The sequence below is a fragment of the Triticum urartu genome, chromosome 5A (assembly GCF_056163025.1).
Source record: "Triticum urartu cultivar PI428250 chromosome 5A, HENAU_Tu73, whole genome shotgun sequence".
In the NCBI taxonomy this organism is placed as follows: domain Eukaryota; kingdom Viridiplantae; phylum Streptophyta; class Magnoliopsida; order Poales; family Poaceae; genus Triticum; species Triticum urartu.
In genome coordinates, this window is record NC_141877.1 from 28160618 (window position 1) to 28232706 (window position 72089).

Genomic DNA, 72089 nt, shown 5'->3' on the forward strand with positions numbered 1-72089 from the left:
CGGCTTATATAGCCTAGTCGGGCCGGAGTCCGGGTCGGACACGGCCCGTTAGATCGATTCGTTTTTTTTAATAAATAATTACGCGCGGAAGAAAAATAAAAAGAAATACTAAACGGACTCCAAAAATCCCGAAATAAATTTTCCCCGGCTTCTAAAATCAAGCCGCACAAGGTGAACATTTATTTGGGGCCTAAATGCAATTTTGAAAAACGCACATTTTTCCTAAATTCAAATAAAATAACGAAAAACTCCGAAATAAAATCTTATTTGATTTTATTATTAAATCCTCAATATTTCTTTATTTCGGGAAAGTCATTTTATTCCCTCTCTCATATTTTTGTAATAGAAATAATTGACGATAAAATAACAAAATCAAATGATCCTATTCTCAAAATTTGAAAAAACTCAAATATGAAAATAACGAAATCCCCAACTCTCTCTATGGGTCCTTGAGTTGCGTAGAATTTCTAGGATCAACCAAAATGCAAAATAAAATATGATATGCATTTATGATCTAATGTATAACATTCCAAATTGAAAATTTGGGATGTTACAAATCTACCCCCCTTAAGATGAATCTCGCCCTCGAGATTCGGGTTGGCTAGAAAATAGGTGAGGGTGGTCCTTGAGCAAATCTTCCTCTCGTTCCCAGGTGGCTTCGTCCTCCGTGTGGTGGCTCCACTGAAATTTGCAAAACTTGATAACCTTGCTGCGAGTGACTCGGCTGGCAAACTCAAGAATCTTAATTGGTTTCTCCTCGTAGGTCAAATCGTTATCCAACTGAATAGTTTCCAATGGCACTGTATCTCTCAAAGGTATGTCAGCCATCTCCGCGTGACACTTCTTCAACTGGGAAATGTGGAACACATCATGAACTTCTGACAATCCTTCGGGCAATTCCAACTTGTAGGCCACTTCTCCCATACGCTCCAAAACTCGATATGGTCCTACAAATCATGGCGCTAACTTTCCTTTAACCCCGAAGTGGAGATACTCGAAGATAAGCTCTATCTCCGACTTCATAAACTGTCTCCTTGCGTTTAGAATCTGCATAACTCTTCTGTCTGGACTGGGCTACCTTGAGCCTATCGCGAATCAATTTCACCTTCTATTCAGACTCCTTAATCAAGTCAGGTCCAAACAACTGGCGGTCTCCAACTTCGTCCCACGACAACGGTGTCCTGCACCTCCTTCCATACAAAGCTTCAAAAGGGGCCATCTTTAAACTGGTTTGGTAACTGTTGTTGTAAGAGAACTCTGCATATGGCAAATTGTCGTCCCAACTAGATCCGTAATCTAGCGCACAAGCTCTCAGCATATCCTCCAAAATTTGATTGACTCTCTCGGTCTGTCCATCTGTCTGTGGATGAAAAGCTGTACTGAATTCTAGCCTGGTTCCCAAAGTTTCCAGAACTTTGAGGTAAACTGGGTTCCTCTATCCGATATGATACTCCTCAGAACTCCATGCAGACATACGATCCTGGTCATGTATATCTTTGCCAACTTAGCACTGGTGTAAGTGGTCTTTACTGGGATGAAATGACCTACTTTCATCAATCGATCAACTACAACCCAAATTGAGTCATAGCCTGAACGAGTCCTTGGTAATCCCGTGATAAAATCCATGCCTAACTTATCCCACTTCCATTCGGGTATCGGCAATGGTTGTAACAATCCTACTGGCTTCTGATGCTCTGCCTTTACTCTCTAACACACATCACAGACTGCTACATACTCTGCAATATCCTTCTTCATTCCGGTCCACCAGAAAATATCTTTCAAATCCAAATACATCTTGGTATTTCCTGGATGAATCGAATAATGGTGAATCGTGTGCCTCTTGCAGAATCAACTTCCTAATCTCCGGGTCATTGGGCACATAAACACGGTCTTCAAACCATAGGGTGTCGTGCTCATCCTCATGAAATCCTTTAGCCTTTCCTTTGCTAAGTTTCTCCTTAATAGAGGCAATCTCCTTGTCAGTCTTCTGAGCTTCTCTGATTCTATCCATCAAAGTTGACTAAATCTCCAATGCTGCTACATAGCCTCTCGGAACTATTTCCAAACATAGTTCACGAAGATTTTCTGCTAACTCCCTTGGTATTTCTCCCGTCATTAATGTATTGACATGGCTCTTACGGCTTAATGCGCCAGCTACTACATTAGCCTTTCCGGGATGGTAATGCAATCTCATATCATAATCCTTGATGAGCTCCAACCATCTCCTTTGTCTTAGGTTTAACTCCTTCTGTGTGAAGATGTATTTCAAACTCTTATGATCCGTGTACACCTCACAATGATTTCCAATCAGAAAATGTCTCCATGTTTTCAATGCATGCACTACGGCTGCTAACTCCAAATCATGCGTAGCATAATTCAACTCATGAGGCTTCAGTTGTCTTGACACATATGAAACAACTATCCCTTCTTGCATAAGCACTGCTCCAAGTCCTCGACGTGAAGCATCACAATACACCTCATAGTCCTTGGTCTGGTCTGGCAAAATCAACACTGGTGAGGTAACCAAACGTTTCTTCAACTCCTGGAAACTAGCCTCACATTCCTCCGTCCATATGAACTTGGTATCTTTCTTTAATAACTCCGTCATAGACTTCACAATCTTTGATAAATTCTCAATGAATCTCCGGTAGTATCCTGTGAGTCCAAGAAAACTCCGGATCTCTCCCACGGTGGTTGGTGCTTCCCACTTGGTCACGGTATCTACTTTGGTAGGATCTACTGCTATACCTTCTCCGGATATAACGTGTCCGAGGAATCCTACTTCCTTCAACCAAAACTCACATTTGCTGAACTTGGCATATAGTTGATGTTCTCTGAGCTTTCCAAGTACCAAACACAAATGCTCCTTATGCTCCTCTTCATTCTTCGAGTAGACCAGGATATCATCAATGAACACTACGACGAACTTATCCAAAAACTCCATAAATACTTTGTTCATCATGTTCATAAAATATGCGGGTGCATTACTCAGACCAAATGACATAACGGTATACTTGTATAGCCCATACCTGGTGGTAAAAGATGTCTTAGGAATATCCTGTTCCCGAATCTTCAACTGGTGGTATCCTGATCGTAGATCGATCTTGGAAATACCTTAGCTCCTTGTAATCGATCAAATAGATCATTGATCATCGGTAGTGGGTACTTGTTCTTGATTGTTACCTCATTCAATCCTTGATAATCGACAACCATCCTTAACGATCCGTCCTTTTTCTCCACCAGAAGTACTGGCGATCCCCAAGGCGAAGAACTTGGGTGAATATATCCCTTATCCAGTAACTCCTTAATCTGCTTCTTAATTTCCACCAAATATTTTGCAGGCATCCTGTATGGTCTCTTTGATATTGGCCCTGTGCCTGGCAATAGCTCAATCAAGAACTCAATATCTCTATCCAGTGGCATGCCTGGCAACTCCTCTGGAAATACTTCAGGGAAATCCTTCACTACTGGTACTTCCTCCTGCACAACTCCTGTTAAGCAATTTACTTGAGTCCTCTTTGGCACATGTCGGGATACATAGTTGATCCTTCTCCCTTCTGGGGTGGTAAGCAAAATTGACTTACTAGCACATTAAATATTCCCTTCATACTTTGACAACCAATCCATGCCTAATATCACATCCAATCCTTGGGGTTCCAATACAATTAGGTCTGAGGGAAAAACATAGTTACCAATTCTCAATGGTAACCGATCACACCATCGACTAGCCAAATATTCTGCTCCAGGCGAGGTTACTAACATGGGTGATCTAAGGTCTTGGGTTGACAGGTTATACTTATCCACAAATCATCTTGATATGTATGAATGCGATGCACCAGTATCAAAAAGAACGAGTGCAGTAAATGACTTAACCAAAAATTTACCTATTACTGCATCAGGCTGAGCTTCAACCTCCTCCACGCTAACGTGGTTCACCTGTCCCCTGTTGAAAGGGTTCGGCTTCTTCCCAGAGCTTCCATTGCTATTTCCATTTTGTATTTCAGGGCATTCATTGGCATAATGTCCGGGCTTTGAACACTTAAAGCAAGTGACTTGGCTCAGGTCCTTCTTGGCTGGGGTTGATGGGTTGGTGCGATTCTGGCCATTGCTTCCTCCATTTCCATTACCATTCCTGGTGCCATTGTGATTGTGCGAGCTACCTCCTCCATGGATATGCTGAAAATGTCCTCCCGGTCTAGGGGTAAAACATGGCTTCTGCTGAGCTCCTGAAGTGTACTTTCCTTGTCCATACTTCCGCTTGCGATTCTCAATTTGCTATTGCTTGCCTTCAATCATAAGAGCACGGTCTACCAACTCCTGGTAGCTGTTGAAGGTTGCTACCATCAACTGCATGCTCAACTCATCATTCAGTCCTTCCAGAAACTTCTCCTGCTTAGCTGCATCCGTAGCAACGTCATCTGGGGCATAACGTGCTAACTTACTAAAGTCCTCCACATACTGGCCTACTGTCCGTCCTCCTTGGCGCAAGTTGTGAAACTCTCGCTTTTTCATGGCCATAGCTCCTGCTGAAACATGGGCAGTTCGAAAAGCCTGCTGAAACTGGTCCCATGTGACAGTGTCGACAGGGAAAGTGGCTGTGAAATTCTCCCACCATGATGCTGTGGGTCCTTCAAGCTGCGGCAAACTTCACCTTCTCCGCATCCGTGCATCCTGTTGTGGTCAACTCTCTAGCTGTCTTGCGGAGCCAATCATCTGCAACTATCGGCTCGGTGCTACTGGAAAACACCGGCGGATTTAGCCTAAGAAAACGGGCTAAGTGATCAACAGGTGGTGGTGGTGGTGGGTTGTTGTTGTTGTTGTTCCCCTGGTTTTGATTCTGGACTAGCAACTGCATCAATGTGTTCTGCTGCTGGATCAACTGGGTGAGCTACGGTGGAAAGGTAAATCCAGGGTCATGTCTCAGAGGCATTTGAGGGTTTAGAAAAGATGAGATGTAAGAATAGAGGGGGTCTAAAGAGAAAACACTACCCATATGCACATGAGGCAAAAGCAAACAATTCACTTCATTCAATCAAACAAGGGCATACAATCGATCTAACTATCGCAAAAGTGCTCGGACTACTATATTTACATGGTGGACTACTACTACTGATGAGGTGGTCTACTAGAAATATTCTTCGGTTGCAGACTCCATGATATCTGCTCCAGCTTCATCAACATAGTCATCATCGCTTTCGTCTGGGTCCGAGTCTGTGTCGTCGATGATGATGTAGTCTTCCGGGCTAATCTCCTTGGGTTCTTTGTCTTCATCTACTGGTGTAGGGTCTCCCATAAATATCCTGATCTTCTTGATCAGATCGTCATTCTTCTCCACCAATACTTCAATTTCCTCTTCATAATCTTCACGTCTAGCCTTGAGTTCTTCCTCCAGTTCCTTGATTCTTGTCTTAGCCTTCTTCAGATCTATCATGTCGGCGCACATCTGGTTCTCCTGTCGTCAAATGTGCTGGTTTAACTCCTGGATAAAAGCTGCAATTGATCTATCCTTTCTGGTGCTGATCATCTCCCAGTGCTCATCTCGGCGCCCACAAATCTGGTAGATAGTATCCTTGAGATCATTGCGGTAGACTTCTCCAATGCGTCCCATGGTGATGTGAGCTGCCATGCTCTTTCCTAGACTCCAAGTTGGTGCATCAAAAGAAAACTCTATGGGCTCAGTGACTGGCATGAACGTCCTTCCTGGAACTTGAACTTGAATCATCCAGCGCTCTTCTTCAGGTAAAGTGGCGTTGTAGGTTCCTGTGAAGCTGGGTACTCCTATGTTTAGGTATCTAGTGACTTCCTTCAAGTGACGTCCAAAGGGTGTATCTTCATCCGGTTGTGTGAACTTGTTCCTTGCATCCGCCATCCTAAAAGAGTAGAAAAGATGAGAGGTCAGAAAGGAAGAGAGGGAATAGTGATCTAGGTCTTTAGCTTAGTGGTTGTGTCCTACAGTTAGTGTGTGCTCTAATACCATCTTTGTAGCGACCAGACCTCAAACAGTCTGATCTCTGTGCTCCGGTGTCATCCCTGGATCAGTAATGCTGACACCACACAGTACTCGGAGGATTTATAATAGAGTAGCAATCACACACTTATTGCATCGAGTGTCTGCATAGAGAACTTATTACAATAAATATGGCTTAAGTCCATCTAATAACGATAACAGCGGAAGGCTTGGAAGATAAGTGAGTCCATCAACTCCAACGGCATCACTGAGTATAGAACCACGACCTAAAAACTCCTTAATCATCATCTGAAAAGTCTGCAACATTAACGTTGCAGCCCGAAACGGGTCAGCACATGGAATATGCTGGCAAGGTAACACATAAAGAATAATGGAATGAAACAGCTATACTATGTGCATATTTGGCTGGTGGAAAGCTCTATGGTTACAGTTTTTGCGTAAAGTCAATTTTTCCCTACTTCAAAGGAATAAATTTATTTAACTATCAGGGTAGTTGTTAAACATTGAGAATGGTTGACAGCATTCTCAATCCCAATTAAGCATCATCATTAATCAAAATCCAACAAAATTAATTTAGAGTAACATGTTGAGATTCACATGATAATCCAGGTACTAGATACTCAAGATTGTCCATAACCGGGGACACGACTAACCATGATTAGTTTATTTCACTCTGCAGAGGTTTGCGCACTTTTCCCCACAAGACTCGATCGCCTCCGTTTGGTTTCTCGCACTACATGGTGTTTGAGAAGACGGATGACCGAGACATAGTCTTTCAGAAGCGCTAGCACCTTACGATCGGGTAGACCGTACCACCTACATCCCCTACATCTGCTAGTCTACCACTGTAAGAGTTCGCACGACTTAGTCAACTATGCTAGAGCCCATAATAGCTTGTGGCTCCACACGGAAGTTTCTAGTATGAATAGTCTCATGATCCCTTTGAGCCTGGGTGGCGGTCCAAAAGAAAACAGGCAAGTCCTAGAATACCCAGGTGCCTCAATCCACCCAGATGTGTGTTTAAGTTGCCACCTTAGATAAACCATTAATTAACAAATTCACATCTGTCATGGATATCACTCACCCAATCCACGTCTACTAGCATAGCATGGCATAATAAGCAAACGTAGAAGTAACTCCCAAAGGTTTGATAATAAACAGGTAATAGGTACTACCTCAACTACTTCCCATCCCACAATTTAATTAGATCCTAATCATGCAATGTGTGAGGATTGATCTAATGCAATAAAACTGGGTAGTAGGAAAGATATGATCAAAGTGTTACTTGCCTTGCTGATGATCCGCGAAACCTAGAGGTTCAAAGTAACAGGCAGCGCACTCCGGATATTCTATCGCAAACAAACAAACAAGCATGCAATAAGTACTCATCTAATGCACATGTAAAAGTCAAATAAGAGATCTAACCAGAAGGTTCAACTTAAGAACTCCGGTTTGCAAAAAGAATCAAATCGAACGAAGCAACGAAAGTCAAACGGCGAAAGAAAACAACTTCGTTCTACTAATCTGGATCTAAGGCAATTTTTACAGTAGCAAAAACTTGTTTAAGTTGGTTAAACGGATAGAGGGTTTCGAGACGAAACTCCAGGCGCTTGAATCGCCTGATTCCGATAAACGAGCGAAAAGTTATACTAAAATGAAAATCGGATCAGGAGTCGCGATCCGAAAAATCGCGGATTTAATCCGAGAAAAAGAAAAACGACGAGCGTTCATTAGAATGAATGGACGGACGAAAGCTATTTAAATAAATCGGAAAAACTGATCTATTTTAAAAAAAACGAAACTAAAAAACCGACGGAAAAACCGGACGGTTTTTTGAAAAAAAAAGGCACGGAAATCGAGGCGACCTCGGGCGGCGTGTCGGTGGCGGCGTCGGCGGCGGGCGGCGCAGCGGCGGCGTCGGCGGCGGGCGTCGGCGGCGGGCGGCGCGGCGGCGGCGGCGGGGCGGCGGCGGCGGCGGCGGGGCGGCGGCGGCGGGGCGGCGGCGGCGAGGCGGCGCGCTGGGGGCGGCTCAGCTAGGGTTTGGCTGGGGCTGGGCCTCCCCCCCGCTTATATAGCCTAGTCGGGCCGGAGTCCGGGTCGGACACGGCCCGTTAGGTCGGTTCGTTTTTTTATAAATAATTACGCGCGGAAGAAAAATAAAAAGAAATACTAAACGGACTCCAAAAATCCCGAAATAAATTTTCCCGGGCTTCTAAAATCAAGCCGCACAAGATGAACATTTATTTGGGGCCTAAATGCAATTTTGAAAAACGCACATTTTTCCTAAATTCAAATAAAATAACGGAAAACTCCGAAATAAAATCTTATTTGATTTTATTATTAAATCCTCAATATTTCTTTATTTTGGGAAATTCATTTTATTCCCTCTCTCATATTTTTGGAATAGAAATAATTGACGATAAAATAACAAAATCAAATGATCCTATTCTCAAAATTTGAGAAAACTCAAATATGAAAATAACGAAATCCCCAACTCTCTCCGTGGATCCTTGAGTTGCGTAGAATTTCTAGGATCAACCAAAATGCAAAATAAAGTATGATATGCATTTATGATCTAATGTATAACATTCCAAATTGAAAATTTGGGATGTTACACATACACTAGTGCAGAACCGGGCAATAGCACCGGTTCGTAAGGCCCTTTAGTGCCGGTTCCATAACCAGCACTAAAGTGTGGTCACTAAAGCCCCCCCCCTTTAGTACCGGTTCAGCACGAACCGATGCTAAAGGGAAACCACGTGGCACGAGCCAGCTCCGGGGGCCGGGAGCCCTTTAGTACCGGTTGGTAACACCAACCGGTACTAAATGTTTGTGGGTTTTTGTTTTATTTTGTATTTTTCAATTAAATTTGTGTTATCAATTTAATTTAGGATTGTTTTACGTTATAATGAGTTGTAGTCGTCATCATCATCATCATCATCGCATATTAATAAATAAATAAACTCTAGCTAGCTAAAAATCATCGTAGTCGTCTAATTACCACTATTTAATCATCATAGTCATTACCGCTAGCTATCTAATCATCACCAACACTGGCTAGCTTAAAGAGGAAACATTCACTTTGTAACAGAAGCAAAGATATCATCGAGTTCAACATAATCATCACCAACATCGAAGTTCAGGACACGGACATGAGACACTAATTAAGAGCATGAACTAGTGCTGCTCCCTCTCAGGTAGAATAGCATAGAACATGTATAGCTCTCTAAACAATTAAGTAAATGACCGAAAAACAACAAATGATGTTAGAACATGTTGGAAATTGATGACGTCGCTTTGAATGCTGCATACTAAACACAAAAGAAGTCCGGAGTTCAAATAAGTTTAAAAAACATTGAAGTGGCCACGTAACAGATGAGTTCTCGTCCGAAACCCTGATACTCTGAAAGAGTTTGTCCAGTTTGTACACGAAGTGCGTCCAGTTTTTGCCGTGACCCTCTCTACTCTTTCGCGCATGCTATGCGGGTGATATGATGATACCATGCCAAGTTTCAACATTTTCAGGATTCATTTTGTAGTGATTTTCAATTTCACGGTCATTTAGCTCTCTAAACAATTAGGTAAATGACCGAAAAACAAAAAATGATGTCAGAACATGTTGGAAATTGATGACGTCACTTTGAATGCTGCATACTGAACACAAAAGAAGTCCGGAGTTCAAATAAGTTATTAAAAATAAAAAAAGAGGTGCAATGCTGGTTAATTTGCTTCAAGCCATTCGGAATAGTGTAGACTGCACTGCACATAGCTCAGTGCAATCTATGCTATTCCGCAAGGCTTGAAGCTAATCAACATGTAGGTGAGCATTGCAACTCTTCGTAATTGTCTGTGCACTCACGGCTTATAAACCGCTCATACTGCCTCTCTCTTGGCGAGGTGGGACTAAAAATCATCTTACAAAGAAACTCTAGTACCGGTTCATGGCATGAACCGGTACTAAAGGTCTTCGTGGGGGCTCCAGACTGACCATAGCCTGACACAGCCTCATTAGTACCGGTTCGTGGCATGAACCGGTACTAAAGGTTACCCACGAACCGGTACTAATGATGCCCGCCCGCCTAGCCGTTGGAACCGGCACTAATGGTCACGTTAGTGCCGGCTCAAATTCAAACCGGCACTAATGTGCTTCACATTTGACCCTTTTTCTACTAGTGATAAGGGTTCATTTTAAGCATGCCAGTCAAACACATACACAAAAAGATAGGTCTAATCATTTCAGCAAAGCGCTCAAAATCCTCATCATCCTTTTTCTTGGATGGTTTAGGAGGAAAAGGCATGGGTTTCTGAACCCATGGTTCTATTTCTTTACCGTGCTTCCTAGCAACGAAGCCTCTCTTATCATAACGTTGATTCTTTGATTGTGGGTTATCAAGATCAACAGCAGGTTGAATCTCTACATCATTATCATTGCTAGGTTGAGCATCAACATGAACATCATCATTAACATTATCACTAGGTTCATGTTCATTACCAGATTGTGTCTCAGCATCAGAAATAGAAATATCATTGGGATTCTCAGGTGTGTCAACAATAGGTTCACTAGAAGCATGCAAAGTCCTATCATTTTTCTTTTTCTTCTTCTTAGAAGAACTAGGTGCATCAATATTAGTTCTCTGAGAATCTTTCTCAATTCTATTAGGGTGGCCCTTAGGATACAAAGGTTCCTAAGTCATTTTACCCCCTCTAGTCATAACTCTAATAGCATTATCATTTTCTTATTATTTAATTCATTGAGCAAATCATTCTGAGCCTTAAGTACTTGTTCTACTTGAGTGGTAACCATAGAAGCATGTTTACTAATGAGTTTAAGTTCACCTTTAACTCTAAACATATAATCACTCAAGTGTTCAATAATATAAGCATTGCATTTCAATTGTCTACCAACATAAGCATTGAAGTCTTCTTGCCTAACCATAAAGTCATCAAACTCATCTAAGCATTGGCTAGCAAACTTAGTAGATGGGATTTCACATTTATCAAATCTATGGAGAGAATTTACCTTTACTACCTACGTCGGGTTATCAAGACCATGTATTTCTTCAATAGGTGGTAAATTCTTAACATCTTCAGCTTTAATACCTTTTTTCATAGATTTTTTTGCCTCTTGCATATCTTCAGGACTGAGAAATAGAATACCTCTTTTCTTCGGAGTTGGCTTAGGAGTTGGTTCAGGAAGTGTCCAATCATTTTCATTACTCAACATATTATTCAATAGCAATTCAGCTTGATCAACAGTTCTTTCCCTGAAAACACAACCAGCACAACTATCCAGGTGGTCTCTAGAAGCATCGGTTAGTCCATTATAAAAGATATCAAGTATATCATTTTTCTTGAGAGGATGATCAGGCAAAGCATTAAGTAATTGGAGAAGCCTTCCCCAAGCTTGTGGGAGACTCTTTTCTTCAATTTGCACAAAATTATATATTTCCCTTAAGGCAGCTTGTTTCTTATGAGCGGGGAAATATTTAGCAGAGAAGTAATAAATCATATCATGGGGACTACGCACACAACCAGGATTAAGAGAATTAAACCATGTTCTAGCATCACCCATTAATGAGAACGGAAATAACTTAAGGATAAAGTAATAAAGAGTTTTCTCATCATTAGTGAACAGGGTGGCTATATCATTTAATTTAGTAAGATGTGCCACAACAGTTTCAGATTCATAGCCATAAAAAGGATCAGATTCAACCAAAGTAATTAACTCAGGATCGACAGAGAAATCATAATCCTTATCGGAAATAGAAGTAGCAAAAAGCAGGGTCATATTTCATTCTAGCATTCAAAGATTTTTCTTTCAGCTTAACTAATAATTTCTTAAGATCAGATCTATCATTGCAAGCTAAGAAGTCTCTAGCAGTTTCTTCATCAATAACATAACCCTCAGGCACAATAGGCAATTCATATCTAGGGGGAGAATCTTCATCATCACTTTCATCAATATTATCAGTTTCAATGATTTCATTCTCTCTAACCATAGCAAGTTGTTCATCAAGAAATTCACCTAATCACACGGTATTATCAAGCATAGAAGTAGTTTCATATAAGTATCAAGCAAAGGAGAAGTGGCATCATCAATAACATGTGACATATCAGAATGAATAGCAGGAGTAGGTTTCGCAAGTTTACTCAAAACAAAAGGTGAATCAAGTGCAGAGCTAGATGACAGTTCCTTACCTCCCCTCGTAGTTGAGGGAAAAATCTTGGTTCTTTGATCTTTCAAGTTCTTCATAGTGACCAGTAGATATAAATCCCAAGTGACTCAAACAATAGAGCTATGCTCCCCGGCAACGGCGCCAAAAAAATAATCTTGATAACCCACAAGTATAGGGGATCGCAACAGTTTTCGACGGTAGAGTATTTAACCCAAATTTATTGATTCGACACAAGGGGAACCAAAGAATATTCTCAAGTATTAGCAGTTGAGTTGTAAATTCAACCACACCTGGAAACTTAATATCTGCAGCAAAGTATTAGCACTTGCCGTGGATTCTTCTTCCAGTATTTTTAATATATTCCAAAAATAATCTTCGTTGATTTTCAAGTCATTCCAAGAACTTTTATTTCTGCACAAAAATAACACCATGGCAATTTTGCTGAAAACAGCGTCAGTCCGGGTTAGTTCCATTCAAATCACGCAAGTTAGAATCCAAAACAAGGGCAAAAGTGTTTGGAAAAGTAGATACGTTGGAGACATATCAATGACCACATAAGGTTTTATTCATGTAAACAGAATAACAATTATTCTTTGACTTAAATGAATAACCGTATTGCAATAAATATGATCCCATCATATTATGCTCAACGCAAACACCAAATAACATCTAGTTTAGGTTCAACACTAATCTCGAAGGTAAAGGGAGTGTGCGATGGTGATCTTATTAAACTTGGAATTACTTCCAACACACATCGTCGCCTTGCCCTCAACTAGTCCCTGTTCATTTTATAACTCCTGCTTCAAGTTACTAATCATAGCAACTAAACCAGTATCAAATACCCAAGGGGCTACTATGAATACTAGTAAAGTACACATCAATAACATGTATATCATATATACTTTTGTTCACTTTTCCATCCTTATTATCCGCCAAGTATTTGGGGCAGTTCCGCTCCCAGTGACCATTTCCTTTGCAGTAGAATCACTCGGTTTCAGGCTTGGGTCTAGCTTTAGGCTTCTTCATGGGAATGGCAACTTTCTTGTCATTCTTCTTGAAGTTCCCTTTCTTTCCCTTGCCCTTTTACTTGAAACTAGTGGTCTTGTCAACCATCAACACTTCATGCTTTTCTTGATTTCTACCTTCGCCGATTTCAGCATCGCGAAGAGCTCGGGGAATCGTTTTCGTCATCCCTTGCATATTATAGTTCATCACGAAGTTCCAATAACTTGGTGATAGTGACTAGAGCACTCTGTCAATCACTATCTTATCTGGAAGATTAAATCCCACTTGATTCAAGCGATTGCAGTACTCAGACATTCTGAGCACATGCTCACTGCTTGAGCTATTCTCCTCCATCTTGTAGGCAAAAATACTTGTGAGAGGTCCCATACCTCTCGACTCGGGCATGAGTCTGAAATACCAATTTCAACTCTTGGAACATCTCATATGCTCCATGGCCTTTCAAAACATTTTTGAAGTCCCGGTTCTAAGCCGTAAAGCATGGTGCACTAAACTATCAAGTAGTCATCATACCGAGCTTGTCAAACGTTTATAACGTCTACATTTGCTCCTCCAATAGTTCTGTCACCTAGCGGTGCATCAAGGACATAATTCTCTGTGCAGCAATGAGGATAATCCGACCTAGTCCGCATCATTTATACCATCAACTTTCAACTTAGTTTTCTCTAGGAAAATATCATAAATAAAATGGGGAAGCTATATGCGAGCAATTGATCTATAGCATAGATATGCAAATACTATCAGGAATAAGTTCATGATAAATTTAAGTTCAATTAATCATATTACTTAAGAACTCCCACTTAGATAGACATCCCTCTAGTCATCTAAATGATCACGTGACCCATATCAACTAAACCATGTCCGATCATCACGTGAGATGGAGTAGCTTTCAATGGTGAACATCACTATGTTGATCATATCTACTATATGATTCACGTTTGACCTTTCGATCTCAGTGTTCCGAGGCCATATCTGCATATGCTAGGCTCGTCAAGTTTAACCCGAGTATTCTGCATGTGCAAAACTGGCTTGCACCCATTGTATGTGAACGTAGAGCTTATCACACCCGATCATCATGTGGTGTCTCAACACGAAGAACTGTCGCAACGGTGCATACTCAGGAGAACACTTATACCTTGAAATTTTAGTAAGGGATCATCTCATAATGCTACCGTCGTACTAAGAAATATAAGATGCATAAAAGATAAACATCACATGCAATCAAAATATGTGACATGGTATGGCCATCATCATCTTGTGCCTTTGATCTCCATCTCCAAAGTACCGTCATGATCTCCATCGTCACCGGCATGACACCATGATCTCCATCATCTTGATCTTTTATCAACGTGTCGTCACATGGTCGTCTCGCCAACTATTGCTTTTGTAACTGCTATCGCATAGCGATAAAGTAAATCAATTATATGGCGCTTTCATCTTATGCAATAAAGAGACAACCATAAGGCTCCTGCCAGTTGCCGACAACTTCAACAAAACATGATCATCTCATACAACAATTTATATCACATCATGTCTTGACCATATCACATCACAAAATGCCCTGCAAAAACAAGTTAGACGTCTTCTACTTTGTTGTTGCAAGTTTGGCATGGCTGCTACGAGCTTCTAGTAAGAACCGTTCTTATCTACGCATCAAAACCACAATGATTTTTCGTCAAGTGTGCTATTTTAACCTTCAACAAGGACCGGGCATAGTCAAACTCGATTCAACTAAAGTTAGAGAAACAGACACCCGCCAGCCACCTGTGTGCAAAGCACGTCAGTAGAACCAGTCTCATGAACGCGGTCATGTAATGTCGGTAGAACCAGTCTCATGAACCAGTATCATGACCGGCATTACATGATCGTGTTCATGAACTAGTCTCATGAACGTGGTCATGAACGCGATAAAGGGCCAACTGTTGGGGAACGCAGTATTTCAAAAAATTTACCTACGGTCACGCAAGATCTATCTAGGAGATGCATAGAAACGAGAGGGAAGAGTGTGTCTACGTACCCTCGTAGACCAAAAGCGGAAGCGTTTAGTAATGCGGTTGATGTAGTCGAACATCTTCGCGATCCAACCGATCAAGTACCGAACTCACGGCACCTCCGCAATCTACACACGTTCAGCTCGGTGAAGTCCCTCGAACTCTTGATCCAGTTTAGGTCGAGGGAGAGTTCCGTCAGCACAACGGCGTGGTGACGGTGATGATGAAGTTACCAGCGCAGGGCTTCGCCTAAGCACTACGACGATATGACCGAGGTGTGAAACTATGGAGGGGGGCACCGCACACGGCTAAAAGATCAACTTGCGTGTCTATGGGGTGCCCCCTCCCACGTATATAAAGGGGGAGGGGGAGGAGGCTGGCCAAGGGTGGCGCACCCAAGGGGGGAGTCCTACTCCAAGTAGGACTCGCCCCCCTCCTACTTCCACAAGGAGAAGGGGGGAAGGAGTAGGAGAAGAGAAGGAAAGGGGGGCCGGCCCCCTAGCCCTAGTCCAATTCAGTTTGGGCTAGGGGCGCGCACCAATCCTTGGCCTGCCTCCTCTCTTCCACCATTAGGCCCATGAGGCCCAATAACTTCCCCCCGGGGGGGTCCAGTAAACCTCCGAAACTCATCTGAAACGACTCGAACCATACCAGTGTCCGAATGTAACCTTCCAATACATGGATCTTTATGTCTCGACCATTTCGAGACTCCTCGTCACGTCCATGATCTCATCTGGGACTCCGAACAACCTTCGCTCATCAAATCACATAAACTCATAATACAAATCGTCATCGAACGTTAAGCGTGTGGACCCTACGGGTTCGAGAACTATGTAGACATGACCGAGACACATCTCCGGTCAATAACCTATAGCGGAAACATGGATGCTCATATTGGTTCCTAAATATTCTATAATGATCTTTATCGGTCAAACTGCATAACAACATATGTTGTTCCCTTTGTCATCGGTATGTTACTTGCCCGAGATTCGATCGTCGGTATCATCATACCTAGTTCAATCTTGTTACCGGCAAGTCTCTTTACTCGTTCCGTAATGCATCATCCCGCAACTAACTCATTAGTCACTTTGCTTGCAAGGCTTATAGTGATGAGCATTACCGAGAGGGCCCGGAGATACCTCTCCGATACTCGGAGTGACAAATCCTAATCTCGATCTATGCCAACTCAACAAACACCATCGAAGACACTTGTAGAGTATCTTTATAATCACCCAGTTACATTGTGACATTTGGTAGCACACAAGGTGTTCCTCCGGTATTCGGGAGTTGCATAATCTCATAGTCAGAGGAACATGTATAAGTCATGATGAAAGTAGTAGCAATAAAACTAAACGATCATTATGATAAGCTAACGGATGGGTCTTGTCCATCACATCATTCTATAATGATGTCATCCCATTCATCAAATGACAACACATGTCTATGGTCAGGAAACATAACCATCTTTGATTAACGAGCTAGTCAAGTAGAGGCATACTAGGGACACTGTTTTGTCTATGTATTCACACATGTACTAAGTTTCCAGTTAATACAATTGTAGCATGAATAATAAACATTTATCATGATATAAGTAAATATAAATAACAACTTTATTATTGCCTCTAGGGCATATTTCCTTCAGTTCCCGAGGGGGAACGTGTCAGCTTTGTGTACGAAATGATATATGCTGCCTCCCCCCTTGATTTTTTACAGAGGCGACATAGAACTATATGAGTGCCATGTTAAAATTTGGAATTATTCCGGGTTCGTTTGGCCTCTTTTATACATTAATTGAGTTTCTGGGCATTTAATGTGCATAATTCAAATTTGAACTACAAGCACATGCTTCAGTGCACCAAAGTTGGTTGAAAAATCACATGTTGTCCTTGGATGAATTTCTAGGTCCCATGCAAAAAATGGGAATGAAATTTAAACATCTGGGCGTCATGGCTCGGTCGAAAAAATTGAGAAACTTAGTTTTTTAATTCCTATAAATCCAAAACACGCATGAAAATCTTGGAACTTGACATGGTGTCATGACATGGCACCAACATGATGTGGTAATTTTTTTGGCCGAATTGGGACAATCTTTGTTATAAGCTTCTTGCAAACCGGAGCTTCCCTAAAGAAGGCTCGTGGTTCCGAGAGGGAACGTGTTGATACGTCTCCAATGTATCTATAATTTATAAAGTATTCATGCCATGCTTACAACAATTTTATATGGTTTTGGTATGATTTGCATCGACCTAACCCGGACTGACATTGTTTTCAGCAGAACTACCGTGGTGTTATTTTTTGTGCAGAAATGAAAGTTCTCCAAATGAGCTAAAACTTTTTGATGATTTTTTTGAACAAAAAAGACCCCCGATGCTTCGTGGGAGGGCCAGAAGAGCCACGAGGAGGGCACAACCCACCATAGCGCGCCTGAGGGGCTCGGCTTGCCCCGGTGGGTTGTGCAAATTTGCACACAACTTTGCACTGAAATTGCATATTTTGGAATATGCAAAGAATAAGCATATAATAGTGCATATTATTTAGTACCTACATATATACTTACAAAAGAAAAATTACAAAGTTTTGTAAGAATGAATTAATTCGAGGTATTGATATTACCCTTAAAGAAGAAAGAAAATAAAATAGCAACTAAAAAAATCAAAATAGAAAAGTTTTTTAAGAAAGAATGAATTAGTGACAGGTATTTCACTTCAAGAACAAAGAAAAAACTTGCACACAACTTTGCATCGAAATTATACCTATTGTAATATGCAAAGAATAATCATATAATAGTGAAATTTTGACATATATTATATAGTATTTGTGTGTGTATATTTACAGTGGCCCAACATGCCAAAAAATACTCAAAAAAGAAAGATTTAAAACTAACTAATAAAGGAAAGGAAATTACAAAAGCAAAAAAGCATTAAAATAGAGAAATGGAAAAACAAAGGAAAAAGAGGATGGCTATGTCGCACTTGAATGGGTTTTGTCCTGTTAAAGAATCGACTGACCCAAATATGTGGTCTGTAAAAAAACTCAAAACAACTCTTAGACAAGCCCGGATCTTCTAAAGAAAACACTTAGACCAGCCCAGAAAAGAAGTACATGAATCTCAATGCACAAATCAACTGCCTAAATCGATTCACCAAAAATGAATTTCTAGACGACTCACACACATATAGGGTCTGACTATATAACACCATGATGTGAGTTAATATCTCACATCGAAGTTGTGACATCAGCAGAGGAGCACGACAAAAAAATTAAGTTACATAGTGCGCTACATAGGAATTGAACTCTGGACCTCATACCAAGGAACAAGAACTCCTACCACTCTGACAAGTAACTACTATTGATAATTAGGAAATGAGGATCATTTAAGAACATAGCATACCGTCCAGATTAGAAGACATGTTTAAAATTCTTTAGAAAACTTTTTTACATATTGTGATTTTTTCTGAAATGTTGAATATTTTCAAAAACATAAACAATTAAAAATTTCGAAATATATTTTTCAAATGTGAATAAACTTTATAATTCTGACTTTTTGAATAAAAAGAACAAAATTTGGTATTCCGAACAATTTCTTCTTGAACAAATTTTGTAAACATGGATAATTATAGAAAACTGAACAGTTTTAGAGTGTGGACATTTTTAAAAATTCCAAACATTTAAATAAACATGAATAATTTTTATTCTTTTTCATTTTAATTATATATTTTCAATATTTTTTGCACCATTTAGAAAATGTTGATATTTTAAAATGTTTATGCATTTCAAAACAATTTTTGTGATGTTTAAAAAATGTATCATACAAATGAAAAATCATAACAACCAAAGAAATGTCCATGAAATTTTTTTTAAAGAAACATCATGCATTTAAAAAAACATGACATTTTATAGAATTTCAAATATGCAATGTAAAAAACAACAGTTTTCATAATTTTCTAAAAAAGTTTCATACCATTTAGAAAAATCGATCAGTAGGAATTTGAAAATGTTTACCATGTATTCTGAAAAATGCTCGGGCCTGTATTTGAAAAATATTCATCGTGTATTTTTAAAATATCTTCAGTGTGTGTTAAAAACGGTTCCCTTGTATATAGAAAAATACACAATGTGTACTACAAAAGTGGACATGTATTTGCAAAAAAAATACAACTATATAGTCGTACTGGGTTGGGACTGAGTTGCTTGCCGAGAGTGGACATGCAACTATGTTGGGGCACGAGTTGCATGTTTTGCTTGGACATGCGACTGGGTTGGGTGGGCTTACATGTTGAGGTTGGACATGGAACTAGAGAGGGATCAGGGCAAGTTGCGTGTTGCAAAATAGAGCACAAACCTAGTTGCGAGTCAAAGGGTAGGCTTGTAATTGGGAGAACTATGAGTTGAGTTGCGAGTTGAGGATGAACTAATGACTAAGACAACTACAAAATATGAGACCAGTTGCGAGTCAATGGTCGACTTGCAACTGGGATAAAAAAGCTATAGTTTCCAATTGCGAGTTAAGGATGGACTTTCAACTAGGATGAAAGACACTACAAACTATGAGACCAGTAGCGAGTCAAGGGTCGACTTGCAACTGGATAGAAAAACTAAAACTATGGGACAAAAACACAAGCCTAGTTATGAGTCAATGGTGGGCTTACAACCGAGAGAAAACAAACTACATGCCTAGTTGCGAGTCGAGGGTGGACTTATAACTGAGACAAGTATATAAAACAATGATACGCTGCGTGTTGAGGGTAGACTTGCAACCGAGATGAAAAACAAAACGCATCACAGTTGCGAGTTGAGGATGAACTTGCAATTAGGACAACAAAAAAGTATTGTCGGGACTTGTAACAAACTACAGTTGCTATTTGAGGGTGGACCTGCAGCTGGGACAAAAAAAGGTCAGGGCCCAGTTGCAAGTCGAGGGTGGACTTGCAACTAAGACAACAACAAACTATGGTCGGGACTTGCAAAAAACTATGGTTGCGACTCGAGGGTGGACTTGCAACTGGGATAAAAAAAGGTTGGGGCCTAGTTGCAAGTCAAGGGTGGACTTGCAACTAGAATAAAAAAAGTCGCGTCCCACTTGCGAGTCGAGGGTGGACTTGCAACTAGAACAAAAAAATGTTGGGCCCCTGTTGGGAGTCGAGGGTGGACATGCAACTAAGACAAACAGAAAGGTTGGGCCGCAGTTACAAGTCACAGGTGGACTTGCAACTTGGACAAGTAAAGGTTGGGCCCAGTTGTGGGTCGACAGTAGACTTGCAATTGGGACAAAAAAAGTTTACCCTAGTTGTGAGTCGAGGTTGGACTATCAACTAAAAAAAAGGTCGGGCCTCAATTGTGAGTCGATGGACTTGCAACCGGGACAAAAAAAGATCGCTCCCCAGTTGCGAGTCAAGGGTGGACTAGCAAATTGGGGCCAAAATAGATTGGGCTTCCGTTGCGAGTCAAGTGTGAACTTACAACTGGGACGAAAATGTTGAGACCCCGTTTGCAAGTCGGGGGTGGGATTGCAACATGGGCAAAAAAAGTTCGAGCGCCAGTTACGAGTCAAGGATGGACTTACAACTTGAAAAGGTAAAAAGACAACCGCTCTGTCTAGTGATGGACAGTCAACTAACATTAATAAAAAAATCATGATTTTTAAAAATGGAAAGACAAATGGAAAATAAAAAAATAAAAAATAAAAGTCTGATATTCAAAAGTTTATGCATTTGAAACAAAATAAAAACAAAAAACATCACATGTGGCCACATCTCACGCCGAGGCAACCCACGAAGGTGTGAAAGAAAAAATGGCCTAAATGCTACGACTGCTCCCTAACGCGAGCAACAAGTACAAAATCAACACATAACGATAAAAAAATCAAAAGAATATGAATCTTGATGTCTAAATTGTGTGGTTAGAAAATTAGATGTGATATACTATTTCACATCTAGGCATGAAATAGCAAATCTGCAGGCTCGATCCGTTTGTAAGTTAAGATTTGCTATTTCACATCTAGATGTGAAATAGTTATCTCACATCTAACTTTCTAACCGTGTGATGTAGACATCAAGATTCTTATTCTTTAATTTTTTTAAAAACTTTTTATCATTGGGTGTTCTTCCTTTGAGTTGCCTCAACATGGGTTGCCTCAACGTGAGGACGCCATTTTTATCACTCGCATGAGGAGCCACAAGTGATTTTTTCTTTTTTTTATTTTTTCTTTTTCCTTCTTATTTCTTATTTTTATTTATTTTTTCACATGCATAAATTTTTAAGTTCATGATTTTTTTTATTTTTCTTTTCACATTCCAATTTTTTTCTTTTTATTTTTTAAAAATTCATGATTTTTTCCATTGTTGTTAGTTGACTGTCCACTGTCAAACATCCACCACCAAACAGAGAGGATGTCTTCTTTTTATCCCAGTTGTAAATCCACCCTCGACTCGTAATTGGGTCCCAAACTTTTTCTATCTCTGTTGCAATCCCACCCTCAACTCGCAATTGCACATTGACATTTCCGGTCCTAGTTGCAAGTTCACCCTCAACTCGCAACTTGTGCCTAATTTATTTCAGTCCCAACTGTAAGTTCACCCTCTACTCGCAACTGGGGAACAACCTTCTTTTTGTCCTAGTTGCAAGTCCATTGACTCACAATTGGGGCCCGACCTTTTTTTCCAGTTGATAATCCAACCTCGACTCACAACTAGGGTAAACTTTTTTGTCCCAGTTGCATGTCTACCATCGACCTGCAACTGGGTCTAACCTTTTTGTCCCAGTTGCAAGTTCACCCTTGACTCGTAACTGGGCCCCGATCTATTTTTGCCTCATTTGCAAGTCCAAACTCGACTCGCAGCTGGGGCCCAACACTTTTTTTGTCCTAGTTGGAAGTCCACCCTCGACTCGCAAGGGAAGCGTGACTTTTTTTCTTTCAGTTGCAAGTCCACCCTTGACTCACAACTAGGCCCCGACCTTTTTTGTCCTAGTTGCAAGTCTACCCACGGCTTGCAAGTGGGGTATGACTTTTTTTCTTCTAGTTGCAAGTCCATCCTTGACTCACAACTAGGTCCCGACCATTTTTTGTCCCAGTTGCAAGTCCATCCTCGACTCGCAAATGGGCCCATGGTTTGTTGTTGTCCCTCTTGCAAGTCCCCCCTCGACTGCAACTAGGATGTGTTTTTCTTTCGCCTCAGCTGCAAGTCCACACTCAACTTGCAACCCGTATCATTGTTTTATATATTTGTCTCAGTTATAAGTCCACCCTTGATTCGCAACTACGCATGTAGTTTATTTTATCCCAGTTGTAAGCTCACCCTTGACTCGTAACTTGGCCTGTGTTTTTGTCATTCATCCTAGTTGCAAGTCCATCCTTAACTTGCAACTGGAACCATAGTTTGTTTTATCCTAGTTGCAAGACTATCCTTGACTCGCAACTGGTCTTATAGTTTATAGCTGTCCCAGTTATAAGTCCATCCTCATCTTGCAAGTCGGCTCGTAGTTCTCTCAGTTAAAAGCCCACCCTTTGACTCGCAACTAAGCTTGTGCTTTGTTTTGCAACACACAACTTGCCTCGACCGCTATTTAGTTCCATGTCCAAAACCAACATGTAAACCCATCTGACATAGTTGCATGTCCAAGACAAACGACATGCAACTCATGGTCGACATAGTTGAATATCCACTCTCGGCATGCAACTCATTCCCAACCCAGTACCACTTTAAAGTTGTACTTGTTATTTGCAAATACATGTCCACTTTTGTATACACATTGTATATTTTTTCGTGTACGCGGGAACACTTTTTAGCACACATTGCGCATTTTTTAAAATACATGATGAATATTTTTTTCAAATACAGGCCCGGGCATTTTTAGAATACATGGTAAACATTTTTCAAATTCTCACTGATAATTTTTTCTAAACGGTATGAAACTTTTTAAAATTATTATTCAAACATTTTTTTACGTTACATAAAATAAGTTACATAAAATGTCGTAATTTTTTTTGAAATGTGTGATGTATCTTTCGAAGAATCTTCACGAACATTTCTTTCAATGTTATATTTTCTCATTGTATAATACATTTTTTAAACATCACAAACATTCTATTGAAATGTTTGAACATTTTTAAAATGTCAAAATTTTCAAAATGTTGCAAAAAGAAATTATCTAAAAAATATTATTAAAATAAAAATAGAATAAATTTATTCATATTTTTTCAAAAAATCTTTGGAATTTAGAAAAGTGCCCAGACCCTAAGAACTATTAGGGATTTTAAAATTGTCCATGTTTTCAAAATTTGTACAAGAAGAAATTGTCTAGAATAATAAATTTTGTTCTTATTTTTTAAAATTAGAATTATAAAGTTTATTTGCATTTGAAAAATATGTTTCAATTTTTTTATGTTTTCAAAAATATTCTACGTTCCGAAAAGTTCACGATTGTAAAAAAGATTTCAAAATTTTCAAACATGTCTTCTAATCTGGACACTGTGCTTTGTTCTTAATTAATCCCCGTTTCCTAGTTGTCAACAGTCGTTATGTTGTAGTGGTCGAAGCTGTCATACATAGATGCTACGCAGAGTCGGCGGCTACGAGTGGGAGATCAGACGATTCTGCCTGCATGGTAAAAAAGATTTTTGCGAGAGAAACTTTCAATTTATTCATCAATCATGATAGTACAGAGAACACAAGAGATAATAAAAATTACAACTAGGTCTATGGACCACCTAACGACGACTACAAGCACTGAAGCGAGGCGAAGGCGTGTCGCCGTCGTCCCCCCCCCCCCCCCAATTATTAGAGCCCGGGCAAACCTTGTTCTAGTAGACAGTCGGGAAGTCGTCGTGCTAACACCCCAAAGGACCAGCACACCAGAGGAGCAACCATCACCGATAAAGAGAGTTGTAGATCAGAAAGATCAAACTTGGAAACCACACAGATGAAGATGAACAAAAAATGGATCCAAATAGATCCACCGAAGACCAGCACCGACCGAATCCCATGAGATCCGATGGGGACACACCTCCACACATTCTTCGACAACACTATTCGCACCATCGGGATGGGGATAGGACCTGGGAGACATTATTGCTACCGAGGGACATCGCTGCCGCCACACAGCCCCAACCAAGACGTTCAACCTAACAAAAATGAGAAGGAGGTCCCTTCTACTGACGGGGGGCCGAGATCATCTACACCTCCACAGGCCAAAGGCCATTGAAGACGGGACGGATACACGGCAGCGCCGACGGGAAAAGGAAGGAGACTTTTCTTGGGAAGGAGAAAAGTAGTCAGGGGTTTGCAGATGTACCCGCATGGGATTAACAAGGACTATACCGGCAATGCCTCGTGCTTCCTTTGCTACGCACCGTGTAACTTACTACTTTTTTTTGTCACGCTCGTCAGGAAAAAACAAATAAGCTGCTTATGTCACAACTTAGATGTGAGATATTATGTTATATAGTCAAACCCTTCGAAGTTCTAAGCATGGGTTTATGGACGGAGTACACAAACCAATTTGCTTCGACAAAACCTCCACGTAACCCCTACCAATTTAGCTACTTTTCAGTCAGCTGAAATTTCACTCTTGGGTCAGTCAAATTTGTAACCATTGGATTTTTCTGTAAGATCCGCGCTGCGTTTTTTTCTGACATGTGTTGTCTGTTGTGTGGGCTTCTCTTGTTTTTTGACTGACCCCTTATTTGGGTCAATCAATTTCATTTCTGGGCCGGAGCCCATTAACTCTGCAATCCAGCCCTCCTCTCTCTCCCTTGATTTTTTTAATACTTTTATGTTTTTATGTGCTTTTGCTTTTGTTTTTCTGATTCTCTTTGTTAGTTGGTTTTATTTCTATTTTGTGGATATTTTTTGATTTATTTATGTTTTCTGTTTCTATGGGTTTTTCTTTTCCCCATTTTCTTTCCTGGTTATTTTTGTTTTTTGTGGGTTTTTGGCTAAGTGTAATTATATAAAAAAAATACTATATAATATGTGTCAAAATTTTATGATTATATGTACACTAAAAATGCGCAACTTCTGTGCTAATAGTTTGCAGAATAATACATTATTTGTTTTATTAATTTCAGTTCCTTTCTTCTTTAATGGGAAAGCAATGACACTAATTCATTGTTTCTTAGAAAACTTCATTATTTTAATTTTGTTCAAGTTTTTATTTCATTTTCTTTATTCTTCAAGGGTAATATCAATACCTCTAATTCATTCCTACTTAGGATTTTTTTTGTGAAATTTCATTGTTTGTGCTTATTTTTGCATATTATAAAAAAGCGCAATTTCTATTCAAACCGTGTGCAAATGTTATCATTATTGTTTTTCTTTACTTTTTTTTCTTCTTAAAAGGTTAATACGGATACCACTAGTTCATTATTTTGATCCGGAGAAGTAGAGAAACCATGGATCAAATACCAATGCCACTAATTCATTATTTCTTTAGATAATTTTGTTTTGCGACTAATTTCACTATTATGTGTTTATTCTTGCATATTATAGCAAATAGCAATTTATGTGCAGATTTTGTCATTCTTTTATAGAGTTGTTTATATGATTTTCTTTCTATTTAAGGGTATTTTTGCTTCACTTTTTATTTCTGTTTTCTGTTTCTATGGGTTTTTATTTTTCCCATTTCCTTTCCTTTATTGGTTATTATTGTTTTTTGTGGGTTTTTGACTGAGTCTAATTTTATACAAACAAATACTATATAATATGTGCCAAAATTTCATGATTATATGATTATTTTTGCATAATACGATAAAGTGTAATTTCTGTGCAAAGTTATGCGCAAGTTTTTTTTGTGTTTCTTCTTAAAGGAAATACATTATTTCAGTTACACTATAGAAATTATAGTAGGATTTCTTGCATATTTCTCCCACTCACTTCCCACCCTTTCCTCGCCAATTTCTCATGCCCTTTTTCACATGCCATATCGCACGTGGGCGTATGATTATTGTAAAGAAGCACAATTTTTATGTATATTTCGTGCAAATTTTGACATTGTTTGTTTCAGATCATTTTTCCATTTTTTTTGTTCTTAAATGGTAATACCAATGCCGACCATTCATTCTTCCTTAGGAAATTTAATTCTTTCTTTTATGGGTATTTTTGCTTCATTTTTTAATTTTTGCTTTCTGTTTCTATGCATTTCTCTTTTCCCTTTTTTCTTTCCTTTATTTGTTATTTTTTGTTTTTTGTGGGTTTTTCGCTGAGTGTAATTATATACAAACAAATACTATATAATATGTGTCAAAATTTCATGATTATATGATTATTTTTACATATTACGATAATGTGCAATTTCGGTGCAAAGTTGTGTGTAAGTTTTTTTAAGTCTTCTTCTTAAAGGGAGTACATTATTTTAGTTACACTATGCGTAAATTATAGGAGAATGCGAAAAATGCATTATTATATGCTTATTCTCTGCATATTTCAAAAAGTGCAATTTCAGTACAAATTGTGTGCAAGATTTGAAAGTTTTTTCTTTTGCATTTTATTTCTTCTTAAAGAGTTTCATTCTTTCTTAGTAAACTTCATTACTTTGATTTTGTTTTAGGTTTTTTTTCTGAAATGGTAATACCAATGCCACGAATTCATTCTTTCATAGAAAACTTCATTTTCTTATTGTTTTATTTGTATTTCATTTTTTATTTTGCTTTAGTTTTCACTAATATATATATATTTATTTATTTATTTATTTATTCTTGCATATTATAAAAATGCAATTTCTATGTAAGTTATCTGCAATTTTTTTCATCATTTGTTTAATTTATTTTCCATGTTCCTTCTTTCTGAATGGTAATACCAATGCCAATGATTTGTGCGAATTTAATTCCTTTCTCTTTAAAAATCTCCTTTAGTTTTGTATTAGTTTTAGTATTAATTATGCTCCATCCGCACAACCAAAAAGCTAATGATGAGTGTGTGTGGTGCTTGTGTGTGTATGCATGTGGGTGTGTCTGTATGTTTATGTGCGCATGGCGCCTATATGTACGTGCTCTTGCATCACAACCTAACATAGTTTCAGCCGCTAAAGTCCATAGTATTCATGCATGCTTTGAGATGAATATATGAGGCTACAAGGTGGTTAAGAAAAAAAGTGACCAGACGATTTTGTGACCGTCCGATTCTGCTTGGAGATTTGTGTTCTTTTCTTTTTTTCTATATCATTTTGATGGTGAGTTGGGCTATGTGGAATCGATTGACCCCTATTTGTGGAAATTTAATTCTGTCTTTTGTAGGTATTTTTGCTTCATTTTTTATTTCTATTTATGTTTCTATGTGTTTATTCTTTTTTTCTTTCATTTATTGTTTTTTTGTGGGTTTTTGGCTGAGTGTAATTATATACAAACAAATACTATATAACATTTTCCAAAATTTCATGATTATATGATTATTCTTGCATATTACGTAAAGTGCAATTTCGGTGCAAAGTTGTGCGCAAGTTTTTCTTTATTTTCTGACTTCTTAAAGGAAATACATTATTTCAGTTACACTATGTGTAAACTATAGTAGAATGAGAAACATGCACTATTATATGCTTATTCTTTGCATATTTCAAAAAGTGCAATGTAAGTGCAAATTGTTGTGTAAGTTTCGAAAGTTTTTTCTTTTTCATTTTCTTTTTCTTAAAGGGTTTCATTCTTTCTTAGAAAACTTCATTATTTTGATTTTTTTATGGGTAATATCAATTTATTCCTTCATAGGAAAATAATTTTTCACAAAAATTTACTATTATATGCTTTTCATGTTACAAAAGGGGCATTTTTGTGCAAATTGTATGCAATTTTTTCATCATCTTCTTCTTAAATGGTAATACCAATGCCACTAATCATTTCTTCTTGAAAAAAATTTATTGCGAAAATTCACTTATTATATGCTTATTCTTGCATATTATTAAAAAACATAATTTTAGCGTAAACTTTGTGCAATTTTTTGATCATTTATTTTTTATTTTGTTTATTCTTAAAGGGTACTAGCTATAGCACTAATTCATTCTTCCTTAGGAAACAAAATTATTATTTTTTTAAATATCTTTTGTATTTTTTTACGGGTAATACCAATGCGACTAATTCATTTTTCGTATACAACTTATCTTTTGCAAAAATTTCACTATTATATTCTTATTGTTGCATATTAAGAAAAGCCGCAATTTATGTGTAAATTATGCACAAATTTTGTCATTAAATTTTATTTTTTGTTCTTTCTTCTTAAAGGGCAGTCCCAATGTTCGTAATTCATTATATCTTAGAAAGTTTATTTTTATTTTAGGCTCGATTGAATAGGGACGTGCATGATTGTCGCTTGAATATTACACAGGAGAATTAGATTATGTTACGTACGTATAGTTGCCACCATAAGAATAAGATTAGTTAGTTTCCGTTAAAAAATGTTCTGATACGTACATCCGGACGCAGCAAGGAAGAAATACATGCATGCGTGAAGTGAAATGAGCAGTTGGATGATGAAGTGAGCAGGTAGTACTGGAACGGTCGAGTAGAGCAGATCGACTGAAAACGTTATTGGTCAGTCGACTGACCGGAAAACAAAAATCAGTCTACTGACACCTGGCCTGTCCCAACCCCTACACCGGCCGAAAGAACACCCTTGTTAGTAGGGGTCAGTCAGTTGGGTGTTGAAGCGTTCCTGCGGCTAAGCGATCCGCTCTTCTCTGCTGCTGTCGCCGTGGCCTCGCCGCAGTCAGACCCAGCCAAATATAGAGCCCTCTCTCCGTGATCCGCGAATGAAGCTCTATTTACACACCATCTGGCCGGCCGCCGGCGAGACCACGACTGAAGAAGACGACGAAGAAGATGGCGGGCCGGGCGCTGCTCATCCTCGCCGCCGTCCTCCTCCTCTGCGCCGCCGAGTGCCGCCTCGTCCACGCATGGAAGAGGGTATGTAAGCAAATCTGCAAACGACGAACGCCGTCGTTGCATGTTTCTTTCGCCTTCATTTCATCCTCTTGGCCTGATCCATACACGCGCAGTCGTACGTGGTATACCTGGGAGCGCACCCTTATGGGCGCGAGGCGACGGCGGAGGACCACGCGCGCGCCACCGAGTCGCACCATGAGCTCCTCGCCTCGGTCGTCGGGAGCAAGCAGGCGGCCAAGGACGCCATCTTCTACTCCTACAACAAGAACATCAATGGCTTCGCCGCGTATCTCGAGGAGGAGGTGGCCACCCAGATGGCAAGTAAGGCAGCCATTCCCATTCCTTCATTACTCAAGAACATCAATGGCTTCGCCGCCTATCTCTTTTACTACAGTTTCCCCTTGATTGATTGACTGATTGATTGGTTGGGTGATGGATGGAGAGCAGAGCATCCGGATGTGCTGACGGTGATGCCGAGCAAGATGATGAAGCTGCACACGACCAGGTCATGGGGCTTCATGGACATGGAGAGGGGCGGCCAGGTGCTCCCGGACTCCATCTGGAAGCACGGCAGGTTCGGCCAGGACGTCATCATCGCCAGCCTCGACAGCGGCGTGTGGCCGGAATCCAACAGCTTCAACGACGAGGGCATGGCCCCGGTGCCCAAGCGCTGGAAGGGCTCCTGCACCGACACCGCCAAGTACGGGGTGCCCTGCAACAAGAAGCTCATCGGCGCCAAGTACTTCAACAAGGACATGCTGCTGTCGCACCCGGCCGTGGTGGACCGCAACTGGACGCGCGACACCGAGGGCCACGGCACGCACACGCTCTCCACCGCCGCCGGCCGCTTCGTGCCGCGCGCCAGCCTCTTCGGCTACGCCAACGGCACCGCCAAGGGCGGCGCCCCGCGCGCCCGCGTCGCCGTCTACAAGGTCTGCTGGACCGGGGAGTGCGCCACCGCCGACGTCATCGCCGGCTTCGAGGCCGCCGTCCACGACGGCGCCGACGTCATCACCGTCTCCTTCGGCGTCGACGCGCCCCTCGCCGACGCCAGCTCCTACTTCCACGAGGCCGTCACCCTCGGCTCCCTCCACGCCACCATCCACGGCGTCGCCGTCGTCTGCTCCGGGGGCAACCAAGGGCCCTTCGAGGACACCGTCGTCAACTCCGCGCCATGGGTCACCACCGTCGCCGCCAGCACCGTCGACAGGGACTTTCCCGACCAGCTCACCCTCGGCAACAACGCCACCATGAGGGGGATAAGCCTTGAGGCATCCGACCTTCACTCCGACAAGCTCTTCCCGCTCATCAACGCAAGCAGCGCCGCGCTCCCCAACTGCACCGTCAACCTCGCCACAAACTGCGCCACGGGCTGCCTTGACCCGGCCAAGGTCAAGGGCAAGATCGTCGTGTGCGTCCGCGGCGGGGATGTCCCGCGGGTCATGATGGGGATGACCGTCCTCAACGCCGGCGGCGTCGGGATGATCCTTGCCAACGGCGAGATGGACGGCAACGACATCCAAGCCGACCCGCACGTGCTCCCGGCCACAATGATCACCTACACCGAGGCCGTCTCTCTCTACAACTACATGTCCTCCACCTCTGACCCGGCCGCCAACATCTCGCCTTCCAAGACGGAGCTCGGCGTCAAGAACTCGCCATCCATCGCCGCCTTCTCCGCTCACGGGCCAAGCGGCACGCTGCCCTACGTCCTCAAGCCGGACGTCGCCGCACCGGGGGTGGACATCCTCGCCGCCTTCACTGAGTACGTCAGCCCCACCGAGGTGGCCGCCGACAAGCGCCGCTCCGAGTACGCCATCATGTCCGGCACCTCCATGGCGTGCCCGCACGTCTCCGGTGTCATGGGCCTCCTCAAGGCGGCGCACCCCAACTGGAGCCCCGCTATGATGCGATCCGCGGTCATGACCACTGCGCGCACCCAGGACAACACCGGCGCGCCCATGCGCGAGATGGACGGCAAGGAGGCCACCCCTTTCGCCTACGGCTCCGGCAACGTGCACCCGAACCGCGCCGTTGACCCGGGCCTCGTCTACGACATCACCCCCAACGGCTACTTCACCTTCCTCTGCTCGCTCGGCTTCTCCACCAAGGACCTGAGCAGGCTCAGCTCCGGCAAGTTTACATGCCCGGCCAAGCCGCCGCCCATGGAGGACCTCAACTACCCATCCATTGCGGTGCCGGCGCTGCGCCGCAGGATGACGATCAAGCGGCGGCTCAAGAACGTGGGCCGACCCGGGACATACCGCGCATCGTGGCGCGCGCCTTTTGGGGTCAACATGACCGTTGACCCGACGGTGCTCGTATTCGAGAAGGCCGGCGAGGAGAAGGAGTTCAAGGTGAAGGTGGCGTCGGAAAAGGACAAACTCGGGAGGGGCTACGTCTTTGGGAAGCTCGTCTGGTCTGATGGGACCCACTATGTCAGGAGCCCCATCGTGGTAAATGCCCTCGATTGAGATTTTCTTTTTTGTGGTGTTGTGTAGCCCAAGGGAAGGAAGTGCCAAGAGTTTAGGAATTTTCTTTTTTAGTTTATTACTGAGAATGAGATGAGTTTAGGTTTTAGTAGCTCTCCTGGTTGCTAATAAACGCTGAATCTATTTTGGCTCTAGAGTGTAAATAAAGTGCAAAGTTTCCTTTCTTGTAAATTCCCCCTTGCTAGATATTGTGGTTGATGGAATTTTCTTTACGCGTTCTCCTCTAATTCGATTTCAACTGAAAATATTGTTCATAATCAAAACTTTAAATTGTCACTTCATTACAAACAATGCTCTATATTTACAGAAATACTAATTGGCGAACATTCCATGGGAGGGGAATATTTTGTATGTTGGTGCTTAAAATAGAGAATATATATGAAGGATATCAAGGCCAGAAGCCTACTGAACTAGCATGCCCTAAAAAGGTTAACAAACAAATTGTCATCAAACGCACTATTGAAATAGCATACCCTAAAAAGGTTAACAAACAAATTACCATCGAACACAAAGCGAAATGGAAAAAGAAGGGACCTATGTCTGCAGTATATGTTGGGATACAATACTCTTTGGACTATCTTTTCATGCCTCCCAAGTTTATGACGATGATCATTTGTTTTGAGAGCATTGACGGGGCTAGTGGTCATAACTGTTGGGAAATGCGGTATGCGGGAAGGTGTCTTTGCAACATTGTGACTGAGAATTCAGATATGTTAGGTCATAGGTGAGACGATGATGATGCCACAGCTGCGACTGCAGGTGCTTAGGGGGTGATTTGTCTATGTGTTGTACTTGGTAGGCTTTCCGATGTGACTTGTTTTTGCCGCAATCTTTGTTTATCGGTAGGTATGTTACGAGGTGTTTCACATGTTTTTCTCAAATGTAATCGGGCCTTGTAGGATTTTCCAACCAAGTTTTTCTTGTAACAGATCATTTCTCCCTTGGCTAGATTTTCTGAATTTTCTTTGGCGATAAATAACTCATCGATGGTTGTTCCATCAAAAAGGAAGTTATCCGAGTACACGGGTCTTGATGACCCTAAGCCTACCAAAACTGTTTTTCTTCCAACCCCGCCAATAATATAATCTCGCAGCCAAGCCCTCAACATTCTTGCAGCCAACACCCTAAAGTTTCGGTATGCTTATAAACAAGGCCAAAATTTCGACAAGTCGTGTGAAATTTCACCGGAAATTTTGGCAGCATAACAGTTACGTTGGAGGAGAGTTGGGGGAGAATCGCATGCCCAGCGGCATAAAAAATTGCTCCACGACCATGCATGCCTTCCATTCCGTAGTATTTCACATGGAAGAGAAACACGGCCAGCATTTTTTGGCAACAACTACTCCCTCCATCCCATAATATAAGATATTTTTGTAAGCTATGTTAGCTTGTAAAAACGTCTTACCTTATGAGACATAGGGAGTGGTATATTTTATATTGTCTGCTGAAACCCTTGTGCCAGAACCTCGTACCACAACTGTTTTAATGACATTTTTGGCAAGCTCAGGGTCATTCCTTCAGGAAATAATGTCGGGTGATTGAACAAGACAATCTATGTGTCTTGCTCTGCTCTCATCCGGCCATTTGAATTAGAATATTTGGGCTATGCACATACATGCCGAGCAAGGACACTCAAATATTTGGACTTTAAATATGAGCAATCATTTGTTTAAAAAGATTCAGAAACAAACTACATCATGGAAATAACAAGTACATATATGACAATAGCTTTCGTTATTTTCTACTTATCATGCATGGCTCAACATTCGCTCGTTTCCGATATGTAAATAAAGCATGCAAAAACATCTCCTGTTCTAATACATCGGGACGGTTTGTGGTAACATTTAGCATGCAAAAACATCACATTCTCATGGTACATCTCCTGTTCTAACAAAACTGGACAGTTTATAGTAACATTTAGCATGCAAAAACTAGATCAAGCCTAAAACAAGTGTATTCTTCCTGAGAGTGAGATTGCTGCTACCAGTTATTTGTTATGGTGTATATTCATACCCCTAAGAGTTGCATCTCATCTGTAACCATTCTCTACTGCACTTCCAAGTCAATACAAGATGGTGTTCTGCTTTTATACTACAGAATTAGCGCATATTAGACCGGATTGTTGAACATCAAGAATTGAACTTTGGACAGTAAATTGCATATGTTCTGCTTGTAGTAACATTTAGCATACAGAAACATCTCCTATTCTAATAAAGTTGGACAGTTGGCAACAACATTTAGCATGCAAAAACATCTCCTATTCTAATACAACTGGACATATGGTAATAACATTTAGCACGCAGAAAAAAGATCAGGCACAAATCAAGTGTATTCTTGATGAGAGTTAGGTTGCTGCTCTTGAAGTCCAGTTATTTGTTATGATGTATATGCATACCCTGACAGGTAAATCTAATCTGTAACCATTCTCTGCTGCACTTCCAGGTCAATACAACGTATTTTGCTTTTATACTACAGAACTAGCGCAGATTAGATCAGAATGCTGGACAACAAGAACTGAACTTTGGACACTAAATTGCAGGTGTGTTGTGACTCTGCAATCTTCTTATAAGGCAGCAATGTATTGGGGAGTGTACGTGTCATGGACTATTGGCTCGACAGGAAAATTCACTTCCTTGTAACAACTTTAAAAACAAACACATGATTCTTTCCGCTAACCTAAGCTTGCATTTGGCTTTTCTGGATCTTGTAAACAAACAAACAAACAAACAAACGTGAGTTGGCTCTAATCCTCGGCAAGAACATACCTCCATCAGTATCCCTCTGTATTCCCACAACTTGGTGCCCGCATCTCTGCCTAGGTGTGTGTCCCGTAGAACCATCTGCATCACAAGGAAACTCCTTAGTTTGGGTTGTAGCATCCCAAGATTATTCTTGAAAGAAGGTTGGATTGAGAAGCATTGTGGACGAGTTCTAGGCGGCGGCCACTTGCATGGGCGAGGCGGCGAAGGCTGGGCCGGGTGTGGCCAGAGGAGTAGATCGGACCATGCTCGAAATAAGGGACACCCGATGAAGGACGTCACCTTGCGCATCATCGGAGCAGGGGTCGGTGATGTGTGTGTTGTAGATATAAGCAGGCGGAGTGTTGAACTGAGGAGAAAGGAGAAGGAGCAAGGCCAGAGAGAGAGAGAGAGAGGAATTTGCATGATTTGAATGGAACTAACCCAGACTGACGCTGTTTTCAGCAGAATTACCATGGTGTTATTTATGTGCAGGAGCAAACGTTCTCGAAATGACCTGAAACTTCGCGGAGACATTTTTCGGAAAATAAGAAAAATACCTGCCAAAGATGAAGGCCAGGGGGGACACCACCATGCCACGTGGGTGGGGGACGCGCCTGCCCCCCTAGGGCGCGCCCCCTACCTCGTGGGCCCCCTGTTGCGTCTCCGACTCCAACTCCACCTCCATATATTGAGTTTCGGGGAGAAAAAAATCAGAGAGAAGAAATCATCGCGTTTTACGATGCGGGGCTGCCGCCGAGCCCTAAAACCTCTCAGGAGGGCTGATCTGGAGTCCGTTCGGGGCTCCGGAGAGGGGAATCCGTCGCTATCGTCATCATCAACCATCCTCCATCGCCAATTTCATGATGCTCACTGCCGTGCATGAGTAATTCCATCGTAGGCTTGCTGGACGGTGATGGGTTGGATGGGACCTGTCATGTAATTGAGTTAGTTTTGTTAGGGTTTGATCCCTAGTGTCCACTATGTTCTGAGATTGATGTTGCTATGACTTTGCTATGCTTAATGCTTGTCACTAGGGCCCGAGTGCCATGCTTTCAGATCTGAACCTATTATGTTTTCATCAATATATGAGTGTTCTTGATCCTATCTTGCAAGTCTATAGTCACCTATTATGTGTTATGATCCGTTGACCTCGAAGTGACAATAATCGGGATACTTACCGGTGATGACCGTAGTTTGAGGAGTTCATGTATTCACTATGTGTTAATGCTTTGTTCCGGTTCTCCATTAAAAGAAGACCTTAATATCCCTTAGTTTCCGTAAGGACCCCGCTGCCACGGGAGGGTAGGACAAAAGATGTCATGCAAGTTTTTTCCATAAGCACGTATGACTATGTTCAGAATACATGCCTACACTATATCAATGAACTGGAGCTAGTTCTGTGTCACCCTAGGTTATGACTGTTACATGAGGAACCGCATCCGGCATAATTCTCCATCACCGATCCATTGCCTACGAGCTTTCCACATATTGTTCTTCGCTTATTTACTTTCCCGTTGCTATTGCTACCATCACTACAAAATACCAAAAACATTGCTTTTACTTCTGTTACCTTTTGCTACCGTTATCACCACTATCATATTACTTTGCTACTAAACACTTTGCTGCAGATATTAAGTTTCCAGGTGTGGTTGAATTGAAAACTCATCTGCTAATACTTGAGAATATTCTTTGGCTCCCCTTGTGTCGAATCAGAAAATTTGGGTTGAATACTCTACCCTCGAAAACTGTTGCGATCCCCTATACTTGTGGGTTATCAGGATGCTTGATACGTCTCCACCGTATCTATAATTTTTGATTGCTCCATGCTATATTATCTACTATTTTGGACCTTATTGAGCTTTATTATCCACTTTTATATTATTTTTGGGACTAACCTATTAACTGGAGGCACAACCCAGAATTGATGTTTTTGCCTATTTTAGGGTTTTGAAGAAAAGGAATATCAAACGGAGTCCGAACGGAATGAAACCTTCGGGAACGTGATTTTCTCACCGAACATGATCCAGGAGACTTGGACCCTATGTCAAGCAACCAACAGGGAGGCCACGAGGTAGGGGGCGCGCCTACCCCCCTGCAGGCGCGCCCTCCACCGTCGTGGGCCCCCTGTTGCTCCACCGACGTACTTCTTCCTCCTATATATACCTACGTACCCCCAAACGATCAGATACGGAGCCAAAACCCTAATTTCACCGCCGTAAATTTTTGTATCCACGAGATCCCATCTTGGGGCTTGTTCCGGAGCTCCGTCGGAGGGGGCATCGATCACGGAGGGCTTCTACATCAACACCAGAGCCTCTCCGATGAAGTGTGAGTAGTTTACCTCAAACCTTCGGGTCCATAGTTATTAGCTAGATGGCTTCTTCTCTCTTTTTGGGTCTCAATACAAAGTTCTCCCCCTCTCTTATGGAGATCTATTCGATGTAATCTTCTTTTGCAGTGTGTTTGTTGAGACCGATGAATTGTGGGTTTATGATCAAGTTTATCTATGAGCAATATTTGAATCTTCTCTGAATTCTTTTATGTATGATTGGTTATCTTTGCAAGTCTCTTCGAATTATCAATTTGGTTTGCCCTACTAGATTGATCTTTCTTGCAATGGGAGAAGTGCTTAGCTTTGGGTTCAATCTTGCGGTGTCCTTTCCCAGTGATAGTAGGGGCAGCAAGGCACGTATTATATTGTTGCCATCGAGGATAACAAGATGGGGTTTTTATCATATTGCATGAATTTATCCCTCTACATCATGTCATCTTGCTTAAGGCGTTACTCTGTTCTTATGAACTTAATTCTCTAGATGCATGTTGGATAGTGGTCGATGTATGGAGTAATAGTAGTAGATGCAGGCAGGAGTCGGTCTACTTGTCTTGGATGTGATGCCTATATACATGATCATACCTAGATATTCTCATAACTATGCTCAATTCTATCAATTGCTCAACAGTAATTCGTTCACCCACCGTAAAATACCTATGCTCTTGAGAGAAGCCACTAGTGAAACCTATGGCCCCGGGTCTATCTTCATCATATTAATCTTCCAATACTTAGTTATTTTCATTGCTTTTATTTTACTTTGCATCTTTATCATAAAAATACCAAAAATATTATCTTATCATATCTATCAGATCTCACTCTCGTAAGTGACCGTGTAGGGATTGACAACCCGTTATCGCGTTGGTTGCGAGGATTTATTTGTTTTGTGTAGGTGCGAGGGACTCGCGTGTAGCCTCCTACTGGATTGATACCTTGGTTCTCAAAAACTGAGGGAAATACTTACGCTACTTTGTTGCACCACCCTTTCCTCTTCAAGCGAAAACCAATGCAAGTGCTCAAGAGGTAGCAAGAGGTTCCTAAGGCATGATGAAATCTTCGTTGCCGAGGCTTTCCTCATCCTTAGAGAGCGGATGATAACTACCGTCCTCCGAGTCGTTGGGCCTGGCCTGTTCGTCGGGGCTGGCTTGCCTGTTTTCTTGCTCCTCCTGTTCGGATGTTACCTCGGCAAGGTCTTCATTGTTTTCGGCATTGTTCGGAGTATTGTTTTCTCCGGTGCCGGTATTGTTGTCCTTTGAACGACGTGACTTAGAGCGGCGCCGAGGACGCCGGCATTTTTGCTGTGTCTCAGGAGGTTTGTTCTCAACTGGATTTTCTTTGTCATCGCCGCTATTCTTCTTTGGTGCATCCACCATGTACACATCGTACGAGGAAGTAGCCTTCCAACGTCTGGTGAACGGCGGGTACTGGGCCTCTTCTTCTCCAGCATCGTCGTTCATACCGTCGACGTCATCGGAGCCGTAATCGAGCATGTCAGTTAAGTCTTCGATAGTGGCTATAAAGTGGGTGGCGGGTGGGGAGCAAAATTCCCTGTCATCGGCTTCTAGTTCGAACCGGATATAGTTCGGCTGTGAGTCCCCCGCCAAGGACAGGTTCTTTAATGAGCTTAGCACATCGCCCAAGGGTGAGTGCTGGAAGATGTCTGCGGCGCTGGACTCGAAGATCGATAAACGATCAAGTTCGGCGTCTGTGGACTCACATGGTTTGGAACTTACACCCAGAGACGAGTCCGGGGTTCCGGTGACACAAACATTGTGTGAGTTTAAGTCCATGTGCGGCTCCAACGCCGGGGAATCTGTGGCCTCGGTGGTGGGGTTGAACCTCCAGTCCTTAGATGGTGTCGTATGCTCCGGATCTTAGGCCAGAGCAGTTACAGGAGCTATCTCCTGAATGTGGTTCGATGACAGATTTAGGTCATGTTCATCGAGGTGACCAGGAGCGATCACCGCGGTCACGAATCCAGCAAAGATCAAATCTCCATGCATGTCCGCGACGTAGTTCAAGCTCCTAAATCTGACATGATGGCCGGGGACGTAGCTATTGATCTGCTCCAGATGGCCAAACGAGTTGGCCCGCAGTGCGAAGCCGCCGAACACGAAAATCTGTCCGGGAAGGAAGGTTTCTCCTTGGACAGCGTCATTGTTGACGATTGAAGGAGCCATCTAACCTTTGGAGGACGGCATAGTGGAACTCTCGATGAAAGCACCAATGTCAGTGTCAAAACCGGCGCATCTCGGGTTGGGGGTCCCGAACTGTGCGTCTAAGGTCGATGGTAATAGGAGATAGGGGACATGATGTTTACCCAGGTTCGGGTCCTCTCTATGGAGGTAATACCCTACGTCCTGCTTGATTGATATTGATGAATATGAGTATTACAAGAGTTGATCTACCTCGAGATCGTAATGGATAAACCCTAGAGGTCTAGCTTGTATGACTATGGTCATGAATCTCCCTCTACGGACTAAGTCCTCCGGTTTATATAGACACCGAGAGGATCTAGGGTTACACAGGGTCGGTTACAAAGAAAGGAATCTACATATTTGGTCGCCAAGCTTGCCTTCCACGCCAAGGAGAGTCCCATCCGGACACGGCTGCTGTCTTCGGTCTTCATATCTTCACAACCCATCAGTCCGGCCCATGGCTAACAGGCCGGACGCCCGAGGACCCCTTAGTCCAGGACTTCCTTAGGAGGTATAATTATTAACCATAGCACCCGTGTCCAGCTGAGCCGAACAGAAGCTTCTTCTCCAGCGGACTAAGCTTCAGTGACATAACAGCAGGTGCAGTTGCATCACTTACATGTGGGCCAGCTGCCTCTTGGGCCCACATGCGAGTAACCCAACTGCATCTGCAGTTAAGTAACTAAAGCAGTGTCCTTGTCCAACATAGCTCTCCAACTCCACATTGTCTCCAAGAAGCTAATCGGCCGTCAATGGTCAACCCGCCTAGCTTGGCTTCAACTGGAGGGTAGCAGCGGTGGCCTTACTTGGACCCGAGTGGCGCTGACCTACCGTGTTCTACTCTTCCTCGTTTTTTGTGTGGCGCGGCCTCGTTGGGAGCAAGGCGGGGCCTTGACGGAGCTGGCGATGTCCTCTATCTCGTTTCTGGCGAGGCGGCGCCTCGGCGAAGCGGGGGAAATCCTCCCCCTCGTTGCCGGCAGGGTGGGGCCTCGGCTGAGCCGGCGATGTCCTCTGCCTCATTGTTGGCAGGGCAGGGCCTCGGCGGTGTAGGGCCTCCACCTCGGTGCCGGCGGGGCGAGGCCGGCGGTGTCCTCTGCCTCGTTGTTGGCGCCACGGGGCCTCGGCGGAGTAGGGCCTCCACCTCGGTGCCGGCGAGGCGGGGCGTCGGCGGAGCCGATGGTGTCCTCTGCCTCGTTGTTGGTGCCGCATGGCCTTGGTGGAGCAGGGCCTCGTCGACGCCAGCGGAGCGGGGACTCGTCGGAGCCGGCATTGTCCTCTACCTCGTCCTCGGTCTCGCAAAACAACGCCTCTCCGAATTCATCGCCCTCTTTGTAGGCGGCCGCAGCCTCCGCCACCCGCATGCGGTACCGCCAGCGCTCGAAGCGGCCCTCGCGGGCGGAGCGGGACGAGTCGAGCATCGCCTGCTGTTCCGCCCACTCCGTGGAGATCTGCTCCTCCGCCTGCAGGTGCTCCTGGAGGAGATGGTGGTTGTAGGCGGCGTCGTCCTGCGCCTCCCAGAACTGCTCCTCATGCTTCTGCCTCACCGTGTCCATGTATTGGGCACGGGCCTCGCCGATGGTCATGCTGCAATGCACTGGTGAGGATGGCGCAGAGGAGGGGGTTGGCGTCGGATCGTCGACTACCATGTTCTCCATTGGACGTCGTCGTCCTCTGGCTGCCTGCCGGCCAGGAAGTCGGCAGCAATGGCTGCCATCTCCTTGTGGTCCGTCGTCCGCCCGTCCCGAAGAGCGCTAGAGCGCGAGGAAGTCATGGTGGGCAGTAGTGCTGCGGACAGGAGAAAGGGAACAGAGGCGGATGACTGCGGCTATGGCCGGCGCAGCAGTTTATATAACAATGGTGGGCGATAGAGGGACGAACATGTGGCGCCGGAGTAGCCGCCTCGGCAACCGTGTATCATTAATGTGGGCGGCAGACGGACGGACGGACGACACTTGTGTCATTTGAAGGCGGAGCAATCGCCTGCACCGGGAAGCAGGGCGGGCGGCGCTGACCGTTTCGGGCGGAAAGCGCGCGCGAGCAAGGGAGGTGGTCTGGGTGGGCGAGGGCAGTCAGACTCGTGCTTGGCAGCGGGTCGGTCCAGCAGCCGGACATGCTGGCTCGCCAGCGAGCTCGCCGAGCTGAGCAACGACAATCAGATGATGGACGTAGCTTCCGACCAGGAGCTGACGCCACTATCCAAGCCGGTTCATGCCATGTTCACCATAGAGCAGGTGCGGCCCACTTCGATGCCCTAATGGGGGAAGAGCTACCAGCGCAGGAGGACCTGTGCTGCAACCTCCATCTCCTCAATGAGCACCGGTGAACAAGCGAAGGACAATGTCGTCGCGGACATGTGGCCTATGATCCTAGCTTCCCGAATAAGCAGCGGGCGCTGTATCAGACCATCCATAGGGCCCGTGAGGCCCTCTCCATCGTCCTTCGAGATGTTGCGCTCGTCGTGGCGCCGCCGTTTCACGTTGTCAACATGGTCAACGGCATGAGGAATGAGGAGATGAGTTTACCTGGAGAGGATGACAGTGGGGACCAACTAGGGCCATAGCCGCACGTACACAAGTGCCTCCTTATTATATACAACTGTAATATTTTTAGCTTCCTCCTGGTTTCCTAACATCACGGTCCCACACTACAAGAAATATGTCAACTTGTGACCTTAACTATTGGTCACTGAAAGGTCATTGTTTTTCATTTGCGACCTTTTTTTAACCAAAAAACAGAAGGTCAAAAGCTGGCGGTCGTAAACTGAAATTAACGACCTTCTCTGTGAGAAGGTCGTGGACGTTTACGACCAAAATATGCCTATTGTTTTGTTTTGGTCACTAGCAGCCTCCCCAGGCCATGTAGGCATCCGACATGGCAATCTAATGTGGCACAAGAATCAGCCCGGTCCAATTCGATTTTCTACATGGGCCGAGCCCAACAATTCGGCCTTTCTATATATTTTTTTCCTGTGCTTTTATTAGCTACATGGGCCTGGCCCAAGAATTCGGCCTTTTTATTTTCTTGGCCATGGCCTTTTTTATTTTATTTTTTCCAAAAGATGAGCCCACTAGTGAGATGGGACCCAGTTGTCAGGTTCTAACAAGTGGATCCCAGTTGTCACTGTTATATTCTTCAGATCTCAATTTTCCAGTAAATAAATAACAAAATTTAAATCCAAACAAAGAGAAAACAAAATGCTTCAAACAGAGCACGACTAATCAGGAAAAATATGGTTCACATCACGAATACAATCGTGAAAGAGCCAAACTTGGCACATTATTACAATCAAACTTGTTCATCCTGGTAACACAGCAAGGATGGTTCATCCTGGTAACACATTATTACAGAAAAATATGGTTCACATCAAGTTTACAATAAAAAAATGTTCACATCAGGTAACACAACTATCACAGTATAACTAGCTCCAATGCTTATCCCAACTTGTTCATCCTGGACCTCACGACAAAACATGAATGAAGGCCAGCATCTGCAAGTTATCAAGAAAAATGGTTAGAACAAGCAAAATGCGACATTTTTACCATTTAAGCATAGAAGAATAGGGTCAACAACATTTCGATCTTTGAAAATGAACCAGGATTTCGATCTTTGAACAGCAAAAAATTGATACAGTAGATCATTTGCTGTTTAAAACAACCCCTAAGGAGAGACACTCTAATACTACTAATTACCAGCAGCAAATAAAATAGCCAGATGAGGCACCAGCACTTGATCATCGACACAACAGTCGGCAAGGACTCAACCACGGCGCGAACACCAGCACTTGATCGTCGACACAACAGTCGGCAAGGACTCAACCACGGCGCGAAAAGCATCAAAATCTTAACTAACCAATGAAACAGAGCATGGTTGTAGGATAGCAAAGGGAGGAGCTCACAATGGTGGTTTGCGTAGCCGATGTCAAACAGCCTCCATTCATCGCTTGCGAGCACCATGCACCTTGGTGCCTTGCATACGGCGACCTTCGAGTCTACGAGAGAAAGAACGAGGTGAAGGTTAGTACGCATCAAGGATGCTGCTGTTCTGGGTCAAGCTAAGTCAACGGCATAAGAGATTTTAGTCAACAAAAATTAACATGTGAACATCTTGCACAATGGTAGTAGTATAGATTGTAGTAGTAAGCATGCAAGGAAACAAAACATGGGAAAAATATTGGTAGCAACAAAACAACCAGGATATGACAATAGCAGTAGTATAGATTGTAGTGACAGAAGCACAAGCATGCAAACATGCATCTCATCCCAACCTAAAATTAGAAACAGTAGCAGCCATTCATTTTTACACAGGTGTAAAACTAAAACATAAGCACTACAGCATTTGCTAAACTTGTCAGCTAAAGAACTCTATCTCGAAAGGCTTGAAAGAGGATTAGATAAGCACTAGAACACCCTAACCACCACCAATTCTCTTCATAGTTGATCTGATGTAAAAAAGTAAGCAATATGATACAGCAGTAGGCAAGTAGTATATATCACTCATGGGCATATGGGGCAAGGCGGGAGGCGAGGCGGAGGTAGTTCATGTGCTCGGTGCGCTTGCGGATGGCGTTCTCCGCATAGATCTGGGCGCCGTCGGCGTTGCCCTTCTCGATGGCCTTCTTCACCTTGAGCTTCTGTCATTCAACATATAAACATATAAGTAAAGTACACTAATTCTAGAAGATAAAACACAAAGCAATAAAGGATAAATGGTTTATTTCCCCACAATTTTTTTCCTGGTTCAAACATCTACAGTCCAGCCACTGATGTCTTAAGCATGTGTTATTGGTATGACCACACATGAGAATCAACTTCAGAGAATAAAAATCAAATTTGCTCAAGTTATGCAAGAAAATCAAGGGCCCCTGCCCTCCCACTTTCCTAGAACAAAATGAGTACATAAGCAGCAGCTATATAGGACTGATGATGCATGTACTACCTGTGAAAGAGCCACCACCAGCAGTTTGTTATAGTAGCAGGGTAAGTGAACTTTCTAAATATGGATTCAACAAATGGATAGAGTTCACTTGTTAATTGGCTAGTTGAGTTCTACTGATAACCTACAGAGCAACTAAAACTGTGCTGCTATATATAGACACACAACGTAGATGAGAAAAATGGAAGACATGAATTTGATGCTATCTTGAAAGTAAAAAAGAACTATATTTATCACAACTTTGAAAAGTAACTAAATAGTGCAATGGTATAATATTTGATACGGCAACCAGGAAGTGGTACAATACAATGCTGATTAACAAATTTACAAAAGAGTTCCCAAACATTCACCAAATGCACGGGGTGAGGGGGCGCCATGACCCTGATGATCAGCCGGAGGTTGCTTCTCACCACACAAGTACCTGCACGTATTACTTGTTGGAGTTAGTTCTTTTCAATTAATAAATTCTTTTAGTTGAACAAGACATGCTCATCCATGGTGCAGTCCAAGAATACATGCATAAATCATTGCCTGAACCATACATGTACATATCTCTCTCTCTTTCTCTCTGAAATTGAATTGCCCTCTTACTTTTTTCCTCTGTTCCATACATGTACACACATGTTAAGTGAAACCCAAGGCACTCCAAGCTACAGGGACATGTTCAGATTGGAGTAGCCCCAAACTGTGGCAAACTAAACTAGCAGATTGGACTGATTGGAACTTAAAAGGCCTGCGGGGGGCGATGAGCGATACTATTTCATAATTATGCTCATATGTATTAAAACTAAGCAGCACTCCCTCAGAACATAGGATATGCAGATGGGGGGAAGCAGAGTTGGCCATATTCAAAAATGAAAAAAATAGTAAATGGTCTACCTACAGTATTATCCTTCCAGCATGAAGATGTGAGTACATACTAAGTAGCATCAGCACAAGATAAACAGAAATGACACAAAAAAAGGAAGAGTATGTACATTACAAGGAACAGTTGTCTGCACTGACAACAGAAGCTATGCTCACTAATTTATATTGTTGGTACAGGAAATGTGCGAGACATCATATAAGCATACACAATTACACACATGATACTAAGATCACAACTGATTTCCAAAGCTGATTAACAAAGGAAGTCACATTTCTACTGTAGAAATCACCAAAGGTGACTAATTTATCATGCAAAACCCAGTTTCACACGCTAAACATCAAGCATTACAAACAGAGCAAATAAATACTGATGATGTGACCACCTTGACCAGAAAGGCCACCACCTGGTGGCCACAGCTAGACAACAGGGCAGAGAATCGCCAACTTAGAATTATGAAGGGAAACCTCCAGGCATAACGGGGTGGCAGACAAAATTCTGCACATGCAATTTAGGATGTGGAATAATACTGGTGCTGACAATGTACTGTTGTCTCACATTATATGTGTGGCATATGCTTTCAAAATGATTGCTATTGCTTATATGGGCCTATGGGACATACACGCACGCTAAAATCATGCACATCCTATTAAGCATTGTTGCTCAGGGGAGGCACATGAGTACTGAATTCTCACCATTGGTACGAGAATAGTGGTTCTCTGCAACAGGCAGCTCACGGAAGACCCGGACAGGGTACAGGGTACAGGATGGATTATACTTCTATCGGACCAAACGCAGGCAACCACAACTATCGGATGGATTATACTCCAATGCGTTCTGGTCTCGCGTGGAGAGGAAAAAACAGGCGGGCAGGTACCTGCACTTGTGGGTGCGCGGCGGCGAGGGCTCTGGAGAGTAGCAGCACCCGCTCGATCTGCGCCTGCATCTGCTCCTTGCGGCGGTCGACGCCCTCGCCGGCCCTCCGCCTGGCGACGGCGAGCTCGTCCGCGCGTGCCCACCGCCACTTGAGCCGCCGCCTCATCTCGTCCAGCGCCGCGCCCTACCGCACCTGACTCCCTCCTCACGTGCAGCAGTAGGATCAGGCCATGCTCAACAAAAGGGGCGCGGCGAGCGGGGGCAAAGCCAACCGAAGCAAAGCGAGCAAGCATTCTCACCTCGTGCGCGTCCTCAAGGCGGCGCGCCAGGCGTGCCTGTTCCTCAGCCTCGGCCGCGAGCTCCGCGGCGAGGGCGCCGGCCCGCTCGAGGCCGCCCCGGAGGTCCGGCCACGCGACCGACTTCTCGGGGCCCGGATCCGGCCCGGGGCTCGGGCTCATCCCGGCGCGCGCGGCGGAGATCGTGTGCGGCCCGCGGTGGCGGCGTCCATGGCCCTGGCCCGCCGTGACGAGGCGGAGGCCGAGGCCGGAGGCGAGTGAGGAGTGGAGGGGAGGGAAGGGGAGGGTGCAGACCGATGGCGAGGGCGGCGGAAGGACGGGGCAGCGGCGGAGGGATCTGGATCGGCTAGGGTTCACGCGCGTGTGAAAGAGAGAGGCTGCAGTGGGTTGGATGGACGGATGGATGGATATATGGATGGACGGATGTTTGCCACGTCATCGATTCATGCCACAACGGATTCCATCAATCAGAATTCAGCTTATATTTTTCTTATTGTTTTTATCCTCTTATTTAGGGCAAACATTCAACATATTAACCACGTATAGTTTGCTAAAATGAATGAATATTGTTCACATGTGTGTATCTTGTGATGACAAACAATGTTGATATGAGGAGTTTTTATTTTCTTTGCACGGAAAATTCATTTTCCATTTTCTGAGTGCCTGAATTGAGTTCTTTTTGTGAAGGACCTACCATATATTTGTTGAAAAATTGGACCAAATCATTTTTCTAAAATACTAGGCCATATTTGATTCACAATTGACCAAATGGTTGGGTGTCAAAAGTTTTGATCCACCTCTAGTGAAAAAGATAAATTGTCGCCGATTCAGCAGGAAGCGGGTCAAATTTGAACTACGGGTGCCTCATAGTTTGCTCTTTATTTTTTTTAAAAATCATTTCTAGGTACATAAGTATATATTTAATCATAGAAACATCAAACAAATTCGAAGATTCAACCACTAGCTAGGAACGGTCATTCCCGCCGTTTTGACCGCGTTTTGAAACGTGCATAAAAAATTCAAAAAAAATTAAAAAAAATTAGAAAACCTTCGCATTATGTCATTATATGTGACCAAGTTTCCAGGAATAATAATAAACTTGTAATACGGCAATTATTTTAAAAAAGTGTTCTCATAAATGAGCTATCACGCGTGAAGATTCAGGGTTTTCAAGCCAAATGATCAATCTTATGGCCACATTCATGGCATAGGTTGTTCAAATGATCTCATATTGTGCACAAGGGTGCATCTTGGAATTCTAAACAATGTTTCCTAAGGGAGTTTTCATTTTCTTTGCACGGAAAATTCATTTTCCATTTTCCGAGTGCCCGAATTGAGTTCTTTTTGTGAAGGACCTACCATATATTTGTTGCAAAATTGGACCAAATCATTTTTCTAAAATACTGTGCCATATTTGATTCACAATTGACCAAATTTTTGGGTGTCAAAAGTTTTGATCCACCTCTAGTGAAAAAGACAAATTGTCGCCGATTCAGCAAGAAGCGGGTCAAATTTGAACTACAGGTGCCTCATAGTTTGCTCTTTATTTTTTCAAAAAATCATTTCTAGGTACATAAGTATCTATCTAATCATAGAAATATCAAAAAAATTCCAAGATTCAACCACTAGCTAGGAACGGTCATTCCCGCCGTTTTGACCGCATTTTGAAACGGGCATAAAAAATTCAAAAAAAAAATCAAAAAATTGGAAAACCTTCGTATTATGTCATTATATGTGATCAAGTTTCCAGGAAAAATAATAAACTTGTAATGCGACAATTATTTTTAAAAAGTATTCTCAGAAATGAGCTATCATGTGTGAAGATTCATGATTTTTCAAGCCAAATGATCAATCTTATGGCCATATTCAATGCATAGTTTGTTCAAATGATCTCATATTGTGCACAAGGGTGTATATTGGAATTAAAAACAATGTTGCCTAAGGAAGTTTTCATTTTCTTTGGACGAAAAAACCATTTTCTATTTTTCGAGTGCCCAAAAGGAGGTTTTTTTGTGAAGGACCTTCCAAATAATTGTTGCAAAATTGGACCAAATCAATTTTATAAAATACTAGGACATATGTAATGCACAATTGACAAAATGGTTGGGTGTAAAAAGTTTTGATCCACCTCTCATGAAAAAGACAAATTTTCGCCGATTCAGTTGAAAGCGGGTCAAATTTGAACTGCAGCTGCCTCATAGTTTACTATTTATTTTTTCCAAAAATCATTTATAATTACATAATCACTTATTTAATCATAAATACATGGTTTGGTGGCGATACGTCAAGGTTTGGGCGGTGGCCGACGCCCCCAACTCTAGAGCGCGTAAACTCGCATGCCCGCCGTGTGGTCACCGCATGACTGTGGCGTTGCCATGTGTTCTGGGCAGCCTAGGCATGTCTAGCGGGTTGAGCACTCCCCAGGTAGGTGCTAGGAAGAAAATTACAACATAAGATTCTCATGAGGAGACCGATCGATGCTCAAACATGAATTAGCAGCCAAGTGTTTGATTAGCGGTACGGGAAATGTACATGGCTAATGGGCGTGAGTTTTGGCTGAGGATGATCAGTTACTAAGAAGACCGTCTTCATAAATTTTCAGCTCAAAAGGAGGAGTCTAGGTGCTACTTGCTTTGCAAACTACCACACTGGACATAACTACGAATGTTGAAGCTCGGCTCAAAATAATGAATGGATTGAGCTGGTATTTGGTGGAGGATGGTTATTTGGGCATAGGAAAGCACTGTAGAAAATGGATACTATTTGGACATGCCAAAGTGGTACTTCCTTCACAAACTGTTGTTCTGAACAAAATAGGAAAGATGAATATTTTTGAATTATTTTTGAACTAGGAAAGGAAGGTTTTTACATATTTGATGAAGATATGACCCAAAGAATTTATGAGATTTTTTGGGGAATTTTGGGAATGACAGAAATATAGGTTGCTTCACAACCTAGGGCAAAAACTGCCACATGGACATGACACATAGGCAAAACTGATGAGGTGGCGCCTAGTCATAGCAACCCACCATAATTTACAAGGCTACGACCATCTATATTGGTCGTTAAAAACTAGAAATAAGGCAGCGGACTAGCGCTGTTTGCTTTATGATCATTTCATGTAAGGAAATTACGACCTTTCTGACCAAAATGGTCGCAATGGTTTAGGGTTTGGAGCCTCCCGAACAGCTTTTGACCAATTGGTCTCAAATGGTCATAGATCTATGACCAATTCTTCCAGGGTCACTGCCAGAAGGTCACTAGTTGACATATTTTTTGTAGTGCCACACCATTGTCAACCTATGTAGTCAATAAACGAGAGAATTGCACAAGGAGCGGCCGACAGCTGGGACCAAGCAGCTCGAGCAGTATTTATCTTTTTGAGGTGTGAGCACTGCAGAGTTTTTCCTGAGCGATGTTTCGTTGTTGTTTAGAGGAGAGCAGGGTATTAACTGGGCGGGCTGTGGCCCGTCTAGCCCAGGCCAGATATCCAGCCCAGATATTAATTTTTTTCAAGTTGAAAATGGCTAGCCCAGCTATACTTTTTTTTGAGGAATACCCAGGCAAGGTCATCTTGTTATTCTCCGTCCCGCTGGGCTACAAATCTTTCCTAGGAGGGATGAATTAGGCTTAACAAGAAAATAGGCTTTAAGAAATAATAAATGGGGTGTAATTATAAAAACTGGGCAGTAAGTATAAAAAGATGCACCAAACACGTAATTACTTTATAAAATATTATTTCTGGATTTGAAAATTTTAATTTTATTAATTGTTGCGCGCGCAATGTTTTGTTGGATTTTTACGTAATCCAAATTTATATTGAAATTGTATTTAATCTGACTAGAAATTTCGAGATAAAAATATTTCGGATCCCATCAAAATGTGGGAAATTTTATTGAATTCTGTTTTGAACGGTTTGTTGAAATTATTAGTCGTTGTCCTAGCTAGAAAATGGGTTGTACTTTTAACAAACTGTAAATGAGCTGTAGTAAATTTCATTAGAATTCAAAAATGGGATGTACATTCTTACAAATCTCAAATGGGCTATAAGTTCTCTGCCACACACTTGTGGGCCTACTAAGTTGACCCGTCCCCTCAAAAAAAATAGTTGACGCGTATGCAAGGCTTTGTCAACGTATAGTCAACACATGGTTCTAGCAAAAGTGGCCGTTGGATGTCCATCCAACAGATGTCGTGCTTCTTCTTCAATCTCGGATATTCTAGCTTCACCTACCCAAAAAATGATTCCTCCCCCTGACATCTGGGGCGCACCGTTTCGGAAGCTGACATGTGGGCCTACTAAGTTGATGCGTACCAAGGGCTTTGTCAACTTAGTCAATATAAACGATTCTAGCTGCAGTGACCGTACGATGTCCATCCAACGGCCGTTGTGATTCTTCAACCTCAGGTCTTCTTGCTCTAGCCGCCCAAAGCAGCACCGGTCGTGCCGCCTGCTCCTGCCTCCCATGGCCGGCTATGCTGCCGCGGAGGCCTCACCTCCCCCTACCACTCCCACCGCTGGCCAGGCCCTGCGGCGATGGCATCCTCACACCGCAGCCGAACCAGTGAACCCTCATACTCCTCTCCGCGTGGGCATCCACTGCCACGTCTTCCCCGGCTCCGCGTCGTCCCCTTCCTAGGCCTCGCCGCCGTCCACCGCCTTGGTGCTCTCGGTGCGGCACGGTCAATATGGTCAATGAGCGACTTCCATCGGAAAAGTACTGTACGTGGAGAGGCTGACAGCTGGGTCCACGGCCGCAGCAAGAAAGTGCCTACTTATTACGCGGAAAATAATTATTCCTCCACCTGACAGCAGGGACCCACCGGACGGGCCACCGTATTTCGCGAAAAAACGTTTCTCCCCTGACTGCTGGGACCCACCAGCTACATCTTCGCACGCAAGGAAGTGCGTACATATTATGGGCAAAAAAATGATTTGCCCCCCTGACTGTTGGGACCCACCAGCTACATCTTCGCACGCAAGGAAGTGCCTGACAGTCGGGACCCAGCTGGTTAAATTATACATAGCTTTGTCATTCTGATCGCGAACGTGTACGTACATACTGGTCGATGTAGAGGGGCGCACGTGTCATAATAGAGGTGTGCACGTAGCATGTACACGTACGTACAGCGGCCAGGATGCAAGAAAGAGAATACGGCCACATATGTACATACGGGCGGGGTCTCAAACGCCTACTCACACATACGTACGGCCAGGGCTCATGTACATGGCTGGATCGGAACGGAGAAACTGTGCCGTCGTTGTGTTCATAGGGAGGCAACGATATGTGTCTTGTTCATTGGGAGGCAACGGAACACGTGTTGTTCATCATGAGCCAACCGTCTTGGACGGAATAGCCGATGGAAACGAGGCCTGGCGTACCGCAGAACGGAGGAAACGGCCTTGTGTTCGACCGGCCACAGCTGAAACGGGATCCTGTTCATCGGGAGGGGTCTAGCGTACCGCAAAACGGAGGAAACAGACTTCTATTGGACCTCCTATGGTCGAAACGGGGTCCTATTGACCAGGAGGGGTGTGGCGTACCGCAAAACGGAGGAAACGGACTTGTGTTGGAGTGCTACGGTCGAAATGGGGGTCCTGTTCATCGGGAGGGGTGTGGCGTGCCGCAAAACGGGACTCCATGGGATACTGTTCATCTCCACCGTCGACCTCCTCCAGCCTCCACGGGCTACTGTTCATCCACCGTCGACCTCCTCCAGCCTCCACCTGCGACTGTTAATCCACGGGCTCCTGTTCATCCAGCCTCCACTGGCTACTTTTCAACCAGCCCTCTTCACGGGGTCCTGTTCAACCACCCGTCCACGGGCTAATGTTCATCCAGCCCTCCATCGGCTACTGTTCAACCAGCCCTCCACCGGCTACTATTCATCCAGCCCTCCACGGGGTCCTGTTCATCCAGCCCTCCACGGGGTCCTGTTCATCCACCGGCTCGATCAATCGGGGTCCTGTTCATCCAGCGGCAATGGCCTCTACTACCACGGGTTCCTGTTCATCCAACCCCCATCGGGAACTGTTCATCCAAACCCCCCAACAACGCTCACTATTCATCTAGAGGCAGCGTCGATCGGCTTCAGTTGGCAGCAGTAGCGAAGGAATCGCTCGATCGGGTTCAGTTAACAGCCATCAATCGATCGCTCGGGTTCAGTACTGCGTAGCCTGCAGTGCAATCGCTCAGGTTCAGTTAGAGCCCAACGCCTCGCTCGGGTTCAGTTAGGGCGCAACGCCTCGCACACATGCACGTACGTATGAGAGAAACGCGCATCGCTCGGCCCCCGACCACCCACCATACCGGGAACTCCCTGATATTTTCCGCGCCCTCGCTTCTACCATGGTTTTTTCCGTCATGGACGACCCAAAGAATGTCATGCAGCTGCGTCTCCGGCCTGCCCAAGACGAAAAGCCCATTTTTGTCATGATTTTTTTTCATAGAAGTAGGAGCCCACCACATCTATGATGATACCGGGTTTTGTCACAATTATCGTCATAGAAGTGTCATAAGTATGAAAAAAATTCGTTCGGCCCAAAATGTTACGGATGTGTCTTTTTTTGTAGTGGCAGATGATAGGTTCATAATATACCGTATAGAAAGTTTATTGCCAAACCATGATAACGAGAGCGCAAAGCCAGTAGGCAGATCGTATTGTAGATAAGAGGGGTACGCCATAACCACCATAAATAAATCGGGAAAGTGGAACTGGTTGGAAAACACAAGGTTTTGCCGCTACTAATATGCAGCCTATCGATCACCTACAGGCCAACTCTATTCATCTAAAGGCGCACAACTGTTATTATCAGTTTAGTCTATCAAAGACCGCGCAGCTCCCACCATTTTCGGGTATTATGGTAGACCAACTCGAAGTGCAAAATCATTTAGCAGAACCAGCCCAATAGAGTTGTCGACTGCAGATGTCCCTGCTCCTCTTCCTGACAAGGAACATACTGTGCTTACTAAAGAAGAACAGAAGAGGTACATGTTAAAAACAGAAGAGGAAGCATATTATTGAGATTGCCCTTCTTTCTATACAATGTTGGTTGCCCACCCATGATGAATCAGAGCGCCCAAAGAAATGCAATTCCATGGTGTCTCTCTATATGTGGCCACATGCATTTGGAAACTCAATTGGGAGCATTAGCTAACCAATTAAATGTGTGTCTGTTAGCTAATGTCAGTATCATATCACATTAGTACTTGAAGAACCTTAGGACATATGATTGGTGTGTTATTTAGCTTTAAAGGGTGAACAACTGCTAGTAGGACACAAAGCACCCACGCGGATCGTAGTGTAGATATATTGGGAAAACCCTAAGCATCAGGAGTAAAATCAGCAAAGTGGAACTTGCTGGAATATATGTGCTAGTATTGTCGGTACGGCTAGAAAGGCTTCGGATACCAGCTCTCTTCAACTGAAGGTGCGATACTGTTAATATCAGTGTAACTCTCAAAGGCGACACAGCTCCCTGCATTTCCTTGCTAATCTTATAGGATTCAAGTGGGCAGGCCACTACAATTCCTATTCCTATGTTTAAAAAATCCTATGAATCAAAGAGGCCCGAAGAGTTCAAAGTGTCCATCACACCCGACCGTATTGACCTCTACACTGCAAATGTCCCTTCTCATCTTCACTACAAGGAACATATTGTACTACTATCATATTCCCTCCATTCTAAAATATAAGTCTTTGTAGAGATTTCCACTATGGATCACATACAGATGTATATAGATGCATTTTAGAGTGTAGATTCACTCATTTTGCTCCATATGTAGTCCATAGTGGAATCTATACAAAGACTTGGATTTAGAAACGGAGAGAGTACTTATTAAAGAAGAACGGAAGAGGAACATGCTAAAGAAGAGCAAGCAGATTTTGGATAATAAAATGTTCGTTGTGCAGTGCCCACACATGATGAACCAGAGTGCATTAAGAATGCAACTCCCTGCTGTCTCTCTATATGTGGTGCATGTGCTTTTCGAAAGTAAAGTAGGAACATTAGCTGACCAATTAAATGTTATCTGTTTTAGTAATATCAGCATTATATCATATTCGTATTTGAGCAACAAGTTTGGAATTATGAGTGGCACGTTGTTTAGCTTGATGGATTCAGGAGCAGTGCTAAACAACTACGATGATGGTACTGAATATAAAGGCATGTCTGCATGCAAGTCGCGCGACTTTTGTCATTCAGGCCAGTTGACCATTTAAGGCGGTTGGATGAAGATCCTACGTCTCCTAACCCTTCTTCTTCCTTGTCTTTGATTCTTCCCATATAGAACACCGCATAGGCTGCCGGCTGAACCACCGGCCCCGACCCCCTGAACCGCCCCCACCGCCTGTGTTCCTCCGCCACCCCCACCCCCGCCCCCACCCGCGTCGAGTTTTCTTTGTTCGGCGAGGCCCCACCACCGCCCCCACAACCACCATCCCCACCCGAGCCCCTTCCTTCGCACTGGTGAACTACGGCGAGCTCTCAAAAATTGCCTGACCTAATTTCGAAATTTAGTCTACTATCATTTAAGTAGTGTGGACTATAAAAGGGGAAAAACATAAGCATTGCGAGTATAGTGTTGAGCATGCCATGGTGGATCTGAAGGTGCAAACCAGACAAAGGCAACTTCGCAACCAATGTTTGCTTTCAACTAACAAGTAAGTGATGGACAAGAAATTGGAGTAAAGTAGTGGCGATCTATTTCCTTGCTACGATAAATAAGTTGAGCAAATACGAAAGAGTATCGCCTCTGGTATGCATCTGCTGAGAATTTGATGGTGCTACGATAACGATGGTTGTTGACGGCATGGAAGCAAATCTAGGAGGGTAGACGGTGGCGGCAGGGCGCGGTGGACGAGAAAGTTGTAGGAGCGGCGCCGGCAAGGTGGACGATGGCGGGGATGAAGCGAGAGGATGGGATGCAAGGATCTTGGTCCAAAGCCATGGATGAGAGAGGTCGATCTCTTGTAATGGACGACAGCATCGGGGTATCATCTCCGACATGGTGGAGGACGGTGGTGGATGGGGTGGCAGACGGAGGAGGCTGGGGTGGAGAGGGTGTTTTGGTGCCCACGGAGTACGAATGGGGAAATGGAGGGAGAGAGGCAGGGGGAACCATGTCTTCAGGGCACGCTTGTCTCAAATGCGAGGAAATTTACAAACTTAGCCCCCATTTAAAATTTCCTACATCACAACAATATTAGTCGGTTGGGGATAGGACGGTAATCTCACATACACCGAATATTTGCCGAGAGGGCTTGTTTTGGCGCCCACCGTGTATGAATCGGGGAGGGAGCCAATTTCGGCCGAGGAGACACTGTGTTTTGGTGCCCACCGTATATGAATCCGGGTGAGAGGCGGTTATGTCACGTTTGAGTGAAATTACAAACCTACCCCTATCGAAACCTATAGAAAATCGAGCTGATAGGGTTTGCGTGTTAGGGATAGGCAGTAATTTCCATCTCACAGATTTTGGTTTCGGGCGGTTACTGCAACTTTCCCCGCTTCATTCAAATTTTTGCAGAGCAAGAGTGCATGTTTACCATGCCAACGCAATTCGAATCCAGTTTGTATTCTATTTTTGTTCGGGCAGGATCCATTTTTGATTGAAATAAAAATCTATATACATCATTTTTTATATATACTTTCAAAAGCACAACATCCTTTATACATAAATATGGTTTACAAATGGCATGATCTTAGATTCATAAGGCTGTATCCATCTTAATTTGGATTTTCCAATATTTGAAACCACTTAATGTTGAAATCCAATGTATGCATTCCTCGCTAACTGCCTCCAATTAATGTGTGTTTCATGCGTTTTTTTACTTCTCAAACATGTATAATGTGTTTCACCCACGCAACATATAGTGTAATCCCGTTTAGACATTAATTGCATATAAACCATGCACTGTCTCTAATTAAAGAATCTATGGATCACTAATATTGATAAACTATATAACATTACACGTGTCCCCAAATTCAAATGAATATGCATGTTTGATACACCAATTTGTGTTATGATATTATCTATGTCGTGATCTCTAGTTTAAATATTTGAATCCCCTTTAGTCCAGATATTCGTCTCATATAGCTATCACTCATGCTTATATAGAAGTATCTCTCTAGACCTATACGCGTTCATCGTCTCTTGGGTATCTCTCGTGCTACCTGTATGTCAACAATGATCTTTTATCTTCGTAACAAATTGATGGTACTCTCTCCCTCGACCTTCATCACTCTATCTCTCTCTAAGTATATCTCGCTCCCTGCTATGTGTCTCTAACTATGATTCTCCATGTGAAATCTCTTTCTCTCACACAAACACAAACTTCATCTCCCAGGGTCTCATTTCTCTCTACTATTCCCCTGTGTGCCACTCGCACACCCCCGCTCACACAGAGATGTCTTTCGCTCCTTAGGTATGAGAAGCTACGACTCTTCCTCTTAAATATTTCTTTCTCACACACAAACACAAACTCTGTCTCTCAGGGTCTCATATCTCTCCATTCTTTTGTATGTCACACACACACTCTCTCTCTCCCTAGAGATATCTTGCGTTCCCTCATATGTCTCTCTAGCTATCACTCTCGTTGTGAAATACCTTTCTCTCTTGCAGACACAAAACTCCGTCTCTCGGGATCTCATTTCTCTCTTATATTTGTTTGTATGTGACTCACGTGCACCTTCTCTCTATTTCTCTCACACCCACACACATAACTCAGCCTTCTGATCCACTCGACTCCTATCTCCAACACATACTAACTAGCATCTTTATCTTTCTATTTATCTGTTTCTCCATCAACCTTCTTTCTCGCCCTCACTCTTTCTTCCTATCAAGCACACTATATATGTTTCTCTCTACATGCAGTCATGTGCCCTCTTTTTATCTTTCTCTCACACAAACATAACTTCACCCTCTGAACCACCCGACGGTCCTCTCTAACACTCAAACTAGGCAACGTCCCTCTAGCTAGCATCTCTATATCTGTATATATCTGTAGTTTCTCCGTCAAGATTTCTTTCTCGCATGCACTCTTGCTTCCTATCACCCACACTATATATGTCTCTCCATACATGCATCTATAGGTTGATCTCTTTTGCATAATCGCTGTGTCTCCCTCCCTCTGCTCACCATAGATGCATGCTCCAGCCCATGGCACTATCTCTTAAAGACAAAAACACATGCTCAATTATCAGGCCTTCTTCCCTGCACTCTCACATGCATGCATATTGTCATACCGATCCATCTCTCCCATGTCATTGATCTTATGACTTATGTCTTCTTTCTTTTATCTCGATCATGCGTGCGCGCACACACACATCCCACGTATACATGTATACCTTTTGCACATGCACATTCAAGGTCTCCTATGTCTCCATACATAGTTAATTACCCTCAGCCCTAACGCCACATCGAATCATTCTCTTCTTGTGTGCACATAACTTCCGCCTGGATGGGTAAAACACACACTCACACTTAATAATATCCTTCTATTTAATTACCCCCTGAGGGAGTCCTGGATTAGGGGGTGTCCGGATAGCCGGACTATACCTTCGGCCGGACTCCTGGGCTATGAAGATACAAGATTGAAGACTTCGTCCCGTGTCCGGAAGGGACTTTCCTTGGCGTGGAAGGCAAGCTTGGCGATACGGATATGTAGATCTCCTACCATTGTAACCGACTCTGTGTAACCCTAACCCTCTCCGGTGTCTATATAAACCGGAGGGTTTTAGTCCGTAGGACGAACAACAATCATACCATAGGCTTTGCACTGCGGGCCAATCTCGTGGTAGATCTACTCTTGTACTACCCATATCATCAATATTAATCAAGCAGGACGTAGGGTTTTACCTCCATCAAGAGGGCCCGAACCTGGGTAAAACATTGTGTCCCCTGCCTCCTGTTACCATCTGCCTAGACGCACAGTTCGGGACCCCCTACCCGAGATCCGCCGGTTTTGACACCGACATTGGTGCTTTCATTGAGAGTTCCTCTGTGTCGTCACTTTTAGGCCCGATGGCTCCTCCGATCATCAACGACGATGCGATCCAGGGTGAGACTTTTCTCCCCGGACAGATCTTCGTATTTGGCGGCTTTGCACTGCGGGCCAATTCGCTTGGCCATCTGGAGCAGGTCGAAAGCTACGCCCCTGGCCGTCTGGTCAGATTTGGAAGTTTAAACTACACAGCGAACCTCCGCGGAGACTTGATCTTCGACGGATTCGAGTTGCAGCCGAGCGCGCCGCACTGTCACGATGGGCATGATCTAGCTCTGCCACCGAACAGTGCCCTGGAGGCCGCACCCGCATCAGCTCCAACCCTTAGTTCGGAGCCAACTGTGCCAATAGAGGATGGGTGGTTGGACACTGCCTCGGGGGCTGCAATCTCTACGGCGATCGAGCCGAACACCAGCCCTATTCTCTGCGAATCCCGTGACTCCAAGGAGCCAGACTCCTCTCCAGACTCCGAGCCCTCCGCGCCCCTACCGATCGAACCCGATTGGGCGCCGATCATGGAGTTCACCGCCGCGGACATCTTTCAGCACTCGCCCTTCGGCGATATTCTGAATTCACTAAAGTCTCTCTCTTTATCAGGAGAGCCCTGGCCAGACTATGGTCAACAAGGTTGGGATGCGGATGATGAAGAAATTCAAAGCCCACCCACCACCCACTTCGTAGCCACTGTCGATAATTTAAACGACGTGCTCGACTTCGACTCCGAATACATCGACGGTATGGACGACGATGTAGGAGATGAACATGAACCAACGCCTATAAGGCACTGGACAGCCACCTCATCTCATGATGTATACATGGTGGACACACCCAAAGGAAGCGACGACGAGGAACACAGGGATGCAACGAGGGACCGTTCACTCGAAAAGCAATCAAAGCGGCGATGTAAGCGCCGCTCCAAGCCCCGCCTCGACAGAGACAACAGCCATACAGACCCAGCCATAGAGCAGGATGAGCCGGCGAACGACGAACATGCCTTCGAGCAACCGTCCGAACAGGGCAACTTGGATAACAAACCGAACACCCCGTCCCCGGCGAAAACAACAGTCCGGACAACCTTACGCCGGATAAGCTCATGGAGCAGAAGAACCTCCACGAAGGGCTCGTCGCTACTGCTCGTAGCCTGAAAAAGCAGAAGTGGAAGCTCAAAACTGCGGAAGATGCACTCAGAATCAGATGGAGCAAAGTACGCAACACCGCAGACCAATATGGCGGCAGTCACCGCACAAAAAGCTATCCAAAGCGAAAGCTATTGCCTGAATTTGACGAGGAGGCCTTAGAGCCCCCGCAGTCAAAGAATAGGAAAGCCACCCGGTCGGATAGACGACCGCATGGCCAGCATGGAGCGGCAAGCGGCGACGCACACAAGCCGGCACGCGATCCACCAAAGGATCCGCATCAAAAAGATGGCCCAGCCAGATCTATCTACGGGCCAAGAAAGCAAGCTCTAGTAAGCAATGCAACACAACAAATATCCGAACATCACGGCACACCCAAATACAGGGGTGCCGCACACCCCCTATGTTTCACCGATGAGGTGCTGGACCATGAATTTCCAGCGGGATTCAAGCCCGTAAACATAGAGGCGTATGACGGAACAACAGACCCTGGGGTCTGGATCAAGGATTATATCCTCCACATACACATGGCCAGAGGAGATGACCTCCACGCCATAAAATACTTACCCCTCAAGCTTAAAGGGCCAGCCCGGCATTGGCTCAAAAGCCTTCCTGAAAACACCATTGGAAGTTGGGAAGAGCTTGATGATGCTTTCCGGGCAAATTTTCAAGGGACCTATGTCCGCCCTCCGGATGCAGACGATCTCAGTCACATAACTCAATAGCCCAGAGAGTCAGCCCAGAAATTCTGGAACAGATTTCTTACTAAAAAGAATCATATAGTCGATTGTCCGGACGCCGAAGCCCTAGCAGCTTTTAAGCATAACATTCGAGACGAATGGCTCGCCAGACACCTCGGCCAAGAAAAACCAAGGATAATGGCCGCATTAACAAGCCTCATGACCCGCTTTTGCGCAGGAGAGGACAGCTGGTTGGCCAGATGTAGCACCAGCGACCCAAGTACATCCGAAGTTAGGGATGGAAACGGAAAACCCCGACGCAACAAGGACCAGCGCCGGAATAAGAGAAACAGCCCAAAGAGCACGGCGGTTAACATCGGATTCAAAAGCTCGCGGCAGAATCAGAGAAAGCCGCCCCTCAAGGATAATAGGGACGAGCTATCCAACTTAAACAAAATCTTGGACAAGATATGTCAAATACACAGTACTCCCGGGAAGCCTGCGAACCATACCCACAGAGATTGTTGGGTTTTCAAGCAATCCGGCAAACTCAATGCCGAACACAAGGGGCTCGACACATCAAGTGAGGACGACGATGAACCCCACAAGTAGAGCACCAGGAAACAAAAGGATTTCCCACAAGAAGTCAAAACAATAAACTTACTTCACGTGACGAACAGAATGGCGCCAACAGAAATACGCGCCATACGGCCTATCCCAAATGAGTCTCGCCAATGGTTGTTAAAACCGATCACCTTCGACCATCAGGATTACTCTAGAAGTATCCGGAACGCGGGCTAGAATGCCTTGGTATTAGATCCAATAATCGGCGGACTCCACTTTACAAATGTCCTGATGGACGGCGGCAGTGGTCTAAACCTGTTATACCAGGACACAATCCGCAACATGGGGATAGACCCAACAAAAAATTGCCATAGCAAAACCTCCTTTCAAGGGGTAACGCCAGGCCCGGATGCCCGTTGCATGGGTTCTCTCCGGCTAGAAGTTATGTTCGGCTCCCCCGATAACTTCCGTCGCGAACAACTAACTTTCCACATCGCCCCATTCTCAAGTAGCTATCAAGCACTGCTGGGACACGAAGCTTTCACCCACTTTAACGCAATACCGCATTATGCATCTCTCATGCTTAAGATGCCCGGTCCACGAGGCATCATCTCATTAAAGGGAAAACATTGAGTGTTCCCCCCGCGCGGAAGACAGTGCGGCTGCCTTGACATCCCCACAATAAAGCGGCTTCACCAGCCAAAGCACCTAAACAGGTCGTCAAGACCACGGACACGGCTAGACGAGTCCGGCATAAACATACAATTGATAAAGGCTTAATAGCCGTATGCCCCTGTACTAGGGGCTCCGCGTATATAAAACAAGAGACAATAAAGCTCAATTTTACCCATTTTGATTTATACTTCGTTTATTTAGTATAACTCATGTTCGGCACGATCTTTCTTTAACTAAGTTCCTCTCTTTTACAGATGAACACCGTGGTATGCCCGTCCAGGATACGGCACAACGGAGACACGGGCGCAGACGTGTAGCAGGGACCCGTTCCAAGGATTCTTTTCAGATTAAGACCCTGCGTAAACCTTTTTTACTGTCTCTTGTTGATACACATCCCCTGGTTTCTTGGTATAACCAAGGAGGAGGCTGGCGTTTTGGCATGTGGCCACGTCAGAGTTTTTGCGCGTACCTAGACACTAGGGGCTTATTACTAAAGGCGTTATCCCGCCCGCCCTCATAAAGACGGAATACCTTAGGGAGTGTTCGGCGTCGCGAGTTTGGCCTTATATGCATCAGCTCTGGATCATGTCTTTGGTCAAATGTTGGGTTTGCCCGGCTCCTGTGTTTTGCTACCTTACGTTCCGCTCTATCGGCTAAGGCGGCACCAGGAGAACTACTGCGATTGTGCCCCGGTTCGGCCAGGCGAGCACCGCAGTAGAGAAAGCCGAAAACTGACTGTCATGATATAGCGTGAGACTGGTCAACCACTCGATGACTTACCGGAATCTTTAGGATTCCTCCGCATTAACGAAGGGCCGCTTCCCGGCCAGGCACATACGCGCCCCGAGTTCGGGCGAGCGCAGGCGCCACCAGGGGCTATATAAGTAGCCTCACTGTCAAACTCCTATGGCTAAGTGAAAGTGATAAAGCATCATAGTCTGATTGCCTAGTTCGCTGCGCTATCACCTCCTTTGTAGGACCAAGACGTTGGATCAAGTGTGAAAATGCGCCTTCTGCGAACACCCCCGCATTATGTGCGTGGGGGCTGAAGCCGACGACTGCCATCTTTCAGATTATATATACATATATGTTAAACGGCCGCACAGGAGGTATTATAATACTTGCAGGCACAAGTATAAAAAGCTTCTACAATTTATCAAAATATTGTTTTACAATAATGCTATTCGAATATAGTGTCCTTCGAGCACTGCGTCTCTATTAAACGAGCACCTTGCAGAACTTCCTGAAAATAATGCTCGGCAGGTACTCGGCTTCCATCCGAGTCTGGGGATGCAACAGCAGTGGCCTCCATTTCCGCCCAGTATGTCTTGACACGGGAAAGAGCCATCCGCGCATCCTCTATGCACGCTGACCTCTTCATCGCATTGATATGCGGCGCCGCACCAAGGAACTGCTGCACCAAGTTGAAATAACTTTTCGGCTCTGGCCTCTCTGGCCACAGATGACTCATGACATACTTCATGGCGAGTCCGGACAACCTATTTAGCTCGGCCCATTCGACCAAACGATCGGCTAATGACAGCGGATGCTCCGGATTGTGGAACTGCGACCAAAAGAGCTTTTCCACTTCGCGATCTTCTTGATCTCGGAAGTGTTCGGCCGCATCCGCGGCACTCGCTGCCAAATCCAGATAGGTGTCCGCCGTACTCCACATCCGGTCCAACGGAGCATGTTTAGGATCACAGAACTTCCTCTACAGCATAAAGGGCTTTCCAGCCGCGATCTCTCCGGCCTGAAGCAGCTCCTCGTTCATAGCCCTCATCACAGAGCGAGCATCCTTGGCATCGGCAATGGCCTTCTCCAGGTCTGTTTGTTCCGCCCGATCTTCTTTTTCAAGAAGCTTGCAACGGTCAGCAGCGTTCTTCAGCTTCACGGCCATCTCGGCCATTTCCTTCTTGCTTCGGCAGTGAGCAGCCTGTTCGGCTTTCATCTCTTCAATTGCCTTTCCGGCAGCCGCATCACTTTTCCTGGCTTGCTCCTTGGCTCGGGCAAGTTCCGCCCGAAGATTCTCCATGGCGGCAGCACCATCTGCATCAAGCGCACACATTGTAAGATACTGGCATAAAGCTCCTCTTACCAGGTGCCGCCGGAGGAATTACATACCTTGCGCCTCGTCAAGCCGCTTGTTGACAAGCGCGATGTCGGCATCTGCCACGTCAAGTTGCCGCTTTAGCTCGGCAAACTCATCAGTCCAGCTTGCCACCGGACACTTCGCCACCTACGTATGAAGGCGACATATTAGACCTGGGATTATGATCCTCTGCGCGCCGTCACTTTTGACAACGCACAGATTCTCAGGGGCTACTATCTACACAGGGAGCATCTTATTTATGCGCAACTATCCAAAAAGGGTACATTATTTCGCGTACCTCAAAACCTGTCAGTAAACTCCTGACGGCCTCGTGCAATCTGCTCTCCGCGGATGAAATCCTCTGAATCACTGTACCCATCAATGCACAGTGCTCCTCTGAGATAGATGCTCGCCCTAGCAGATCCTTCAGCTCCTCCGACCGCGCACCAGACGGTGCCAGACTCGTCCGATGGCCCTTTTCGAAGGCCAGACGCGGAGGACTTTGGGGGTCCATATGACTGCCTTCCGGCCCTGCCGGATTCGGAGAAACCCTCCGCGACGATACCTCAGGGTCGCCCGCCTCGCGAGGCGGTACGGCAGGGGGAGGCGTTCCGCTCTCCATCATCTCCGGAAGAAGAAACCCCGAAGACGAGCTCTGCTGAGAAGGGCTAAGGTCCGAGCTACAAGGTAAATTTTCGATTACTTTTCTCAGATATAAAGCAAGGATTTCTCTCGTTCATTAAAAAGAAAACTCCTCTCTCTTTACAGCTCGATGGAGGGCTGATCCCCTTGAGGGCATAATTCGGCCGAAGTATCCCCCAGCACAGGACCCTCTGGCGAAGATTTCTTCCCCCGCTTTGAGGCCATGGTCTCCGGGTCTTCAGAGGCGGTCCTCTTCTTCCCCCGAGGAGAGGAATTTTCGATTCCTCCCTTCCGGACAACCTCCTTTGAGGAGGCTGTAGCTTCCTTGTCCCCTCCCTCGCTTTCCTTTGAAGGCACAACCTCCAACATCCTGACTAGCACGGGACCCGGCGTGGTCTCGGGGAGGGGGGCCGGACACCTGATTAGCTTTGCTTTCGCTATCCACTCCTATTTAAAGGACAACTCTTTTAGGGGCAATTTTATGATAAATATACGGATAACGAGTCCGGGCACAAGGCTACTTACTTGAGTATCTGGACGATTGCAGCTCAGACCTGCGTCCTCCGTAGAATCCGGACACACTACTTGTGGTCCGAAGAACAATTTGTACATCTCCACGGGCGTCATGCCAAGAAAATGTTGGAGAACTCGTGGTCCCTCCGGGCTGAACTCCCACAGGCGGAGGGGGCGACGTTTGCAGGGCAGAACTCGGCGAATTAACATAACCTGCGTCACCACGACTAGACTGATGCTTCTTTCTAGGAGATCTCAGATGCGGCCCTGCAACAGGGGCACGTCCTTTGCCGGCCCCCAGTCCAGCCCCTTATTGACCCATGACGCCAGTCGTGGCGGGGGACCCGAGCGGAAAGCAGGCAGCGCCATCCACTTGGTGCTCCTGGGAGCTGTGACATAAAACCACTCTCGTTGCCATAAGCTGGACTCCCGTGGAAAAGAGCCCTCGGGCCATGGAGCACCAGCATTCTTGCTTATAAAAGCACCTCCGCACTCCGCGTGCCGTCCCTCGATCATCTTCGTCTCTACTTTGAAGGTCTTGAGCCATAGTCCGAAGTGAGGAGTAATACGGAGGAAGGCTTCACACACGACGATGAATGAGGAAATATGGAGGATGGACTCCGGAGCTAAGTCGTGAAATTCCAGCCCATAATAAAACATGAGCCCCCTCACGAAGGGATCAATCGGGAATCCTAGCCCACGAAGGAAGTGAGACATAAACACCACACTCTCACCAGGCTTGGGAGTGGGAATGACCTGCCCTTGAGCAGGCAGCCTATGCGAGATTTCGCCGGTCAAGAACCTGGCCTCTCTCAACTTCAGCACGTCCTCCTCCGTGACGGAGGAGGGCATCCATAGGCCTCGAAGGTCGGAACCGGACATTGTCGAAGGTCCGAAGCGCCTGAAATCTAGAGCCTTGGGTGTTGGAACTCGAGGCGAAGGGCGAACTCGTTTGAGATTGAAAGAAAGGAGTAAGGCCTTGGTCTCTTTATAAGAGGTTGAATACCAAGGGCCCTCCCCGTGACCGTTGGGGACTCGCCTTTGATCGAGAAAACATACCAATGGGTACGGTTGGGTTACCCACGCCCGTATTGATGAGAATCCCGAAATAAGGGGACACGATCTCTGCTTTGACAAGGCGTGCCAAGGAAACCGCCTCGCTAAACGCGCTGAGGTGGGACAGTAAAACGATTCGAATAAAGACTTGGCCATGGTGTGATGTCACGCTACGGAATACGTCAACAAATTAGATTTGTGTAAATATTATTCTCTCTATGGCAATATGTGGAAACTTATTTTGCAGAGCCGGACACTACCTTTGTGTTCAAAATCTTCTCTGAAGTACTTGGAGGAGGAACCCGCCTTGCAATGCCGAAGACAATCTGCGTGCCGGACTCATCGTCATTGAAGCCTGGTTCAGGGGCTACCGAGGGAGTCCTGGATTAGGGGGTGTTCGGATAGCCGGACTATACCTTCGTCCGGACTCCTGGACTATGAAGATACAAGATTGAAGACTTCGGCCCGTGTCCGGAAGGGACTTTCCTTGGCGTGGAAGGCAAGCTTGGCGATACGGATATGTAGATCTCCTACCATTGTAACCGACTCTGTGTAACCCTATCCCTCTCCGGTGTCTATATAAACCGGAGGGTTTTAGTCCGTAGGACGAACAACAATCATATCATAGGCTAGCTTCTAGGGTTTAGCCTCCTTGATCTCGTGGTAGATCTACTCTTGTACTACCCATATCATCAATATTAATCAAGCAGGACATAGGGTTTTACCTCCATCAAGAGGGCCCGGACCTGGGTAAAACATTGTGTCCCCTGCCTCCTGTTACCATGCGCCTAGACGCACAGTTCGGGACCCCCTACCCGAGATCTGCCGGTTTTGACACCGACACCCCCCTCTCTCACTCTTCCCCTATATCCCCGAAACCAATAAGACCATCCCTTCTTTTAATTCACAACTACATGCACCATCGATATATAGTAGTCTTCCTCGGTGTCTCTCGAACAAACACGTTCTCTCGAAGTTGACTCGTCTCACGTCCACATGCCTTCTCTTCCCTCTCTACGGGCCTTTTCTCTCGCACCCTCTCGTTGGTGGCCTCTGCCATACACATCACCTCTCTACGATGAAGCCACACACACTTCAATTACATTCGCCACCGAGGACTCCGCGTCACACACATACACACACGTACGTACGCACGCACCCACCCACCCACCCGCACACACACACACACACACTAAGACCCCATATCACACACACATGCTCTAGGCAAAGCATTTGTTCCTACCCCCTTCGTCCAACCATCCCCGTATGATAAAAAATCACCTTAATTTACTTGTATAACATGGAAAAATTCCACTTTACTTTAGTAGTTAGCAAACTTATCATCTCTACTCTTGTAAAAAAACCGAGTTGGTGATGATGGTGTGCCCGCCATCTTCTAATATAGACCGCCCGATCTATATCTGACGGATAGAAAGCAAACTATGACAATTTTACAAAAGATACCCGCACCTCTCTCCACATTTACAAATAAGGCCTTGCCTTGTTCATCCTTATCTCCCACAACCTTATTGCTGAGCAATTAAAAAAGGAAGTCTCTGGAACAATCTAGCATGGTGGCCGCTGCCGCCTGCCGACGCCGTCCATCCCCATGCCTCCGCCCAGTCCGACCACCAGTCACCACCACGCTCCACTCCTCCTCACCTTATCTCTCATCTTTCATTTTTTTGATGAAAAGATACCATTTCTCGGGTAAAATTCTCGAGATATCATTAGTTTTTACACATTGGATTACTCCTGCATGGGTCAATCACAACAGGTGTTTTGTAAAAAAAATGCATCTTGATGTTCCATGCAATGCACGGGCATCTTGTTCGTAATTATATAACGCAAATCACGAGCAAGAAGTGACATTTTTTTACACAACCACGTTAATATGGCCACGTAAATCAATAGCTAAAGTGTAATACCATTATACTTATATCCCGATGCAAAATGTTGAGTACATGTCCGAAGAGTAGAGTCACACACAAGCACTATGTCTCTCAGAATCTCTCTCTCTCACACACACACACACCAGTTACGTGACGCCCCCTTAAGCAGACACGTATGTCACAATTTGTGCACCCGCGGGTACACGTGATGGTGCATATTTATTTAAGCCGGACGACGAACCCAAACAGTATCTGTATTCATTCCCCTCCCACCGCCTCTTCTCTGGTCGCCGTCGCTGAGGGAGTCCTGGAATAGGGGGTCCCCGGTCATCCGGGCTATGTGACGTGGGCCAGACTGGTGGGCCGTGAAGATACAAGACAGAAGGCTTCCCCCGATGTCCGGGTGGGACTCTCCTTGGTGCGGAAGGCAAGCTTGGCGTTCGGATATGAAGATTCCTTTCTTTGTAAATCGACTCTGTACAAACCCTAGCCCCCTCCGGTATCTATATAAACCGGAGGGTTTAGTCCATAGAGGCAGTCATAATCATACAGGCTAGACATCTAGGTTTTAGCCATTACAATCTCGTGGTAGATCAACTCTTGTAACCCCTATACTCATCAAAGTCAATCAAGCAGGACGTAGGGTTTTACCTCCATCAAGAGGGCCCGAATCCTGGGTAAACATTGTGTTCCCTGCCTCCTGTTACCTTCGACCTTAGACGCACAGTTCGGGACCACTACCCGAGATATGCCGGTTTTGACACCGACATTGGTGATTTCATTGAGAGTTCCTATGTGTCGTCGACAAAAGATTCGATGGCTCGTTCGATCATCCACAATAACGTTATTTCGGGGGAGATTCCCCCCTGGGCCAATTTTTCGTGTTCGGTGGCTTTGTGCTGCGAGCCAACTCGATTGGTCGCCTCGAGCAGATCACCAGCTACTCCCCTAGTCATCAGATCAGTTTCGGGAACCTAAACTACGTTGCCGATATCCGAGGGTGTCGGATGTGGGGTTCCGGTAAACCCTTAAGTTTCAAACACTGGGGTGCGCGCGAAGTCTTTTCCTCCCAGCGATCTACTCCCTAGCTCACTAAGATCTCGCAGACGAACTCGCAACACAGAAAGACACGAGGTTTATACTGGTTCGGGCCACCGTTGTGGTGTAATACCCTACTCCAATGTGGTGGTGGTGGATTGCCTCTAGGGCTGATGATGAACAGTACAAGGGAAGAACAGCATCCTGAGGTTGAGGTGTTCTTGATCTCGGTGAGCTTGTGTGTGTGAGGATGGCCTGAATGATCCGTCCCTTACTAAGGTGGTGGCTAGTCCTATTTATATTGGCCCTGGTCCTCTTCCCAAATATCGAGCGGGAAGGGAGCCAACAATGGCGGGCCAATTTGAAGGGGGATAGCTAGTACAAGCTATCCTGACAAAAGTGGTCTTCACCTGCAAAAGACTCTGGCGGTGACACTGTCTTGGGCTCCACGATGACCTCCGTCTTGCCGTCCTCCTGGTCTTGGTCTCGTTGCACCAATATAGCAACCTTTTCCTGATGCCTCGGTACTCTTCGCCTACACTGGCCTCCTTTGCACCAAAGAGGAAACAAGGACGCCGCGCGCGCTGGCGCCCGCCTGGTGTCGTGCGTCATGGCTCACGTCACGAGGGTCTCGTGAGGTTTGCCCCGCCTTGATATCTCCGTTCCTCGTGAGCCTGCCTGGCTAGGCCACTCCCAAGGAGGCCTTGCGTCATCCGCCTCGCGAGGCTTGGACCCTCGCGAGGGTCTTGGGTGCTTTGTTGGTGATGATGGGCTGTACGGCCTGCTGGCTCAGCCACGCCACGGGCCGCAGGCAGGCAAGTCTGGGGACCCGCGTTACCAGGACGCCGCCAGAGGGGATTTGATCCTCGAAGGGTTTGCGACCCCGATTACCGCTCTGGCCTCAGATCCAGAGCAGACCGTCAGATCCGAAGACGGGAGCCTAGAGCCCGCTGGACTCTCTGCACTTATGGAGCTTGCAATCAGAGAAGCGCCGAACACTCCACCGGACTCAAAGTATGAACCCTCGAGGTTCGTGCCAAGTGGGCACCGCCAGGAGGCTCCGACTCCGGACAGCCCCAGAGACTCTCACTTCTCTGTCCAACCCTCGCCTTTAAACGAGGCTCTGGACTTAATGCGATCACTCGCCATTACGGAAGGATCGCTTTCGAATTATGCCCAGCCCAGACTAGGGGCTAAGAGCGGGGAATTTTACGTCCCACCCACCACCCGTTTCATAGCCACTGTCAAGGATCTAACCGACATGCTAGACTATGCCTCGAAGACATCGATAGTATGGACGACGACGCCGGAGACGAACAAGGACAAAGCCCTCCGTTTATCGGGCAATGGACGACCACCTCCACATACGACGTGTACATGGTGGACACACGCAAAGAGGATGGCAACGACGGCAAGGAGAATCCGGTTGAGGACAAGCCTGCCGAAGCACCTCCAAAACATCGACGTCAGCGGCGCCGCTCAAAATTGCGTCGCCAAAAAGACAGTAATACCGGCACCGAAGAGAATAACACTCCGGAGAACGCCGAAGACCCTGAAGCCCCTGTGGAGCCAACATCTGAACAAGATGATTGGGAGGATGGGCAAGTAATTACCTACCGATCTCCGAAGAGGATGTGAGCCTCGGTGACGAAGACTTCATCGTGCCAGAGGAACCCCGCGAACAAGAGCACTTTAAGAGCCGGCTAATCGCCACTGGGAGAAGCATGAAAAGAAGCAGCAACAGCTTCAAGCTGATCAGGATTTGCTCAACGACAGATGGACTAACGTCCTGGCAGCTGAGGAATACGGTCTCGCACCCCCAAAGAGTTACCCGAAGTGCAAGCTACTGCCACAATTTAACGACGAGGCCCTGGAGCCCATACCGCCAATGCGCGATGCTGACAGACCTGACCGACCGCTGCATGGCCGGGACAGAGTGCCAGCTCAAGCCGAACACCATCTCGCACTACCTCGCCGTAGAGGCAGAGAAACAGTGGCCCTAGGAAACACCTATGACCTATGACAGGACCTGGACAATAGAGTTGGTCAGATTAGATCAATCTACAAATCAAGGGGGTGTGCTCCAATGCGCGAGGATGGCCATCAGACTTGGCGTGACAGACACAACCTCACACGGGCCGAAAACCGCTTACGGCCTTTGTTCGAACTATGCCGCGATGTCGGCCGGTACAGAGGCACCGCACACCCCCTATGCTTCACCGACGAAGTAATGGAACATCAGTTCCCAAAAGGGTTAAAACCCGTTAACATCGAATCATACGACAACACGACAGATCCTGCAGTCTGGATAGAAGATTTTCTTCTCCATATTCACATGGCTCGTGATAACCCACAAGTATAGGGGATCACAATAGTTTTCGAGGGTGGAGTATTAAACCCAAATTTATTGATTCGACACAAGGGGAGACAAAGAATATTCTCAAGTATTAGCAGCTGAGTTGTCAATTCAACCACACCTGGAAACTTAATATCTGCAACAAAGTGTTTAGTAGCAAAGTAATATGATAGTAGTGGTAACGGTAGCAAAAGTAATATTTTTGGTATTTTGTAGTGATGATAACAATAGCAACGGAAAAGTAAATAAGCGAAGAACAATATATGGAAAGCTCGTATGCAATGGATCGGTGATAGAGAATTATGCTGGATGTGGTTTATCATGTAACAATCATAACCTAGGGTGACACAGAACTAGCTCCAATTCATCAATGTAATGTAGGCATGTATTCCGAATATAGTCATACATGCTTATGGAAAAGAACTTGCATGACATCTTTTGTCCTACCCTCCTGTGGCAGCGGGGTCCTAATGGAAACTATGGGATATTAAGGCCTCCTTTTAATAGAGTACCGGACCAAAGCATTAACACATAGTGAATACATGAACTCCTCAAACTACGGTCATCACCGGGAGTGGTCCCAATTATTGTCACTTCGGGGTTGCCGGATCATAACACATAGTAGGTGACAATAGACTTGCAAGATAGGATCAAGAACTCACATATATTCATGAAAACATAATAGGTTCAGATCTGAAATCGTGGTACTCGGGCCCTAGTGACAAGCATTAAGCATAGCAAAGTCATAGCAACATCAATCTCAGAACATAGTGGATACTAGGGATCAAACCCTAACAAAACTACCTCGATTACATGATAAATCTCATCCAACCCATCACCGTCTAGCAAGCCTACGATGGAATTACTCACACACGGCGGTGAGCATCATGAAATTGGTGATGGAAGATGGTTGATGATGACGACGGCGACGGATTCCCCTCTCCAGAGCCCCGAATGGACTCCAGATCAGCCCTCCCGAGAGAGTTTAGGGCTTGGCGGCAGCTCCGTATCGTAAAACGCGATGAATCCTTCTCCTCTATTTTTTTCTCCCCGAAAGTGAATATATGGAGTCAAGGTTGATGTCGGTGGAGCTCCAGGGGGCCCACGAGGCAGGGGGCGCGCCCCCACCCTCGTGGCTAGGGTGTGGCCCCCCTGGCCTTGATTGGTTGCCAGTATTTTTTATTATTTCCAAAAATAATCTCCGTGGAGTTTCAGGTCATTCGAGAACTTTTGTTTCTGCACATAAATAACACCATGGTAATTCTGCTGAAAACAGCATCAGTCCGGGTTAGCTCCATTCAAATCATATAAGTTAGAGTCCAAAACAAGGGCAAAAGTGTTTGGAAAAGTATATACGACAGAGACGTATCAACTCCCCCAAGCTTAAACCTTTTCTTGTCCTCAAGCAATTCAGTTGACAAACTGAAAGTGATAAAGAAAAACTTCTACAAACTCTGTTTGCTCTTGTTGTTGTAAATATGTAAAGCCAGCATTCAAGTTTTCAGCAAAGATTATGAACAAACCATATTCACAATAACTCTTAGGTCTCATGTTTACTCATATCGAGTAATAATAATAAATCTTAGATGACAACACTTTCTCAAAACAATCATAATATGATATAACAAGATGGTATCTCGCTAGCCCTTTCTAAGACCGCAAAACATAAATGCAGAGCACCTTTAAAG

The 72089-nt window shown here is 44.7% G+C and overlaps 2 protein-coding genes across 3 annotated transcripts; one reads left to right on the forward strand and one right to left on the reverse strand.

Annotated features, from left to right (window-relative positions):
• Positions 1 to 28959: 28959 nt before the first annotated feature.
• Positions 28960 to 31621, forward strand: LOC125555492 (subtilisin-like protease SBT5.3). Its single transcript, XM_087522520.1, has 4 exons — positions 28960 to 29043; positions 29136 to 29343; positions 29470 to 29761; positions 30077 to 31621. Exons 1-4 carry the CDS (start codon positions 28960 to 28962, stop codon positions 31494 to 31496), a joined length of 2004 nt encoding a protein of 667 aa, XP_087378646.1. The 3' UTR covers positions 31497 to 31621.
• Positions 31622 to 41997: 10376 nt separating this feature from the next.
• Positions 41998 to 46146, reverse strand: LOC125507377 (uncharacterized). Of its 2 annotated transcripts, none has more exons than XM_048671965.2 (5): positions 45755 to 46146; positions 45457 to 45656; positions 43276 to 43412; positions 42678 to 42770; positions 41998 to 42269 (listed from the first exon to the last, which is right to left on the reverse strand). In XM_048671965.2, the coding sequence occupies exons 2-4, from the start codon at positions 45619 to 45621 to the stop codon at positions 42716 to 42718; spliced, it is 357 nt and encodes a 118-aa protein (XP_048527922.1). In that variant the 5' UTR covers positions 45622 to 45656; positions 45755 to 46146; the 3' UTR covers positions 41998 to 42269; positions 42678 to 42715. The 2 variants fall into 2 exon arrangements, with proteins under 2 accessions (XP_048527922.1, XP_048527921.1); XM_048671964.2 differs by having other exon boundaries at positions 45457 to 45648; positions 45755 to 46143.
• Between the last annotated feature and the right edge of the window lie 25943 nt (positions 46147 to 72089).

Bases quoted from the DNA above. Each gene is read 5' to 3' on its own strand.
- LOC125555492 (XM_087522520.1), top strand. From the start codon at position 28,960: ATGGCGGGCCGGGCGCTGCTCATCCTCGCCGCCGTCCTCCTCCTCTGC. The intron at 29,044-29,135 runs GTATGTAAGCAA...ATACACGCGCAG, and splicing joins TCGTCCACGCATGGAAGAGG to TCGTACGTGGTATACCTGGG. The intron at 29,762-30,076 runs GTACTTCAACAA...CGCCGACGCCAG, and splicing joins AAGAAGCTCATCGGCGCCAA to CTCCTACTTCCACGAGGCCG.
- LOC125507377 (XM_048671965.2), bottom strand. From the start codon at position 45,621: ATGAGGCGGCGGCTCAAGTGGCGGTGGGCACGCGCGGACGAGCTCGCC. The intron at 43,413-45,456 runs GTACCTGCCCGC...GTTGAATGACAG, and splicing joins CCGCGCACCCACAAGTGCAG to AAGCTCAAGGTGAAGAAGGC. The intron at 42,771-43,275 runs GTGATATATACT...TTTCTCTCGTAG, and splicing joins CTTGCCCCATATGCCCATGA to ACTCGAAGGTCGCCGTATGC.